Source organism: Amborella trichopoda, chromosome 10 (assembly GCF_054954075.1).
Source record: "Amborella trichopoda isolate Santa Cruz 75 chromosome 10, AtrichopodaSantaCruz75HAP2 v2.0, whole genome shotgun sequence".
NCBI classification, from domain to species: domain Eukaryota; kingdom Viridiplantae; phylum Streptophyta; class Magnoliopsida; order Amborellales; family Amborellaceae; genus Amborella; species Amborella trichopoda.
This window is the reverse complement of record NC_142345.1, coordinates 19039805-19107500: the sequence shown is the minus strand read 5'-3', so window position 1 is coordinate 19107500 and position 67696 is coordinate 19039805. Positions and strand designations below refer to the sequence as shown.

At 40.1% G+C, this 67696-nt stretch overlaps 1 protein-coding gene and 4 long non-coding RNA genes across 6 annotated transcripts; 1 reads left to right on the top strand and 4 right to left on the bottom strand.

Moving 5' to 3' along the window:
- Positions 1–6964: 6964 nt before the first annotated feature.
- Positions 6965–41515, top strand: LOC18425485 (serine/threonine protein phosphatase 2A 59 kDa regulatory subunit B' gamma isoform). Of its 2 annotated transcripts, XM_020662040.2 has the most exons (3): positions 6965–7103; positions 7274–8931; positions 40980–41515. In XM_020662040.2, exons 2-3 carry the CDS (start codon positions 7669–7671, stop codon positions 41367–41369), a joined length of 1653 nt encoding a protein of 550 aa, XP_020517699.1. In that variant the 5' UTR covers positions 6965–7103; positions 7274–7668; the 3' UTR covers positions 41370–41515. The 2 variants fall into 2 exon arrangements, with proteins under 2 accessions (XP_020517699.1, XP_006830091.1); XM_006830028.4 differs by having other exon boundaries at positions 6965–8931.
- LOC110006478 (uncharacterized) lies at positions 22739–23731 on the bottom strand. The gene is made up of 3 exons (XR_016042809.1): positions 23599–23731; positions 23394–23512; positions 22739–23289 (listed from the first exon to the last, which is right to left on the bottom strand). It is a non-coding gene; the product is annotated as an uncharacterized LOC110006478 (long non-coding RNA).
- Positions 26434–33226, bottom strand: LOC148780076 (uncharacterized). Its single transcript, XR_016042811.1, has 2 exons — positions 32237–33226; positions 26434–26721 (listed from the first exon to the last, which is right to left on the bottom strand). It is a non-coding gene; the product is annotated as an uncharacterized LOC148780076 (long non-coding RNA).
- Positions 41099–43388, bottom strand: LOC148780075 (uncharacterized). Its single transcript, XR_016042810.1, has 2 exons — positions 42712–43388; positions 41099–41899 (listed from the first exon to the last, which is right to left on the bottom strand). It is a non-coding gene; the product is annotated as an uncharacterized LOC148780075 (long non-coding RNA).
- Positions 43389–43938: 550 nt separating this feature from the next.
- On the bottom strand, positions 43939–48576 carry LOC110006479 (uncharacterized). Its single transcript, XR_002279489.2, has 2 exons — positions 46806–48576; positions 43939–46572 (listed from the first exon to the last, which is right to left on the bottom strand). It is a non-coding gene; the product is annotated as an uncharacterized LOC110006479 (long non-coding RNA).
- Between the last annotated feature and the right edge of the window lie 19120 nt (positions 48577–67696).

Sequence of the window (67696 nt, the reverse complement as noted above, 5' to 3'; positions counted from 1 at the left end):
TTAAAGGAATGAGGGAACTACGAACCGTCTTACGACTGCTTGGAAAAGAACGTATCCCAATAGAATAAAAAGGAAAATACATATATGTTCAGCAGCCCGTGACCGCTCTCGATTCCAAACCAACAACTCCATATCAACCCATTGACCGTGAGAAGAGTAGGTAGCCCCCAACAATCGCGCACCCATGATGGAATGATCATTGGTGGCAGTAGAAGGTTGATATGCAATCCCAGCCATGCTCAACCCAGAAACCCTGGCGTTGACGTTGTCTCGCCCGTACGAAGGAAGAAGGTGTTTGTTTGATAAGTGAACCTCTCAGCAACAACCTCGAGGAGTGGGAAGCTCACATGGCAAGAGGCCATGTTCAAGATGCCTATAATTGAAACTTAAGCCAAAAAGGCCATGAGCTTGGGCCATTGCCGAGAAAAAAGAAACCAATCCCTGAACCAAGGCCCGATGACAAGAAAGCCATTGACATGTCGAGGAACTTCACCCAATCAAAGCCCCTTCGAGATATGGGAGGGTAGACCTTCAGGAAAGTGCCTAACTCTAGGAAAAAGAGGGGAAGCCTCCTCTTCTCCTCTATTATTAGCCTGCTCAGAAACCTTCCCCTTGCCCTTTGAAATAGTAGCATCCTTCCTAGGAACCATGAAAGCTTAAAGGTGAGAACAAGAAAAACCAGTAAGATTAGAGGGAAGATGATGAAGAAGGAAGGATGAAGATGGGAAGAAGAAAATTGAGTTTGAAGGATGAAGGGAGAATGGGAAGGAAGATGATTTTTATAGAAAATAGGAAATCCGACCCAAAACTCGTCCTACAGCTATCCACTTTGCCCAACAGAAGGTTTAGATAACTCTAAAACCTTCAAAAACGATAAAAACAAAATTTGGGGGTCGGTGGTCTGGGCGACACGCCTGGTGTCGCCCAACTCTATACTCAGGGTGGGCAACACTACCAGTGTTGCCCACAAAATTTTGAAAAAACGACACTCTCTCATCCCATTTTCCAAAAAAAAAAAAATTATGCCCAGCCTGTGAGGGCTACACTACCTATGTCGGCCAAATATTTTTGCAAAAGCTCTTTTTTTTATTTTCCCCAACTTTAACATTAAAAAAAAAGAAGTACATGGGCAACACGCCTAGTGTCGCATAGCCTGTGTGGGCGACATGCCTAGTGTCGCACAGCCTGTGTGGGCAACAGCTTAGTGTCACAAAGCCTATGTGGGCGACACTACGCGTGTCGCTCAGGTGACACCACTGGTGTCGCTCAAATTTTCCATGATTTTTTTTAAATTTCCAGAAAAATACATAAATTTTTTTTTTCAGTGGGCGACACCAACCATGTTGCCAGACATGGGCGACACCACTAGTGCCGCTCGGGCGACACCACTAGTGTCGCCCATAAACGTATTTGACAAAATTGCCCCCATTCAATTTTGGGGTCTCCTAGTGATCAACTTTGGCTTTTATCATGTATTTTATGATTGTTTTCAAATTTTTCAATTAATTTTCAAAATTTTTCAAAACACTCCTCGATGGCACAAGCCTAAACTGCCAACCAATTTTTCAGAAAATAAAAAATTCAAAAAATTCAAAAAGAAAACGCTCCTCGGTGACACGAGCCTAAACTGCCAACCAATTTTCCAAAAACTTATAAAAAAAATAAAAATAAAATTCAAAAAGAAAATGTTCCTCAGTGGCACGAGCCTAAATTGCAAATCAAATTCCAATACAGAAAACATCAAACTTGTGCGCCGTAAAAGAGCCGATACAGCAAAAACGTCAAACTCGTGGGACGTAAAAGAGCCGAGATAGGTAACGTCTAGCCTCGTATGACGTGAAAGGTCGGGTGTATTCTGTCTAGCCCCGTATGACGTATAAGGGTCGGGTGTATTTCGTCTATCCCCGTATGATGTAAAAGGGTCGGGTGTATTCCGTCTATCCCCATATGACGTAAAAGGGTCGGGGGTATGGCCCATCGCTACATGACACTAAACTGCTTAGAGGGCTCTATGGTTGCAGGAGTTAAAACTGCTAACCAACCTTGTTTTTCGAAATATCTTTCTCTTTTCTAATTTTTCACTATATGTCTTGTGTTTTCAAAAAAACTTTGTTTGTTAAAATCATAACATGTCCTTGCTCCGGGTTCTATTTCAAATCTCCCACTATCTTCAGAATTTCTAAAACGTCTTTTAAAACAAAGGAGCTTGGACACCCTTGTATGATTACCGCGTTGCCGCGATTGCCGCGTTGCTGCCTCGTCTCTCTCTTCAGAATCGGCTTGACAAGTCACTTCCCATAGAAAGCCTTTTCCTATAGACAACCTTAGGAAACCTTAAGAAAATCAAAGAAGATGCTAGGGTTAAAGATTTCAAACTGAGAAACTCCTGAAGTTAAGTGGCATGGCAAGAAAATTCAACTCGAATTTCAAGCTTGTGTAACTCACCGTATCTCACACCGAAAACCTTAGGACGAAAAATGCCCTAGGTGGGTGAGCTCGATGAGCGCAATGACTTGGAGGGATTACTTGGTGCGCCCTCTAACCATGTGACCTCAGGAAGAAATTTAAAATGGCTGCATTATCTTTGATGCTCATATGCCCCTCGAAGGATAAGGAATGCCAGAGTGTCTACTTCTTTGCCACTCATCTGTCCCTTGAAGGACAAAGAGCACCAAAGAGGGGTAACTGTAGACACCCCATTTTTAATCTTGTAAATTAGGTGGTTTCTTGAACCCTTAGGACCACACTTTCCTAGTAAACCAAAATCCATAGTCCACATAGCCTACCTTGTGACCCAGAACCAATCTGCTTGCCTAGAACCTTGCAGATATCCTGTTTTGACCTAGAATCCTGCAAACGCCCAAAATACTCATTACAAATATTAAAAAAGTCCTTTTTGACCCAAATTTTCTCTGAGAGCTCCACAAGAGGCTAGGGAACACACCCAAATTGGAAATTTTGAATTTGGACAAAGTTTGAATTGGGCAACACTAGCAGTGGCGACACCACTAGTGTCGCCCATCCCCATTTGTCCTAAATTGAATTTTTTCCCTAAGTTTTCGATTCCTTACCTTTTTGTGATTTGCTTAAGCGACACTAGGCGTGTTACCTGGGCGGCACCACTGGTGTCTCCCTGATCTGTACCCCTAAAATTGGGATGGCTTCAGAGAGAGATAAAAACCCTAGAGAAGAGAATTGAAACCTTAGAACAGACTTCTAGCTAAGAAAAACCTAATCCTAACCCTAAGCCTGAAAACCTTAGACCTAGGGCACAACAACCCTAGTTCTAAAACAACCTTTAGGGCACAACAACCCTTCTATACTAGAGATCTGCTGGTCAACATCCGAATTAAAGAGACAAAGAAGACGTTGGTACTAATACGGGCGAGCCTTCGAAGGCTCGATAGTCCCGGGCCATCCGGCCCGGTATGGTATCGTTCTTTAACCCTTTCTTGTTTTTCCTTCTTATTGTTTGATTTAATTTTATTTTATTTTGATCTATTCATGTGCTTTGAAATCATGTTTTGATGCTCTGGATCATGCTAGCTATGCCACAGATCTGCTCGTTTCCGGACAGATCTGGCCTCAGATCTGAATTCAATTTGTCTCACTTTCTCTACCATTACATTTTCATCAGTTTAAGGTGTCAGGATCCGAGAGATCTGTCAGATTTGCATCGTGAACAATATTCTATCTATTACTAATAAATTCTATTTAGGCTATCAAACATAATTCCTATTGAACATTATTAAATATCGTTAAATTTTTACAAGTCCTTAAAAAAAAAGTAAATTCAGAAATTACAAATGATGAAAGAAATTTTCTTGGTGCACAATCAAAGATGAACTGAAAATGCAAAAAAAAAAAAAAAAGCAAAAAAAAAAAAGAGAAAAGAAAAAATAGGAATATAGTTTGTCCAATTTTTTTACGGGGTGTGATTTGTGTAGAGTCGAGGCTGTAAACAATCAATGCAAAGCTCACCTTCAAATAGTGTCGAAAAATGTGGTTTCAATACTAGAAATCTTTGTGATAGCCTTAAAATATATTTCATCTTTAGTTTTAAAATTTAACGCTTAAAAAATAGTATCGATCGAGCATATCAATGAAAACTTGAAAATCTTGAAAATTTCAAAAATATGTTACAAGATGCATAAAACTTGAAATCCATTTTTTTCTCATGTCCATCCATCTTGATGTTAAGATGATCAATTTGGCGATATTTGAGCATCCAAACAACCTTTTCTAGTGAAAATTTCAAGGTGGGCTCTAATTTAATTGTTTAGAGCCTCGGCTCTATATAAATTTTTTCCTTTTTTTAATTACCTTTTTCCATTATTGGTTTGGATTTTGGAAGATGTGAAAAGGAAAAACTGAAAATGCAAAAAAAGGAAAAATAATTTTTAAATATATTATTATTTTATTAATAGTCTTTTTATAAAGAAAAGAATCTGTTTAGTATTATGTTATAATTTCAATTCTATTATTTACAAAATAAAGTAGGAAAGAAAGAAATTATTTTTGCATCGTATTACTTTACAGTTTTTACATATGCTAGATTGAGGTGATCGTGAGTTTCACATCCGAAAATAACTAATAAACGTCACATTGCATAAAATAATCTCCTTAAAATCAGGAACAAGTTTTTATAAAGTTGCAGTTTATATACTATTGAAGTAATATACACGTCAAAATTCTCTAGAAGAGTGTTTCTCGATGTTGGAAAACTATCCAATTGATCATTTCGACCTCCAGATGTATTGATATAAAGGAAAGAGAAGAGTTTCATCTTGTAACATCTTTTAACAAGTTATCTAAACCATCTATTTTTAAGATTATCAAGTGATTATAAATAGGGTCAATCTTCCCATTGTTTAACTTAGTTGGACAGTGGTGATTGAAAGATAGTTTTTAATCACCACCGTCCAACTGTGGGTAACTAAAGTTTATATGAGGGCATGCTCATATTTAAACATTAATCTTGTGAAATTTATAACTAGGGACGAAAGTAAACTTTAATCTTGTGAAATTTATAACTAATTTTCAAGCCATCACAAGGTTAAAGATACGAGAACTATATCTCTAAACAAATTTTAGAAGCGTGCCTTACTTTAATATTAGAAAGAATATGCCTTACACTTTTCTTTTTTTTATGGACAATATTATGAAGTTTTATTGCTCAAAATATATTACAAGACTATTAAACATGAAGTAGTTCATCAACGACAATTGTCTTTGCAAGCGACACCCCAAACTTAGCTGAACCATTCGTAATTTCATTTGCCTCCCAATAGGCATGATTAAAAGAGAGAGAAAGTCCTCGACTAAGATCAACCATCTTGGACCCAAATCAAATAAAACCGCCACGGAAGCTTTGAAATTTTGTTGCACCAATTTATAACATTGTGGGAATCGCCTTTTACCATAACTATAGCTCCCTCAAAATTCTTTTTAATACATCTTAGGCCCTGCAAAATGCCACGAAACTCTGCCCCAAAACAGGCGGGATCCAGATTACCAAAAGAGCTTTATAATAAAAGGTCTCATCTTGATAGTACTGATGACAATGAAATATCCATCGGCCTTTTCCAAACTACAAATATACCCTTTAAAATAAACATGACGGCAAAATATTCATTGGCTATTTCAAAACTACAAATATACTTTTTCAAAACTATAAAACTTTGCAAAATCTTATCATGAATCTAGCAAGGATATAGATTAATATCAAGGGTGCAGTTAGCATACAGACGCCTCCGTAGGTGTAGAAGTAAGGTGCCTTTCAAATTTTATCATGGTATATATTTTTGATGTAAAATGTTATTAGGATTATCTCAAAATCTATTTTTATATCTAATTATAAAATTTTAAATTTAAAAAATGGTTAAAATCAAGTAGATCTATAAACATATGAAAATCATGAAAATAGACGGTGTAGATAATATGTTGTAAAATGCACTATTTTTGAGACTTAAAATATTTTTCTTTTTCATAGTTATACATCTCGATGTCAAGATGATCAATCAAAGGTTTTTTCAACATTAAAACTACCTTTTCCGATGAATTTTTGAAGGCATCCATAGTTCTACATTATAAGGTTGCATCCTTATATAAACTTGTCACCTAGGCATTTTTCAGAGGTTTTCCAAGAGCCTGTATTTAAACTAAATCGCAGCATTTTAATGGGGTGAAAATTTGGGGTTTCAGGCAAACCTAGCCTAAAAGCCCTAGTTCAAAAGATTGAATTTGGGAGCATAAAAATCTTGACTTTTCTTTCTGAGTGACTTTCTTTAGAATTTGCTCTTTGCACACAGTTTTCTGCTAATACCACCCAAAAACTCAGTGCACATACCATTGGTGGAACATCAACAATCCCCTGTATAATATTATCCTCTTTATATATACATATATTGGTCAAAATTAAAGGGTATTTGTTGTTTAGTGCACGGACCCTTGCTGCTCCCTTACCCCGCTTTTTGCACGCAACAAATTCACACACACTCTCTCCCTCCCAACGCCTTTGGAGGGAGTCTCTCACTACAATACTACATGCATTCTAGAGAGAGATAAACATACATTCTAGAGAGAGATAAACATACATTCTAGAGAGAGAATGAGAGAAAAGAAGAAAGGAAAAGAAACATTCTAGAGAGGGAATGAGATAAAAGAAGAAAGGAAAATAAACATTCTAGAGAGAGAAAAGAAGAAAGGAAAAGAAACATCCTAGAGAGAGAAAAGAAGAAAGGAAAAGTAACATTCTAGAGAGAGAAAATAAGAAAGGAAAAGAAACATTCTAGAGAGAAAGAAGAAAGGAAAATAAACATTCTAGAGAGAGAAAGGGGGAAAAGAAGAAAGGCAAAGAAACATTCTAGAGAGAGAAAGAGAGATAAAAAGAAGGAAAAAAAAAACATTATAGAGAGAAAAAAAAGAACTAAAAAAAAAAGACACTGGGGGAAACAGAAAGCCCATACTCAGAAAAAAGGAAAGAAAAAAACATGATACGTTTCTGAGAGCTGGGTTTTATGGAATCCTGCAAATGCTGGCAGGAGTGAAGCCCTGAGTACATTTCTAGGGCAGCATCGCTGATCTTCATCATCCCACGCCGTGTGAGTACAGTACCATTCTTCTAGCTCATTTTCGCTGAAAAGCTGTACTATTTTATACCTTTCTTTCCTACTTTTATGATTAATGGTTTGGAGTTGTCTTGAAATGGGATGTGTATGAATGGGTTTCGTGAGGTTGATTGGTTTCAGATCCGTATTCTATTCTGTCACAGTTCTATGCAAGAAATTGACTGGTACATCCAGTTGTTGGAAAAGGGACGCTAGATTAAAAGCAATGATCCTGTGTGTGATGTTCCATTAATTTGTTACCCGGTACTAGACTGTCAAGAATGACGCACGAAGTCGAAACATTTTACCCAATTTGAAGGCCTCCAGATTGAAATCCTTGCTGTAAACAAAGGATCACACCAAAGTTTTCTGTGGCACTGATTTCTTTCTCCACTGGTTCATTTAAGGAACCGCCGTTGTGGAGATCAATACAAAGGGGCTCAGTTTTTGGGGAAGAATTCCTTCCTTCCCCTCAGGTTTAGTTGAGGTTCAGAAACAACTATTTTTGAAGATCAATTCAAAGGAGTTGGGTTTTGTGGGCAGGTGAATTTCCGTAAGTATGATAAAACAGATATTGGGTAGGCTTCCTCGAAAGCCTTCCAAGTCATCTGAGAACAATGAAGCAGGAGGGAACCCTGCCACTAATGCTTCCCCAGCGGCCATGGCTTCGCCCTCTAACCCCTCTAACAACTTACGAGGCAATGGTGGTAATTTCAGGGCATCAAATGTCACGACTGCTTCTCGCGGTAGTAATGCAGGCCCCACATTGTCAAACTCATTAGCAGGGTCCAGGTCTAACCATGGGAAAAAGCCAAACTCAATTGTTCCAAATGCCAACAATAACACCACCTTCGGTTCCTCTGCGTACGAAGCATTGCCTGGTTTTAGAGATGTTCCAAGCTCTGAAAAACAAAACTTATTCATAAGGAAGCTGAACATGTGTTATGTTGTGTTCGACTTTTCGGACCCTGCAAAGAATGCGAAGGAGAAAGATGTGAAGAGGCAGACATTGCTCGAGCTCGTTGACTATGTGACTTCTGCAAGTGGGAGGTTTACTGAGGTCTTGATGCAAGAGATCACAAAAATGGTGGCTATCAATTTATTCAGGACCTTTCCTTCTTCAAACCATGAAGGTAAAGTACCAGATGCCTATGATGGTGAAGAGGAAGAGCCAACTATGGACCCTGCATGGCCACACTTGCAAATTGTGTATGAATTCTTGTTAAGGTTTATTGCCTCGACTGAGACTGATGCCAAGTTGGCAAAGAGGTACATCGATCACTCATTTGTTTTGAGATTGCTTGATCTTTTTGACTCTGAAGACCCTAGAGAGAGAGAGTACTTGAAAACCGTACTACATCGAATCTATGGGAAGTTCATGGTGCACCGCCCCTTCATTCGTAAGGCTATCAACAACATATTTTACCGATTTATTTTCGAGACGGAAAAGCATAATGGGATTGCCGAATTGCTAGAGATTTTGGGCAGTATCATCAATGGGTTTGCTTTGCCATTAAAAGAAGAGCACAAACTTTTCCTTGTTCGAGCTCTGATTCCTCTTCATAAACCAAAATGTGTTTCCATGTATCACCAACAACTCTCTTATTGCATCACTCAATTTGTTGAAAAGGATACCAAGCTCGCAGACACTGTGATTAGGGGTTTGTTGAAGTATTGGCCAATTACAAATAGCTCCAAGGAGGTCATGTTCCTGGGAGAGCTGGAGGAAGTTTTGGAAGCGACTCAGAGTGCAGAGTTTCAGCGATGCATGGTGCCTTTGTTTCGTCAAATTGGGCGCTGCCTTAACAGTTCACACTTTCAGGTAATGTTATTATGATCATGACATTTTGTGGTGCATCATCATTGTCACCTGAGATTTATTCCAGTTATCTGGGATTGGCTACACGAGCCTTATCCAAACTATTTGTGGTGCATGCATGTAAAAACGACTATATATATTAGGCATATGCTTCCTTCTTTTCAAAGTTTTGGATGCTCTGGGTTGCCATTTTTATAACATCACACTGCATATATCAATTGATTTAGGTTGCTCGGTTGCATTTTCTTCACAGTGCTATTCATTTTGGCTTCTATGTAACTAATAACAAGAGAAATTGGACACTGCTACTTTTCTACATCGTACTTTTCATGCATTCCCTTTGTTCTGATTTGTAGTGGATAAGTTTCTTTTTCTTTTCTTTTCAAGAAACGCTCAAGAAGCTTAATCATTATTGGGTTACTGCTTCAAAGCATGTAAACATGTGTGCCATTCTTATCCGTTGGCTGGCATGTTGTGGGTTGAGGATTTGCTTACATCCTAAACAACATCATAGGTAATGTGATTTCTAGCTCTACAATAGCTCATATAACCTCATAACAATTTGCAGTAAATCATCATATTTCAAACAATTATAAATATTATATTTTTCATATTTCTTTAGAAGATTCTACAAAACATCTAGTTATGGTACCATGGCGGATCAAAAAAGAAAAGTAGTTGGGCATTTTGCGAACTTCAGGTAGAGGTTTGTTCCCTTCAGGTTTAAGAAGCAAAACCAAATACAGCTTGTAATAAACATGCATGTTTGTTGAGCCTTGCATGCATCCTGAGATTGTCTTCTTTAAGTTGTGCTTGCTAGCTTGACTAGTCAATAGAGGGAGGACATCTCCCTCTAGCTGCTAGCATGTGCCAAGCCTGAAGCACAAAATATGTGCACATATAAGAACAGAGAGAATGAATGGATATGTAGAGTTATTGTTTGTGAGTTGTATCTTTTGTTTTCTATCTAAGATTGAAATCTTGGTGTATTCACTGCATCTTTTCATATTTATTGGGCTTAAAGTATGAAGTTTGCTGCATTCTGAGATTCATTGACTTGATTTGTTATTTCCCAAAATATGTTGTTTAGTTTCTTTTTTAAGTAACTGAAATGTGCTAGGTTTTGTTTTAGCTTCACTGAAAACTTAGGAATGCTATGTACTACTCATTAGCTCAGGCAAGAATTATGTTAGGTCCTTTCCCTTTAGGACCCCATGTCTCATGGCTTAGTAATTTAATGCACCCATTTTATTTCTATTATTATTTTCCAATATATACGTCTGTCTGTTTGTACACCTAAGTCCAACTTACTCTGTGCTGTACTATATGAGTCATGAATGCTTATGCCATAAAAAAAGAGAACTTCTTTGGGTGGTTCGATTTCTTTTGGCCATATTGTTGAACAGTTACATTGAGTGCTGTAACTTCATTTTGGTCCTTTGGTTAATCTAGTGAAAGGTTAGTATACTTGTACATAAGTAAAAGAAATGTAGCAACCAAAAACAAAATAAATAAATGAAAATAGAGGAGCAAGGGCCAATAAGGAGAGAGGGAGAGAGAAGGCATAAAGAAAGGAAGGTTTTGAGAGAGAGAGAGAGAGAGGGAAGAGGAGGAGGAGGAAGAAGAAGAAGAAGGTTTTACTGAAAAATAGTGGAGGGAGAGAAAAGAAAAAGAGAATATCTAATGAGAAATTAAGGAGAAAGGAGGATTTAGTAGAAGAGAGAAGATGAGATCTATGCTATAGATATGGGTCCTAATGATGGAGGCGGGAGTGGGACCGGGACCAGATCCTGCCCTATAATGGAAGCTCGGCGTCTGTACAATGAACAAGATAAGGAGGGAGATTAGGTTTATGGGAGCGAGATCCAATGTCAATGGGTTTGATGTTTTGACTCGTAGGAATCTAAGCTCCACTTTACAAAAAAACGAGGTTGTAAGTGGAGCTAGTTTGAGTTCCCTTGGTTAAGGAATCGAGGTTTAAGAATGTCATATAACTAGGTTCCTCTTGTTCTAATATCAAGATTTTTAAAGTATAGGAATCAAGGTCCTTAGTTGATTGGGCTCGAGGTCCGCAAGTGTCATTTACCTGGGAGCCCTTATCAAGTGCCCCCTGCCCTTAACAATGATTTTATTCATTTTTGCGTTATTTAATGGATTAATTATGTAGCTCTATAAGTTGGTCTTTCTTATGACCACTAATCTTCAGGCCAAGAAACAAGTTTGGCATGTACCATTCCTTCTAAGTCCCTTGCAAACCAGAATCCTACCATTCAAGAGTCATCTTCTTTGAATGTAGTCTCCTCTGCTTCCATTGTTTCTCAAAGGCTAGCTCTTCGAAGGGACAAGAGGACAAGATGAACTACTCTCTCTCTCCCTCTCTCTGACTAATATAAAAGAAGCTTTTTAAAGCTTGAAATGAAATCATATATTTTCATCTCACAACTGTGATCAGATTTGAGACCCTAAAACAATAGGACATTCATAATATAGAATTTTAAATGAGATATATATTCTCACAATAAAGAGGGATGACTTACACAATAGAGCTTAATAAAACAATGTGTCACTCTGGACTATGCCTAGTTGAAATTAGAATCTAAAATAATGGAACTTCATGCTATGCGAAAAAGGGATTGGATTTTAACATCACGGAACTTATGATTCCTAAATAGTGGGAACTTCAGACAATGGCAATCTCTAACTTGATATCATCTGTTAATGAATGGAACCCAAGATTTGAACATACTAAAGCCTTGGACCATGGTTAATGGGAGCGGGGATCTATTTCGAAGTGGAACTGGATTCCATTGATGGATGGAACTTGGTCCCCTTTTTTTGGGAGCGAGATCCCAAAATCGAAAAAATGAGGTCCTTACAAGATCCCTTGCATGAACCGTGGGATCGAGGTTCCGGAGCGGGATCGTCACCCACCCACAAGGTTCTCTTAACTATGTTATGGGTGATAATGGAGCAACATGGCACAATCAAAATCTCTTAAGAGAATAAGGCAACAACTCTTATCATTTGTTGTCATAAGGCATTTCTTATTCCTGATGTGGCTTGTACTGGTGCTCTATCTAGTCAAATAGAATAAGCAAGGTCTTAAAATGCAAATAACAAATAAGTTAGGTTTTTTGACGTGATAGCCCATTATACACATGCATGCACACACACAGAGAGAGAGAGAGAGAGAGAGAGAGAGAGAGAGAGAGAGAGAGAGAGAGAGAGAGAGCGAGAGCGAGAGCGAGAGAGAGAGAGAGAGAGAGAGAGAGAGAGAGAGAGATGTCTTAATTACTTCGATCTCCTTATATGGGTTGTGATCCCTCTCTACTCTAGAGTTGAATCGTGGTCAGACCACAATCCAGTGTTGGAGGACTGGAATCCCAAGCCAATAGGAGTTGGTCAATAGGTTAACATACTCGTATTCTTTATATTTTTATGGGAATGGAAGTAATAAATGCATATTAATGGAAAACGAAAGCAACAAATGCATGTCCAATAAAAAAAGTAAGCAATAATTACATGTCAATAAAAAAGGTAAGCAACAATTATTCAAACTCATGTGCCATAAAATTTTCGAAGTGAAAGAGCTTTGCTGATCGGCATCAATCACAACTAGAAAGTTCTAAATCCAACTGCAAAATGACATTTGATGTAGGGAGTAGTGGGTCCAACATTTTTCACAAATGGTTGTGGGATTTTGTCTCATCTTTTTCATAAAATATGTATCAGAGGGAGAGTGATTTCTCTCCTGTCTCAGTATCTATTTTCTCTCTTTATTTCTACATTTGTCGATATTTCTTTTTTTTTTTTTTGGGAAATGAAAGGGGATATGTGAAGAAAAGAGTAGAACTTGTATATAATTTGATCGAAATATTATCCTTTATTATTATTTACAATCTAAGATCACATTAATATCTTTAGTATATTATGTGAAGGACTTTATATGAGATGCCTTAAATAAATAAATATTAGGTGTTAATCTCAAAATTCATTTGAGTAAATTTATTGTAAGTATCTACTTAATCAAAAAAAGTATATACTGTATAGTTAGAGATATTTCTAATGTACTAATTTTGCATCTAAATTATTTCAATTTTTTTTGCGATTGATCTTATATTTTTCAATTTTTTTTTATCGTCTTATGTATTTGTACGGATGCCTTATGACACTCCCAATCTAGGGATCTCCTAGCTAATGATGATCCCCTTCTCCCTCTCTTGCACTCTCCAACAACCATACGCACACAAAAACATAATGATACATAGTTTTCACATAGGATACTCATTGCATGGATGATTGAGTCGATGATTCAAAAAGAGCTGATGATTATCTTGGTTGGAGAAGACGTCATTCTCTAGTTACTTGGATTGGTATACTAATTCTAAATGACCGTAATGCTCTAGGTGATAAAACAAAATACTTTTTTTTCTTAGAAAAAATTTAATACAACCACAAAAAAGTGTAGGCTACCAATAGAACAATACAAAGTGCTACCATGGACAAGTACATGAACAAATACAGATATATAATAATCGCCATGTAAAAATGGCATCAATGAAATTAGTTATGATGTTTATGAACTAATTATGCATAGTTTTTTGCTAATGATTTATTATGAAATTAACGATTTTCTCTAATGAAATGTTGTGTGGAAGAATGGTAACAGTCGAAGTAAATTCTTCTCGTTGAAATGAAAATGCACCTTGGTTTTCATCCTGTCATGGTACACATGTTGAGAAGCCTCAGGATTGGTGCGATTGTTGTGATGGAGAGGGATAGGTGATGAAATCTAAATCTCCAGTATTGTCTGAAGTGCTTGAAGTTAAACTTTGTACTTCTAGTTGTGAATAGCACTGTACTTACACAAGCTACATTCAATCATCTTTTATAAGGATTCAGGACAACTAGGCATATCTAAAAGCCATATTCTTCAGCTTGAAATCTTGATGATGAACGGACAAGACTGCATCAAAGTTTTTGTTTGGCGTAACTAATGATGCGGGTCAACATTCATGTGTGAAGTATTGGGAAACTGACAAGTCGATGGAATTCTTAAACTGTTTGTGCTATGGTCCGACTAATAATGGTTAGATAAAATGTAGTTTACCAACTAAATTTGTATGGAGGTTGCCACCATTTTCAATACTCATCTAACTTTGAGCTCCAAAGCTTCATCAATTGGCTTATGGCCAATAAGATGGTGGTGAAAATGAAATAAGCTCTTCTATGTATTTCTAGTAATAACAATGCCTTTATGCAAATCCACTTTCAAGTCCTATGAATGTAAGGCATGGTGTAGCAGTCTGCTGTTTTCTACTAGAGGGTCAAAATCATATATGAATTGTTTACATATTCTAATGTTTACTCTGAAGCCATGTTGTTGGAAAATGCTTGATCCAAGCTCTGGATGCTTGTGTGTACCTATATACTGTTTGTACCACAAACAAAAGAGTAAGTAGGATGAAAACCAATGGATGATTACACAAAAATCTTCCCATGAAATCACCCTATCAAGGAAGGAATCCCTTAATAGCCATCTAACATGTAAGCAATCTCCAATAATTGCATTACAATAATGAAGAACTCTTAAGCCATGCAAAAATGATTGTACTTCATGCTTCTAGAAGAAGCTCTTAGGTCTTAGCTACTAGTCAAGCCTTCTATATCTGGGCGGATCCATTTTGATAAAAACTAACCATGATAATTTATAAATCTATTTACACCTAATAGATGTCTTACAACCTGAAGTGGCATTGGATCCTATATTTGGCATGTTTTACATGCTCATTTACACCTAATAGATGTCTAACAAAACTTTCCATGCTCATTATCCTCTTCCTTGGCCTCTGTCTGGCATGTTTACTTGCTTGGATAAAGAAGGTTCCTGAATAATAGAGAGGGAGGAAACAAAAACAGAATGGCAGCTACCGTGAATTCCATGCCATATCAAGCTTTTGAAACATAAGCACATTAGACATGCCAATGAGAAGATCAATAGTAAAGGGTAATACTCGATACTCGAAACTGCCCATTAGGATCTCTAACTGGGCTTGCTTTTGGAGTTGATGAGTCCAAATAATTGCAATCATTTCTATTGTTTGTCAATATCGTATGTCTAGCTATCTTTTGCTATACTTTTTATATTTTATTTTTTAAGATTTAAAATCACCTATCTTATCAATTCACACTATTGCCTCAAGAAAATTGTTAGAATGATAAAAAATATAGCAAGGAAAAAATGTACTCCTGAAAAGACGAGGGTATAAAAGTCATCCTTATCCTCATCATCAGAGTCTTTTCGCAACTAATTGGGGTTGGCTCCATGAATCATGGTCCGCCATTATACTCTATCTAGGGCCATACCCTTAGTAAGGCCATAAATCCCCATATCGTTTTTTTCACATGGTTACATAGGAATGAAACTTGAGATGTTGGGTTATGAAAACCTAGCCTCTACCTTCTTGTCCCAAGCACGGTTTCTTATAAGTCCCTATATCTTTTTTCACTACTTTCAACCATGCCCTTTTGGGCCTACCCTTTTTTAGCCTTCCACTTGAACTAACACGCACCTCCTAACAAATGTTGTATTGGGTCTGTGCTACACATAGCCAGCACACCTAAGTCTACTTTATCTCATCTTATCGTCAGTTGGTGCCTTACATAAATTTTCTTGAATGTATTCATTTTAAATTCTATCGCTTCTTGTCGTGCTACTCATCATCTCGACATCTTCATCTCACCTACACTCATTCTGTAGGTATGTTGTTATGGACCACCCCATAAAGCAAAGTTGGTCTTGTAGTTGGCTTATAGAACTTGCGGTTCTGCTTTATTGGTATACGACGGTCACATAAAACTTTGGTTACACATCTCTACTTCGCCCACCCACCTCTAATTCTATGTGCGACATCTTCTTCAATCTCGGTATTTTTTTAGATTATTGACCTAAGATATCGAAAGTGCATTCTTTTTGGTATTTCTTGGCCGTCAATCTTAACTATTTCTTTGTCTCTACTCCTATTATTACTAAACTTGCATTCCATTATAGTTTGTTTTAGGCTAACTAATTTTAAAACCTTTAGATTCTAGAGCATCCCTCCAGAGTTCTAACTTTGTATTGACGTAGTTTCGGGTTTCATCGATCAAAACTATGTTGTCTGTGAACAACATACGCCACGGTATGTCATCTTGTAGGTGCCTAGTTAGGTCGTCCTTAACTAAGAAAGAGGTAATCCCTGATGTAAACCTATTATCACTGGAAACTCACTCGTCTCTCCGCTAGTTGTTCGTAACTAGTTAGCACATCCTCGTACATATCTTTCACCAAGTCGATGTAGTTTCTAGGGACTCCTTTCTTTCCAACTCCCGCCAAATCTAATCTCGAGGTACTCTATAATAATCTTTCTCTAGATCAATAAAGACCATGTGGAGGTCTTTTTCCTTCCCCCTAAACTTCTCAATCAGTCGCCTAAGTAGGAAAATAGCCTCAGATGTTGATTTCTTTAGCATAAAGCCGAATTGATTTTCCAATACACTCGTTCCATGCCTCAGTCGTTGCTCAATCACTCTCTCCCATAGCTTTATAGTGTGGCTCATAAGTTTGATCTCTCAATAGTTTGCACAATTTTGTATGTTTCCTTTGTTTTTGAAAATAGCTACCAAAGTACTTTTTCTCCATTCATTTGGAATTTTCTTTGCTCTCAACACCTTTTTGAATAGCTTGGTCAGCTAGTCAATACCGTCAATCTCCCCCATGCACTTTCAAACCTCAATCGAGATGCCATCTGGACTAACATTTTTCCTATCTTTATCCTTTTCAAAGGTTCTTTTACTTGCGGTATCCTAATCCTACGAATGTATTTATGACCTCCGCCCTCATTTATGCCAATGGTTCTTTTTACAGCGGTGTTCCCATTATGTTCGCCATTTAATAATTTTTGAAAATAAACTCTCTTTATTTCGTTGACCTCTTCATCCTTAACCAAGACCATTTGATTGTCACTCTTAATGCATTTAATATAGTCTATCCCTATACTTTTTTTCTCTCTTTTTTGCTAATTTGAAGACATCCTTTTCAAGTTTTCTTGTTCCTAGATTACTGTATAAATTATCATATGCCTTAAGTTTAGCCTTACTGACTATTTGTTTAGCATTTTTTGTAGTATTTTTATATCCTTCTAAGTTTTGATCATTTCTATTGCCTTGCGAAGTTGTATAACATGATCATTTTTTGCTAATGGCTTTTTGAACCTCATCATTTCACCATGATATTTCCTTATCAAAATTTATTTTTCCTCTAGTTTCTCGTAAGACTTCTTTTGTCACTTTCTTAATACAGTCAGCCATTTAATTCCACATAACATTGACCTCTTGTTCAGAGTTGTATTTTCCTTCTTTAACTAATCTATCCCTAATAAATCTATTTTCTCATTTTTTAAATTCCACCACTAGTTTGTGGATACCTATTAATTTCACCCCTTCTCTTCCATGTCTTTGTGTAGACGTACATAACCATGAGCCTATATTGCGTAGGCAAACTCTCTCCTGGGATAACCTTACTGTCTTTACATGATGGTTGATCTACCTTCTTAAGATTTGCCCAAGTGGAAATGAAGGAGATCATTGAATCAAAGGTAGAAAACTCATGCCTGCCCCTAAAGGTCCTCGAGTTTCTTTCTAGCCATATGCCCCAAAGGAGGGCAACCACAAATAATTGCCACAGTTTTCTGCCATTTCGAGGGGAATACGGGGGAGAGGAGGGTGGAGATGATACAAGAGATTGGGGGGGGGTGTGTGTGTGTACATGATGCATCTATTGGGAAAGGCACGACCATGCCTTTGCAGTTGATCTAAGGTAATTCTTTTGTTGTAAGAGTACCCAGATAAATGCTTGAACCTTGTGAAGCAGGGGAGTAGAAAGAGGCAACAGTGAAGGCCTCTGAGTGGTTAAGGGATCACAAAAAGGAGTCTTGACTCTGAAGGGAGCTATAGAGGGCTGCAAGAGTCTGGAGGAGGGAATTAAGGGCTGAGATTTCATGGTCTGTGAGGGTCCTCCTGAATATCAAAGTCCACACAAGACTGGAGTTTCTAAATTCGTAGTAGTCCTTAATAAGGGCGTCCTTGTCTAGGGCCAGATGGAAAAGGGAAGGGACGGCTAGATTGAAGGGCACATCTATCCATTTGTCTAACCAAAATCTGATATGCCGGCCATTACCCAGCCTATATCTACTTCTGTTGCGGAAGGCTTGCTTTTTGGTGGATATAGACTTCCAAGCTCCCAAGGATCTATGTGGGAGAGTTTTGGGCAGCCAGCGACCTTCCTCAAGGCTGTATTTCTGTTGGATAAGGTTCTTCCATAGAAGGGGGTAGGGCGAAGTGAATTTCCACCACCATTTGCCTAGCAAGGCTGGGTTCATGGTTCCAAGTCTTTTGATGCCCAAGCCACCAATTTTCTTTGGGTGCTGACTTTTCCCAGGGAGCAAGGTGATATTTGTGTTCTTCAAAAGACCCCGCCCAAAGGAAATCTCTCATAAGCCTTTCGTGGTGTTGAAAGATGGAGATAGTGATTTGGAGGAGAGGGAGAAAAGTTGAATAGCTTGTTACTTGGCTAGCCTTAAAATTGTTAATGTCCGTCTTGGATTTATTTCTTTGGGAAAAAGAAGATGATTGTGAGTCAAGTTATCTAAAAAGTAATCATGCTATGGAGTCTATCCGATTTGATCAAATCATTGATACCAGATAAGCTACTAGGATACCTTAGAAAAATGAATTAACAGTAGGGCATAAGACTTCAAATAGTTTTATGCATTCTGAAATGTTTCCCGCACCCATGGGAGCATAGTGTCAATTTTCTCCCTCCGGTAAAAGTCAAGCTAGGAGTATTTATAGGAACCAAAATCTGGGGATGTGACCTCTTGAAAACAGCAACCAACCCTAAAAAAAAAAAAGAAGAAAAAAAAAAGAAATTCCAATTGCACACTTTATGTGCTTGAAGAAAATAATATCACAAGATTGAACAAGGACAGTCCAATTTGGGGGAAAGTTCTAAGTATTGAAGAACTCGAAATCTTTTTTCTTGTTTGAAAATAAACATGTAGTGAATTTCTGATAAAAAAATTCTCCGAAGTTGTTATTTTGCCTAAGGGAGTTGGTGTATGTATACGTGCTATTACAATTATCATGAACCAATAGAAAATTTTGATGAAAAAAATATAATCATTGAGGTAAAAAATTGTTATGTTTGAAATGTGTTACACATAAAATGAAAGTAAGCATGGAAAAATGTGGCATAACCTGTCTTCTTAATGGTCAAGGGAGAAACCTTACTAGTATACAGACTAGATTCATGAATCAAATGATGATAATATGATAGGAAACAAAACTTGAGCTTCTTTTCATATGGTTTGAAGTGCTTGAGTTTGTCAGCACAAAAGTTTTATGATGAGAAACTATGCTACCCCACAAGGGAGCTGTAGAAATATGCCTTAAGAGGGATTGCAGCAAATAGAGATTCAAAGGTACCTTTGTTGAAAGAGATGAAGTAACTCTTATGTGGATAGAATTCACAATTCCTAGCACACCTGGTTGATTGTATTGTCATGTTCTTAATTTCCATGATATGAGTATATACCTTCTGTCAGTGTTCAAAAAAGCGGGCTGCCCAGGCAGTCCAGAAGGCTTGGGCACATCGCCTAGGCCTAGGCAACCAAACTGGGGGACAGGACCTGGGCGGACGCCTAGGCGGTACGGAACCTGCCTAGGCGGGCGCCCAGCGCCCAGGGCCTGCGCTGGATTTTTTTTTTTCGTTGTATTGATTTATTTTGAAATATAAAAAGTTTGAAGGATGGGTTTTAAGTTCATTTCAAATTTAAACCCGCCAGAACCCATTTTAGAGAGAAAGAAACCTCAAAAAAACTAAATTTTGTGACTTTCATTGGATCGAAGTGTTTTCAAAGTTACGAAAAACAGATCCAAACATCACCTAGGTAAATTTGATTTAATTTTGGAGTTTTATAATCTCATTAGAGGGTGTTTTTTATTATTTTAGCATCAGAAAACATCTCAGAGGTAGGAGTTTGGAGTTTGAGCAATCAAAGTAAGTGCAAAAATTTATTTTTTAGATTGCTTGTTTTATTTTTGAGATGACTTCTTCAGGATCTAGACGAAGTGGAGATCCGGGTTGGAAATATGGATATAACCTGAATCCAAATAATAAAAATTGCATTAGTTGCAATTTTTGTGAAAAAGATACGAAAGGAGGCATAAACCGGTTTAAGAAACATCTTGGTGGTATTAAGGGGGATGTTGCCCTTTGTAAAAATGTTCCTGAATCTATCAGAGACGGGATTAAGCAATATATGAGTTTTGTAAAACAAAAACAGGAACAAAATCCTTGTCATTTGAATAAGTCTATTTCTGCTACTTCTAGAAGAAGTGATCTGGGTTGGAAGTATGGGTATAACCCAAAACCACACGATAAAAATTGTATAAGATTTAATTTTTGTGAAAAAAGAATCATATCTGGAGGACGTCCAACGACTTCGCAGATCTCTTGGCGAAAGAGGGAGCTAGAAGTCAAAGTCACGAAGTTCAAGCTGGATCCACCTCCTTTTTTGTGCAGGACCAGTGACACACATCTTAAACCTTTTTGTTCATAAGCGTTTTCTTCAGTTGTATTTTTGAAAGCTCAATGTAAATCAATGTAATAGGGCGACATTTATAAGCCCTTTTTTGTACATGATAGACTAAATTTTGTTTTGGCCGAGTCCCTGTGTGTGGGTGACTTTGGTTCACCATAACCTTGTAATATTTCCTCATTAATACCAGTTAACTTTCTCTCAAAAAAAATTGTATAAGAGTAAATTTTTTGTGAAAAAGATACCAATGAGGGTATTAACTGATTCAAGAAACATCTTGCCAATATTAAAGGGAATGTTGCTTTTCGTAAAAAAGTTCCTGAAGTTATTCGGGATGAGATTAGACAACTTTTGAATTTAAAAGAACCAGAAAATGATGAAAATGAGCCTTGTTCTGTGGAAATATCTTCTTCAAGTTCTTCTAAAAGTGGTGATCCGGGTTGGAAGTATGGTTATAACCCGAATTTCAATAATAAAAATTGTACTAAATGTAATTATTGTGGAAAAGATACTAATGGGGGCATTTACCGGTTTAAAAAACACCTTGCTGGTATTAAGGGGGATGTTGCACCGTGTTAAAATGTTTCTAAGGCTACCAGGGAGGAAATTATACAATATTTGAGTTCAGAGAAGCACAAAAAGATAGAAAAGTGTAGAGCAACCAAGACTTCTAGGGCCTCATATGCATATACTAGTAAGAGGGAGGTAGAAGAAGAGGAGAAGGAAGAGGCAGATGCAGAAGAAACAGAGGAAGACAAGCGTTATATTGAAGAAGGAGATGACTTTGATGATGATGGCCTTGATTTTAATGCATATCATGAAGCTTACCCTATTCCTTCTGATGATGATAATGATGATGATGATGATGATGATGATGATAATGATGATGGAAGAGTGAAGACTCTTGGTGTTGAGTGTTGACTGTTGTGTGACTTGAGTGTTGACAATTGTGTCCTAGACTGTGTATTTTTTGAATTTTTGTATATTTTCTTTTTCTTATTTTTAGTTTCTAGTTCTACTATTTAACATTTGTCTGTACAGTCTACAGTGTATCAGGCTATCAGTATATGCTCGTGTGGTTTTACTGTTTTAGCAATGTATGAAAATATAGATTATGATCTTATGGATTATCAAAATTCTCTTCTTGACTTCTAATTTGTTTTTTTTTTAATTGGGATTATGGTCATGCCCTCAGTCACACCATGAGTCCCTCTATCAAGGGCCAGAACCTGGGCTGCCCAGGTTCTTGGTGCCCTCCTAGGCGTTGGGTGGCTTGGACCCCCATGGTCGCCTGGGTGCTGCCTAACGCTTTTTGAAATACTGCCTTTTGTCTTTGTCTGTCAGAGCTATGTGTCTGTCTGTGATTTTGGTAATTTCAACTTGCATCCAAATATTTTGAGTAACAATGCTGCTAACTTGCTAGACCCTTTAGACATGACCAGCGTGAACGTGACACTTGCCTGGGTTCATAAACTTGAAGTAGATGCGCTAATTCTCTGTTTTAAATACCAACAAAATGTCCTTCAGTACTGAGAGGTATATTGCTTGGAAATTGCATCCAAAATGTTGAAACTATAGGGATGTATCATAAAGACAACATTCTCAAATTTCAGATTTGAGAATCATAAGAATAGAATATAAGTAGTTATTGGAGCTTGTAAGTTAGAAAATTGAAAAGGCAAGCTCCAACATTTCCAAAAATTATAGACATCCATTCCACTTTGCACATATAAATAATCTCTATCATTTGTTAAAATCTCGACATGCCTTAAACTTCGCTCTCTTGTTAAAGTTGATCAATTTGAGGTTATTAGGGTACTCTTGCTGATAGATGAAAAGAATATAAAAGCATTAATTTCTCATCGACAGTGTTTCAAAAAGCACTAGGCGGCCCCTAGGCAGCAGGGGGGGGGGGGGGGTGGGGGCATCCAGGTCGCCCAGTGCCTAGGCGGGTGCCTAGAACTTGGGTGACCTAGTAGAAAGAAAAATGTCTCTATAGTCTAACAGTATAAGTATAGTTGTATAAAACATAAGAATTAGGGATTTAGGGCACATCAAGTGTATAATACACAAGTCCACATAGCACGCACTCCTCTATACTCCATAACCATAAGTCCATATCCAATTACCCATATTCCATAATTTGATAGTCGACAGTCCACACATAATTAAAACTTAAAATTTACCAATCAAATTACCAAAGTTACCAAACTAGTGGAACCACAAATCTACAATACACAACAAAGAGGAGGAAAACAAAAATGAAAGAAATACTTGAAGACTCAAAAGAATCTTCAATCATGATTCATCATTCATTATTAGAAAAAGTAGGGTTAGCTGCATCTGCATCATATGCATCGGAGTCGATGCCATCATCACCGTCATCATCTCCCTCCTCGACATAATGGTCATCCTTCTTTATCTCTTCTGAATCTGCCTCTGCTTCCTCTACCCCCATCGTTTGTGAAGAAGATCTAATGGCCCTAGGAGGGTCGAATGATGTCCCTGAGGCATCCATGACTATGTCTCATGTCAATCCTTTATGCCCCTCGACCTAATCATCATCAACCAATCACTCCATAGCATTGTCCATATTTTTTGATCTGAGGGGGGTCTCTCTTATCTCTCTTAGCAAACCTGTCCTTCTAGAATCGATTATCTTGATATAGATTAGGTCATTGAGCCTCTTTGATTCAAGCTTGTTCCTTTTCTTTGTATGAATCTAACAAAATCAAATGAAATTAATTAATATAAATAATTAAATATATTATAGTAGTACTACAAAAATAATAACTATTAAAGTACTAAATTACTAATACAAATTACCATCTCAAAAGTATTGCAATTCCGCTCACAATCGGACGAGGTAGTGGTTTGGTTTAAGATTTGAATGACCAACTTTTGTAAATTTCGAGCACTACATCCATGTTCGCTCCACCAAGTGGCTGCAAAGATATAGAATAATTAAATAAGAGAATTATAGAAATGAAACTTGATTACTTGAACTTGATAAACTTAAGAATATTATTACCTGGATCAATTTTGGTCCTTTGCCTTGTCGCCATTGGACTCCCAAAAGACTTGCATGCGCACTTGTAGTTTATCACCTCATCAGCACATATAATATCTTAGATATCCGGATAAGGGATTAGCACATCTACACACTTATTAAATCCTGTCATAATTGTGTCATTTGTGTGTATATCCCTATCAACATAAAAAAAGATGGGTTTAAATAATAACCAGCTGCATGTAATGGCCAATGTTGTTGCTTATCCCACTTCTCATCAATAATCTCCCAAATAGACTTGTAGTAGCTCTCATCATCATCTAAATTTTGGGTTATCTCTCTCTTGCATCTCTCCATAGCCTCATATATGTAGCCTATAGAATCTTTATCACTACCAACCATGCGAAGGAGTTTGACGAGAGGAAAAAATACCTTAGGAGCGCCTTTCACCCATCGCAAAAAAGCCTTAGAAAGGATAATATCTCTCACCTTCGTCTCAACCTGATCCTTAGACTAGTTGCATGCTCTCCATTTATTCGAGGTAAACATTAGCCTCAACTGGACTCTCCTCGAATTAAGGTTTCAAAAAACGCTAGGCGGCCCCTAGGCGGCCTGCCTGGTGCCCAGTGCCTAGAATCTCTGGCGCCCTGTGGTGCAAATTCTTAACATTTTTTTATATATTTGCTATCCAAATGCACATATATGTATATATTTGTGTCAAATTTTGTAATTTATTCCATTTGAAAATATCACAAGTTCACAACATACGTTTTTATATACAAACATATCACATATCTCAAGTTGAGAATAAACTTATTCAAAATTTTAAACCATACAAAACATTTGAAAGTCTAATAGGCTATTGTAAGGTCTCCAACTCTCATATTCTCCATATTCCATATCCATAAAATAGACCATAAAAACATCCAAGTCTCCAAATCTCGTGACCCCAGGTATCACAATCTCTTTCTTCTTTGTACATCTATAAATCATACTGAGGGTGAGAATGTGGCTATAAATGAAATTCTTAACTGACTTTGCCTTCTTCACTGCACCTAAAATTTCTCTCAAACCACTAAGTGCCTCAAACATGAGGTCTATACAATGTGCTGTACATGTTGTCCAAAAGATTCTAATATAAGCTATGCGCAACCAATTAGTAGCAACAACATTAGGAACAACATCATCTGTGACAACCTGTATAACAAGCTGCTCCCCAACCTCCTTGATTCCCTTCTCCATAATTTGGAATATGTAATGGGAATCATGGCTATGATCAGAGGCATCAATAGACCTAAAAAAACAGTCCCTAAAGGACGATTCACCAGCAAATTCAGTTGGCTTCTTCTCTTCCTATCACTCCAAACATCAGTCATAATAGAAACTCCATTCTGAGCCCATGCATCCTTCTGAACTTCAACAACATCCTTCATGACATTACTTTTTTCAAAAGAGGCTTTGAAAGCTCATGAAGTTGGGAGTTTTATCCCAAGCCCAAATTGGCCAATTATCTCTACCAAGGCATAAAAGTTGCTTATGCGAGTGGTATTGAAAGGAATGCTCGCCTCATAAAACCATGCAGCAATATATTGTGCAGCTCCATCTCTCTCTTGATTCTATTTTCAATGGTGGTTTGCTTCTTTGTTTTCACTGGGGCAAAAAAAGTTAATAGGGTCTCTAACCTGAGCCTTCCTAGGCCCCGAACTCCCAGAAGCAATTACAACTTCCTTTCCCTTCCCCCTAATCATGGATTGTTGTTGTTCTACCTCTTGACATCCCTCCCTGTCTTCATCACTATCATCGTCATCTAACCCCAGACCTAGTCTCTGCTATGGATGCATGTCTCTCATCTTTTTTCGTTTTTACAAGACTCAAAAAAATTTTTATCTCCTCTTTAATAAAATCATGAGCTTTTTTACATGTGGCAACATCCCCCCTGATACCAGCAAGATGTTTCTTGAACCGGTTTATGCCTCTTTTTGTCTCCTTTTCACAAAACTTGCATCTTATATAATTTTTATCCAAAGGATTGGGTTGTAGCCATATTTCCAACCTGGATCACCACTTTGATTACTTTAATTAAATCTCGAAGAAAACATCTTAAAATAATACAAGCAATCAAAAAAATAATCACTAACTTTGATTGCTCGATCTTCAAACTTCCACCTCGAAGATGTTTCTAAGGACTCAATCTCTACTAAAATACCCTCTAATAGATTTATAAAACATCCAAAACTAAATCAAATATCAGTGGGTGATGCTTAGATCAATTTCTCGTAACTTTGAGAAACTCTTCGATTCTATGGAAATTACCAAAAACTAGTTTTTGAGGGTTTTTCTCTCTAAAATAGGCTCTAATGGGTTTTGGGTTTCAAATGAACCTAAAACCCACAATCTTGCCCTTTTAGCATTAAAAAAAGACAAAAACCTGCCCTTAATGAGGGGCATTTCTGCCCCTGAGTGGGGAGCAGGGGACCGTCTAGGCGGCTTCCTGGGTGCCTAGGGGGGCACCCAAAGATTTCCCGCCTAATTTTGCTGCTCAGGCCTAGGCATTCGCCCAGGCCTTTTGGATCGCTCAGGCATTGGGCGTCCGCCCAAAATGCAGAATTTACGGAATCAATGAGTTCTTTTAAAATTTTCGATGTCTTGCAACAAGAAGCAATGGATGTTGAAAAAGAGGGCAAAATTTTTTTTTTTGATTTGTTGCAAATTTTTTGTTATTGGTCCCAACAGATTTTCAGAAATTAGCAAACCTATGGGATCTTGGGCATTGGAAATTCAACAAAGATGGAAATCTCCCAAGGATATAAGCGATTGAATTCTAAAACTCAAGTCATGCATGTTGGAAAGAAAATAGTCCAAATTTCATGAATCTAGTCGCCATTCATTAAAGCAGTCTGAGAATCCTAACATTGGTTTAAAACTGGCCATATGATCCTAAACTTATGGAGAAGATTACTTCTAGAAGAGGATAATTGTTGTATTTCAAAGAAAAGATTAAAGTTGAAAAATTCATCAATTACAAGTCCTTTCATTGGATATTTTTGTTGTCGTGGTTATGTGATATACGCCAGTTGTAACTTTTTGAAGTAGTTCTACCTCTCTGAGGCCGGCATGCTTAACATTGCTGAAATTTGCATAAATCTGCACCACATTAATATCAATATATAAGGAAAAGAAAATTTCAAGGAAAAGGTTTATGAATCTGCACCACATTAATATCAATATATAAAGTAAAGGAAATTTCCAAATCCTAAAGTTGGTTCAATGCCACGTTAATTTTGATACAGTTTGAAAGATACTCTTGTGTTAGTTAGGCTTAATTGCAAGAGTTTGAAGTGATCAAAACATCCTAGAGATAAAAAAAGATGCATATACCTCCTATGCATGCAAGCATACACATTCAAATATATCCCCCTCTATTTTAAAACAATTTTTTGAGGGTTGGAGAGAGTTGTTAAATTTCTGCTAGGGTTTCGCATGGAGGATGGTTTTCAGCCATGGCTGTGAAATCTTGTGATCTCCGCATGGTGTCTATGGACAGCCCTGGCCATTAGGAGGCTCTTCCCATGGATGGGAAGCCACCAGATCCGAAGAACTATGTCGGTGTTTCTTCTTCTTTGGGATCTGGCGGAAACGACCTTGCAACTGGTATTGGCAGTGACAGGGAAAGGTCCGTCAATGGGCCTGGCTTTTTAGTTATCGCTAGTTCTGGATTTGAAGGAAATCACTCAGTTGGTGGTATTAGTCGCAAGTCCGGGTGCATTCAAAGAGATTTTAGACGGAGGCTTAGGATTTGTTCGTGCGGATCAACTCATCACCAGTTTTGGTTAGCAAGTTGTTTCTGGTGGAAGTATTCAGGCCTGCTCTCATGGTTTGAACATAAGTTCAGTTGGTGGTCTTAGCCATAATTCTGGGTGCGATAATTATAGATCAGATGGTGTTGGCCGAGATGTTCGTGTGGCTGGGTCTAAACCTTATTGGCAGGCTGAGGAGGATGCGCTCACTGTGGATTCTGCTCACAGTGTAGTGAATAGATCTGGTGCTTATGTGCTTTTTGACCATAATTCTGGGTGCGATAATGGTAACCTTATCAGCAGGCTGAGGAGGATGCGCTCAATGTGGATTTTGATCATGGTCTACGGCGTAAATCTGGTGGAGATGAAGATGAACGAGCCCGTCATAGTACAACCCCAGCATCCAACAGCTTGCCATCTAGGATTGTCGTTGACTACCACCACAAGTTCATCTTTGGATGCTTTTGCTGCCACAAGTTCATCTATGGATGTTGCTGCTTGCACAACGTCTAATACCTTGTTGTCCAATATGATTATGGGCTCGTATGCCCCTTATTTGTTGCTTGACGGCTCCATCATCAGCAGTGGTGTTACCGGAGAGCATGAGTCGCATATGGTTCTGAAGTCGGGTGATCGCGATGAGCTTATGTGTCTTCGCATAAGCTTTCTGTTCATGAGAATGTCAATGTTTTCCTGTGGGAAAGCTATTCTAATTTGATACATGTAGATGGGGGTCACTTGAATACAGAGGTCAATGGTGAATCTCTTAGCAAAAAGGTTTTACATAAGGAATTTGGTACAACATATGCCAAGGTAGCCGATGCACCTAGAAATTAAAACCATGAATTAATGGAGGCTGGAAATCATAATGAGGAGCATATAGAAGCTCTATCAATGGGTGCTCACGTTGCTTTACATGAGCTTTCTGAGGGTGTTACTGCAAATATAGCTTTCGGGCTTCAAGATTATGACGTTGATGCTAGATGTAGAGGCAAGGGACGTTGCTATTGGGCGAATCCTCCAAGTGTTATGTTGGCAGGGATGAGAGGGAGGGCCATGGATTTATCGGGTTTCCTCTATCACCAAGCGCATCCTGGAAGGATAAAGGTAAGGGCATCGACTCTCGGTCTCTTAATATCATGTATGATAATGTTCAGGGTCTTAACAATGCAGATAAGGAGGAGTTTCCCCCCTTGATTTCTGGATCAAAGATTAAGGAGGGGTCTCTTGCAACCCCTAATTGTTGTGATCTAGGCAAACCCTCGTATCTCCTATTCAGAGAAAAAGGGATTCAAAATGGGGTTTGTTACTTTGACAATATGGATATTATACCAACGAAAACAATCAACGGTAAATGTTATGTGAAGATTGAACAAGAGTTGATTAAATATTGCTTCGAAAAGTGGGAGAACTGTCTCCTGGGATATTCCTGAGATGTAGACCGGAATTGATGTATATGAAAGGGATGTTATAGAAGATGTGGAGGCTGAAAAATGACCTTGAAATTTCTCACTTGGAGATGGGTTCTTGATTTTTCGATTCAAAACAAAGGAGGAAATGGAAATAGCATTCACTGGTGGCCCTTGGTTTGTAAAAAAAAAGTGCTTGGTTCTTCAAGAATGAGACCCCTCAGTTCAACCGTTTAGAAGCATTCGACAGACTGTTCCAGTTTGGATTAAATTGCCGGATCTTCCTCTTATCTTCTGAGAGTCGGGGATTCTATTTCGTATTGCGTCAAGTGTAGGAAAGCCCGTCTTTATGGACAAACCTACAAAATTGCGATCTAGGGCGGAACTAAGGATTTGTGTTGCATTGGATGTGAATAGACTGTACTTATCGGAGGTGAAGTTTGATATTTTGGGCAAAGAGTATCGTCAAAAGATTGTTTACAGAGTTTATACCAACCACTTGTTCGAAATGTAATAGAGTATGCCATATGTCAGATCATTGTGGTACATCTCTTGCTACAAGAGATATATCAAAGGTCAAAGGGGCTAAAAGAAAGGTTAAAAATAATAGTGGCTCAGCTATTGTGTTACCCTTGGGGGAGGAGGGATGGAAAGTTGTCAAGGGTAGAACACATATGATTTACAAAACGAAGGAAGTTGTAACTGCTCCCAATACCTTTCAGGTCTTAGTCGAGGAAAAGACGAGGTTGGTATGGTGGCCCCTGATCGGGTTGCTGGGGACCACTCAAGCCAGTTACAAAGTGAAGTAGTGCTAAATGGGGAGGCTTTTGATACTTTATGTGTTGAAGAGTCTCTCACGGATGTTAATGAGTTTCCTACCGTTCAAATAGAGGGATTGAAAGCTGATGATTGTGATGGTAATGCCATTATAACTGATAAAAGTCTGCGAGAGATTTTGGAAGTCGCTGAATCAGATGGTAATGATGAGGGTGGGAAGTTTTCTGAGATGCCATCTTCTATTGATGGTGAGCGCAGTAGTATGCAGGAATGTGAGGACGCATGTGATATGGTTTCTTTACAGGCCAAGTGTATGCCCCAAATTCCATACTAAATTCCATACACGGGAGATAGCATGGATTCGGTTGGTGCAATCACGGTTGATGTAGTAGCCAACCAGCAGAATGATGAGGGTAAAGAGTACACGGTCTCAGCAGAATTTAAGCCTAGTATGCCTCTGGTGGATGGAGCTCATAAGGTGGATGGTCCTAGCAAAATGGGTTCAAGATCATACTCTTAGTGAGGGGTTGAATAAACCTCAAACTCGGTCTCAAGTTAAGGGACCTGCAGCAGTTATTGGTGGCAAGAAGGGGGGTTCTCATAAGGCACAACGCATCCTAATGTCCACAAAAGCTAAGGTTTCCTTTACTAAGCAATCAAAAAATTAATATGTTATTATGTCTGTAGCTTGGAATGTAAGGGGCCTTCGAGGCCCAGGTAGATTTTCTAATATTGTAACTCTAAAAAACGAGCAAAATATTGGTATTTTATTTCTTTTAGAGACCAAGTTGCCTTCAGAGTTGAATCGGGCGTAGAAAAAAAAATTGGGTTTTTATAATAACTTTATTGCAATTGAGAGTAATGATAGATCCAGAATTTTGATGCTTTGGAATCCATTGATATACTCCATCACTGTGCTCGATGTAAATGAATTGGCAATGGCCGAGTGTCAGTGGTTTTGGGGGTTTATGCCTTCAATTCAGTATCTCAGAGAGCTCCGTTGTGGAATCATATGAGGACTAGGGGGGCTGCTATTTCCGAACCTTGGGTAGTTCTAGGGGACTTTAATACTTTATTGAACAACTTAGAAAAAATGGGAGAAAGCAGTTCTTTACCATTAAACTTGGGTGATTTTGCCCAAGTCATGACGGATTGTGCTTTATTTGACCTTGGGGTAGTCCGGGGATGATTTTCTTGGTTGAATAGCTAGATTAGTCGGAGGTGCATAAGAAGAAGATTAGATATTGCAATGGCAACCGCTGATTGGGTTCTGGCGTTTCGGAATCTAAGATGGAGCTTCTTCCCAAAGGTAACTCTGATCACTGTCCACTTCTGATAACAGTTTCTGATGAGGGACTGATCGGACCAAAGCCATTTAAATATTTTTCTATGTGGGAAAAGCACCCAGATTTCATGAACAATTATGGCAAGTGAGAGTTGGAGGCACGGCTATGTACCGGTTTGCAACTAAACTAAAGAGGTTGTGTGCTGATCTACTTACATGGAATAAGGAAGTCTTTAGTCATGTTAATGAATCCATTGTAGCAGTAAAAAAAGTGTTAAAAAAATAAAAAAGATACAAAAAAGAATTTACTAAAATATGAAAAGCATATAAAGAATGATTAAAACAAAACACATTCAAATGAAGTTAAAAATTAATGAAAAACATGGATTTTAGCCCTTTTTATATTTTTCGAGGGCTATTTTTAAAATTTTCTAAAACGATGGGAAAATATAAAAGTGAGTATTAATGACCAAAATATTTTTTATTCTTTATTATAATGTAAAGAATATTTAAAAATGCATTACAAATCAAATTCCTTATTTTTTGAGAATTTATATACATTTTTTTGATTTTTTTTTTTTAAAATACCGGTTGATCACCCTAACCGCCCAAAACTGGAACCGGCGAGGGGCCGGTTCCGATCTAACCAAGCGGTTACAGATAGATCGGGCGATTTTGCAAACAATGTGAAAAACCTTGAAGATATTCTCAAACTTCATCGTTGGTCTACATAATGTAGATCCAACTACACCGAGAGTAATTGTCCACAATAGAAACAAAATACTGACTGCTAAAAATAGATGTAACAAGAGAGGGTTCCCAAACATTAGAACAAACAATAGCAAAAGGAAAATTGCTTTTACTATTACTGGGTAAAAAATATTTTCTACAATGTTTTGACAGTTCACAAATCTCGTATTGAAAGTTTGACGCACTAGTCAAAATAAACAACTTAGGAAACAGAACTTTAAATGACTGAAAAGATAAATGATCAAGTCAAAGACGTGATGCAGGAAAATAGAGAAAAGAAGCAAAAAGAATTCAATAAACCATCAAAACAGGCCAGATTTGAGTGGACCTAGATTTCCTTGAACAAAAGAGAGACTCCGTAACCCTAGATAGGGCTTGTTGTTACTTAGTTCTTATTATTCATGTTTCGAAAAGTGCTAAAGACCTTAACACCCCATACCCTTTTATTACATCATAATAAAAAAGACCAAAATTAACACCACTTAAACCATTATGAAAATACCCTATAAGTCCCTTACTCAAAATAAAATATGAAAGGCCACTAAACTGCCCCTAAATTTAATGAAAACATTGAAAATCACTAAGAGACTAAAAAAACAACAACAAACTAAAAATCAACTCCTTAAAAAAATCGGCCTTACTCTCATGGATCTCCTTTGGCCCTGAGATGCTGATCATCACAAAGGGGTTTGTTAAAGGTTGGATTGCTTGGGTCAAAGGGCCCATAAGAATTGTTTTAACTAGTCGAAGGACTGTCTGGTGCATTATTCTCCCTCGGTTGGGGGCTCTTCTTCCTTTGCTACTTTGGGGCTGCGGTGCTTGAAAAGTCAGCAATATTGAACACATTCGAAGTCTCAATCTCAACTAGAAGGTCAATCTTATAGGTTTTACTCCCTATCTTCTTTATCACCTGAAACGGTCCGATCTTCCTGTTATTCAACTTATTGTATTTGCCCATAGGATGCCTATCTTTGTGTAGATAGACCATCACTAAATCACCCACTTGAAACTCTTTGAATCGCCTATGTTTATCTGTAGCTTCCTTGTAGTTGGTAGTGGCAATCTCCAAATTAGCTCGAACTTGGTTATGGACATCCTTTATGTGCTCGATCATACTGTTAGCATCTACAATGTCCTTCCTCATTAGCTGATAGAGAAGTCAAGTCCAGCATATGGGTAGGGTTTTGCTCATTCATGACCTTAAATGGGCTCTTACCATTTGACCTAATGTGGGAACTGTTGTAAGCGAACTCAGCTTGTGGCAAAGCCAAGTTCCACTGTTTCGTCTTGTCACCCACTATGCTCTGAAGTGGGTTACCAGGTTCGGTTAACCCCTCAGTTTGACCATCATCTGTGGATGATAAGAGCTGCTGAATTGTACCTTGGTACCCTTCTTGTGCCATAAAGTTCCCCAAAAGTGGCTGAGAAATTTGAAATTCCTATTCGATCTAATCAATTTGGGAATCTCGTGAAGTCTCACCACCTCATGGAAATATAAGTTGGACACATGAGTTGCATCTATAGTCTTCTTACAAGCAATGATGTGGGCCATCTTTAAAAACCTATCAACCACAATAAATACAGAGTCCATACATACCTTGTTGAGTTTGCGGAAACCCAACACAAAGTCCATGCTAACATCTTCCATGGTGCACTGGGAATGGACAGTGAAGAATATGAACTTTTGTTTTGACGCTGCCTCTTTGCAACTTAACATACTTTGCACCTCTGCACATGCCTAGTACATCTCGCATAAGTTTAGGTTAATAATACTTGGACTCAACCAATGCAACGGTTTTGTCTTCCACCAAGTGTTCCTCATGGCCCCCCAATGTAGCTTTGAAATAAAGACCCCTCTAAGAGAACCAGTAGGAGTACATAATTGATTCCCTTTGAAGACTAATCCATCCTGTACTATATAATCTCCTGCAACTCCACCTTAGCACTATGGCCAAATCTCTCCAAATCATCATCATCAACATACAACTTACTAGACGCTCAAACCCTGTCATCATAGCTGCCATAATGGTCAAAAGTGATGCTTTCCAGCTCAAGGCATTTGCAACTTTATTATGACTGCCTCGTGACAATTCACGAAGGTAAACTCCCGCAAATATTGCCACCACCTAGCATGCCGACTATTTAGCTTATGCTGCCCATTAATATACTTCGGTGCCTCATGATCTGAAATAAAATAAACTCTCGTTAAATAAGATAATGACACCAATGTCTTAAACCCTGAACGATCGCATAAAATTCCATATCATATGTGGAGTACCGTCAGCGTATATTATTTAGCTTCTTGCTAAAATATGATATAGGTTTGCCCTCTTGGCTCAAAACCCCAGTACCAACATATAAGGCATCACATTCTAGTTGAAACATCTTATCAAAGTCTGGCAATGCTAAAATGAGTGCGTTAGTCCTAGCCTGCTTAATCCTCTCAAAGCTCTTTTCTACTTTTGTGGTCCATTTGAAAGAACCCTTCTGCAAATAGTCAGCAAGTGGTGAATCCTCCAATGAATCGTCAATAAAAAGTGGCCAGCCCATGGAAACTGTGCATGTCATGGACTGATGTAGGGGTGGGCCATTCTTTTATTGCTGCCACATGTTTCTCATCCACCTTGATTGCCTCAATGAAAACAACAATACTGAAGAAACAGTCATGAATTTATACTTCTTCAAATACACATACAGCTACTCCCCGTGTAACAGCTCCAACGTGATCCTTAGATGGCCCATATGCTACTTTCACTAGTGCTGTATATGAGGATATCATCAAAGTATACCATCACAAACTTCCTTAGATACTACTTGAAGACTTGGTTCATGAGCCTCATAGAGGTGCCAGGTGCATTTGATAACTCAAATGGCATTGCCTCTCTTCTTAAATGCTGTCTGCCAGTCATCATCGAGCCTGATTTTGATTTGATTGTAACTTCTCAAGTCTATTTTAGAGAAAATCGTAGCCCCACCAACATGTCCAACATATCATCTAGGAGCGGTATTAGAAAGCGGTATTTTATGTTGATTTTATTAATCGCCTTGCTGTCTACACACATGCGTTAGGAACCATCTTTTTCTTGGGTGTCCACAGTTCTGGCACTACTCCTAGGCTTGTACTCTCCTCTTTTGTAGCAACTCTGAAACTTGCGTCGGTAACTCCTCATGCACCTTAGGGCTCATTCTATGGGCCTCTTTATTTGGGAGATCAATGTTGGATGTCTTGCATAGGAGGTAATTCCTTGGGAAGATCATCTGGTAGACGGCATCATTGAACTCCCTCATCAATGACTCTGGCTTAGGAGGAATCGAACTAATGGGCTTTTCTTCAATTGGCACCACAACATACAACATAGGCAACTCACCCAAATCCCTTATGAACTCTGTCAAAGATAAGAGATTAGTACTGCCCTCCTCTGGTTTTGAAGCACCTTCTGTCTTAGAGGGTCCCAAAATTACTTTAACCCTATCCTTGACAAAGGAGTATGTGTTTTTGAAACCATCATGAGTGGTACGCTTGCCATACTCCTGTGGTCTCCCTAACAACATTGTCAAGCCTCCCCAGGTGCAGAATCTCCCCATATTTCGTCTTTGCATGTTTTTCCAATAGAAAAAGAAACAGGGCATCGTTTAGAATCAGCACCCTCCTTAAACCATGTAATTTTGTATGGCTTTATGGTTTTCTGTCTTGAGCTTAAGCTTGTGAACCATCTCCTAAGAAACTGTATTTTCGATACTTCATTCTTCAAGGATTAGATTACGCACTTTCCAATAAGCAGTACATGTATGAAATATGTTTATGTGAAACAAGTCATTTTCCTTCATGATCCGAGGTGTAATCATGCTGTGCTGAATCCCCAATACCTCCCCATGATCACTATAGGTCACTTCTAGGTCCTCTCCATCAACTGGCTCATCGTAAATGGGATCACCATGAAAAAGAGTGCTTGTTGTCCTCATCATAAAACTCCTCAGAAAGGTTAATGAACTTGCGATTTGGGCTTTGTGATGCGACATGCCCCTCACCCAAATGCTTGTAGCACTTGATGTTGCTACTGGCAGTCTTTTTGTGTCGCCCGACTCTCGAAACAACCCCTTTTTGACCTGAGGCACCTTGCTGGTTGATTGTTCAAGCAATGCGAGATGTTGAACCAGCACCTATTTCACTGCCTTTTCTTCCAAAATCGCCACTATGGACTGCTGCCCTATTTCCTCATCACTTGCACCCATGTCCCACTTGTTTAAGGGTTGTTTCTGCTGAGTTTTAAACCTCGTTGCAAGGTTATAGATGAGGTTCAATTCTGCTGAAAAACTACCACATATAGAATTTATTGGTGCAGTCCATTCACATATCGATCACATCACTACCGGCAGTCAAAAAGTGAAACTCATCTTTGTATTTATCCACCGACCAATCCCTTTGCAGCAAGACATGCTTCTTTTGATATAAGACTGCAAATAATTTTTAGAGATATATTTTTCCTTCATCTTTTTCCTCATCTTATCCTGCAACACAATTTTAGGTTTTCCCAATCTTTGTCGCCTTTCTCTTAGTTGTTCTCCCCATATCGAAGCACTTTTCCTTAGTTTAATGGAAAAAGTTTTAACCTTCTTATTCTCTGGCCAATCCTTATAATCGAAGACCCTCTGTACTGTGTTTAACTAGTCTATAAAGTCGTATTGCGAATTTCCTTCAAAATCAGGAATATCTACTTTTAGATATATGGATTTTGAGTCCCGCCGTTACCTCCGATCATTTTACTCTTCACTTGACTCATCGCGCGAAGAATAATCGTGAAAAAGATTGTACTAACATTGTCTTGGATGAACAAAGCTTTATCTCGCCCATGATCGATGCCTTCAAGCTTCCTTGTGAGTTCTTGATCCTCTCTCTCCTGATTGCGCTCATCACGCGGTGAATGCATATGAATACCCTTGCTTCCACCTCTTCTTGCTGCCATACGTTCACGGAAATCACAAACCATTGGTAGAGAACCAACAAAATTGAACTGAAACGAGCAAGTTTTTAGCTCATTTGGCAAAACTTAGTCTAAAATCAGCAAATCCTAGACTTGGTTGTAGATTTTCAGCTTTGGTATTGAAGAAAACCTGGGCTCTGATACAAATTGATGCAGGAAAATAGAGAAAAGAGGCAAAAATAGTTCAATAAACTATCAAAACAGGTTAGACTTCTCCATAACCCTAGATATAGGGCATGGTGTTACTGTTTAGTCTTGTTTTTGGTGTCCATGGCCCCAAAAGTGCTAAAACCCTAACACCCCCACCCTTTTCTTACACTCTAATAAAAAAAGACCAAAAACTACCCCACCTAATTTAAAACGTCACAAGAATACACCATAAGTCCCTTCACTCAAATTAAAACGTAGAAGTCCTTAAACTGGCCCTAACTTTAAAATGCTGGAAATGACTAAGAGATGTTAAAAACAACCTCAAACTAAAAATAAATGGAGAAGTACAAAAAGTTGGCCTTCCCCTCCTGAATTTCCTTGCAACCTTGGGATGTAGATCATTATCAAGGGGTCCGTCAAAGGGTGGATTGGCCTATGAGAACTGCCATGACTAGTCAAAGGATTGTTTAGCTCGCCAAGATGTCACTGCCAAATCCGATCTTTATTGATACTTGTGTTGGACTGAAGGTCTTGAAGAGTAGTTGTTGTCGAATCTAAATGTAGAGACCACCAGCTTCATGACCACTGCCTATCATCTTTCTCGTATCCAGGTTCTGCAAAACACATGGGAAGGAGGAAGGTTGCACTACAATTTAGACTTTGGGTAATGCTATTGATAGACATTAAGTTTGTGACAAATCTGGGAGCATGAAGAATTAAAGACAATTAGATTTCAAAAGAAATGTTTACTATACCTTTTAGAGCAATAGAGGAAAAGAATCCATCAAAATCCCTAACTTTGTCTTTACTATAACAAAGGGAGTAAGAAGAAAACAAGGAAGACATAGCAGTCACGTGATTGGAGGCTCTTGAATCAATAATTCAGACGTGTTCAGATGCTCTAGAGAGATGTGGTGAGCTTAAGCATGAATAATCCAGGATGGGCCATCTAACTGGGCGATAAACTGGCTAAGGTTCTCAATCTCGTCTTTAGGAATTGGTATCATTACCTTTGGAGCAAAAATTGGAAGTTGGAAAGTGGATAATGGCTGATCAGTACCGACAACATTTGAACCCCAAGTGGATGAAGCATTGTTATCATTAAACTTACCTGGATAGTTGAATTTATCTGGCCGATCAACTAGGTCATAACAAGTTTCTTTGGTACGACCATTTCTATCATAGTGGTTACATTTCAGCTTACTTTTATCTCCTTACTTGGACCCCCTTTCCAAATTTCTGAGGTCCACCCCCCTTATTGTTCTTAGGAGGTAATGATGCTGAGGCAAAGGCAGAACAATCAATTACTTGAGCAGGCGGCATGGCACTGTTTCTACTCTCCTTACTTTGGACAAAGGAATGCACCTGGTTGATCAATGAAAGAGTGTCCCCACTGAATAGTTCCAGGATATGTTCCCTTGGATTTAGTAATATTACCATCAATGTATTCTAATTTCTCCCCTTCCATTAATAATTTAGCAAACTGTGACCTCTTTAAATAATTTGTCCCTTCGAATTTGATAGTCATAATCTGCAGTCCAAGATTATCTCCATTGGTACCCATAAAGGAGGTTATCCCCTACTAGAGATGATGGAGGTGTGGCTTGAATCACCGATATTAGGCATGTTGATCATAACATAGCTTGAACACACCAAGCAAATGCACTGATCAACACAACTAGCCCCTCAAATTCAATTCCTACAGGGATCCAAGACCACCTCTAGAAGAAATCTCTATAATGAATGAGTTTCGCAACTCACAGATAAGGATGTGACTCATTTTAGTTGTCTGACAATAGAACTTGACACCATCTAACCATCCCAACAGATCTAGGGTTTCTAATCCTGCATTCAAAACTTGAAGAAGGATAGCAACTGCGAAATTATGGTTTTACATTTGATACCTATTTTTTCAAATTGAGAGTTTCTGATTTTATGGCTCATGAAGACCCTCTCACGGTCAGATCCATCATTAGAGTTTCAAAGGCCATCCCAAAGTATCCTGCTCTGATATCAAGATAAAATACACAAAAGCAATCAAAGGGAAAAAAAGAAAAGAAAAGAAAGAGAATAGGGAAGATGGAGACCTAGAGAGTGGAATGAAGAAGATGAGAGAGAGAGAGAGAGAGAGAGAGAGAGAGAGAATGAGAGAGTCGCATTGGGTCTAACTTAACTTCACCCCCTCTCTTTCATTAAATTAATATTTACCAATGTACAATAGTGCCCTAAAGTAAGAAAATGACAGATAGGTCATTAAGGACTTAAATACAATGGAAAGAATTATGAACATCTAACTTTCCTTTTAGTGTTTACTTGTTGGATAGACGTATGATTCTCCTTAATTTCTATTTTTCTTAAATTCCCTTTCTATTCTCTTTTAAATTTCTATTTTTCTTAAATTCCCTTTCGATTAATGTTATGTTTGCTTTTCCAAGGTTAAGATGGGGAAATTAAATTCTTTGTCGTTTCAAGAAAAGGAAATTAGGCTTTTTTTTTCAACTTGGCTATCTGTTGCTATTGTATTATAAACTTGTATAATGATGATGAACCTTTGCCCTCTTACAAGAGGTAATCAATGTACATATCTGCAAGGCAATTGTTGTACATGAGTGGAGACAATAATTTGCTCATTGAGAAACATATTAAAATTATTTGATACAACTACATCTTGTAAATATTCAAGGGTGTACAAGAATGGTCATATTGCAGTGTACTATATGACTTGATGATCAAGGTAGTTTGCATTGTAGTTGTGGGCCTCTTTGGTTACTTACTCATTGATAAAGCTGACAGTGGTATGCCATGTTGCAGGTAGTTTTTACTTGAAACTTGCTAAAAGTTTTTTTTGGATACCATAACTACATTGCATTAATTGGACAACTGAGGAAATAACTGGACCTATATAATGAGGCATGTTATAATTCTTATAGAGGTCGAGTGTTGGTTGAATCACTTGTGAAATGGTTATTGGTATTTTATGGGACAATATACTTTGTAGCACCAAATTTTTTGTTTCTTTTGTATGGATCGGTCTTTATGAATGAAACTGTCATGGATGGGTTGAACCTTAACAGAGCTAGGCATGACCTCACGGGTTGGGGGTTCTCTTCAATGGCGTATCATCAGTGACCATCAGGTCATTCCTTGTAGTGGGGGCCTGCCCTTTAAGGTATAAAGATCCCACTTCCCAAATTTAGTGCAATGTTTGCCCATTGCATCCCTTTTAATTTTTTTTTCCTTTTCTTCTCTTGCATTTCCTGCCATGTTTCGCCACCACATTAATGCTTCCTTGCAGCTGAGCTTCGGTCCAGTCTTTCTCATCTGCAGTGGTGAGCAGAGTATAGCAACCCCTGCACTTATCTTTGAGTTGGTTAGTGCTTGTCTTGCACCGATCGCTGTCTACTGTAGGGAGTGAGCAGTGTAGCTTACATGTTTCAATGGATGCGTGATAATAGACATTTTGTTTTCAGAGGTTATTAGTTATGAGCTATTAGTGTCATTGTATGATGGGGTTATGCTGTCTGAAGAAGCAAACCAGTCATGTATTCTTGTTGATGTGATGTACACTGGCATCGATGTATCTGAGTAATGGATGTCTTTGTACATAGATGATTTTTCCTAACATAATATCAGTGATGATAGAACTTGGAAGATAACATGAGAAAAGGGTGAAGTCTTTAAAAAATGAAATTCAAGCCATTATTTGAAGCCAATTAGGATCTTAGTAACCACATCCTACTATTATGACACGGCTTCTTTTTCTGAAATCTATGTTCATATGGAGTTACCATTTGTTGCTTCTGTTGGATGCAGATGCCTTCTTTCATGCTTCCATGTGCAAGGCACCAAAAAGAAACACCTGCCTGTGGAAATAATATTTGTGATTTGGCTTGGCTAATTGTTTGTTTTTTATTATTTCTGGGTGTATGAATTTAACATAAAAATCTCTCCAAAGAAATTTTAGTGGTAGACATTCTAGTGATGGTTTGGATAGCTGTACTGTACTATTAATATTGGGCTCAACTTTCTGGCCAGTCTTTTTTCGTCTTTTCATTCATTGTGATAGAAGCATGTGATTTATCTAGGGTTTTTGGTTCATCGTTTCCCATGGATCTGAATAAAGATGGATGGTCTAAAATTCACGTCTTCTGTTGAATACTAACGGATTGCTTTGCTACTTAGCGAAGTATTGGTAGTCTGCCCATTTGCCAGGTTTTACTATGTTCTTATGCAGAATATTTGTTGTCTCTAGGTGGCTGAGCGTGCTTTGTTTTTGTGGAACAATGATCACATCCTTAGCTTGATCACTCAGAATCGCAGGGTCATACTGCCCATCATTTTCCCATCCCTTGAGAGAAACACGAGAAATCATTGGAACCAAGCGGTTCAGAGCCTAACTTTGAATGTGCGGAAGATATTCACAGATGTGGATTATGAACTTTTTGAGGAGTGCCTTCTCAAGTTTCAAGAAGACGAAGTCAAGGAGAAAGAGATGCATGAGAAGCGAGAATCTGCATGGAAGCGTTTGGAGGATGTTGCTGCTTCAAAAGCCGTCAGTAATGAAGCTGTTCTTGTATCACGCTTTATGTCCTCCGTAAGCATGCCCACAGCTGCTAGTCCAAGAACAGCTGTTGGGGGTTGATGTTTTTTGAACCCCACAACTATGGTGGTGTTCTCCCTTTTCTTTGGGTCTCATATGATGCATAGCGGAAAGAAAAAATGTGGGTCGCATGTCATTTGGCCAACTATCCAATCCGTGATGTAAAGGATGATTTGGTGTTTGTCTTCTTTGGTTGATCTCTCTGTCTCTCTATCTATCTATCCCCCCCTTGAGAAAAAAAAGAAGAAAAAAACCCTTCTTTTTTTCTCTTTCCTCTTTTTCTTCTGTTTTTCTGTGGGAATGGAAGTGCAAAGTATCCGTCATAAGAGACTATTATAGAGGTAGTCATTTTGCGGATATCCTTCATGATAGTATTTTATATCATGAAAAATTGCTTCAGCCTTTAGCCTGGCTCTGGTTTCTCTTGAGCAATGTCATGTCTGAGTTTTTGCCGTATTTCTTTGGAGGAATGGTTTTGTACAGGAAATCATTCTCCTTGTTGGGTCCATCAAATCAATTGGTTGCTTCTGATCATCAGCAGAGCAAGTGGCACTCTTAAATCTGTGTTTGCTCTTCCAGTTGATGCCAAGATCATGAAACACACATGTAAGAAAGAAAAGTCATAGAAAAGGACCAGATGGAAACACACATGTAAGGAAGAAAAGTCATAGAAAAGGGACGGGATGGAAAAATGTGGGTCCCCATAAGTGAAGGAATTTTGGTTTTGTCTTGAATTTAGCTTTCTTGGGAAAATGTTGGTCCCCATATCAGGTTGTTTACATGTAAAGTAGTACATTCCTTGTACACATCATCAATGTTGGCCCACCCATCAATATATGAAAGCTCCCATTCGTTATACGTGTTATACTTACGTAGCACCTATGGCCTACTGCTTTCGAAAAGCAACGATGTGTGACCATTTTGCTTTACCCCCTTTCTCTCGATCATCTGATAAGAATCGAGATGATTGATTCTCGATCGATTTTTATCGAGATGATTGATTTTCGATTGATTTTTATTGGAAATCAGTCGTGTCTAAAGGCGAACGAAGGATTCGTAGTGATAATTCGACGAGTTGCTATAGTAACAAGAGATTTCAATCGGTTATCACTGTTTTTAATGTTCAGTTTTCACTTTTAAGACATTTTATTTCCTCATCATTAAAACGTACCGAGAGCGATTATTTCCTCTTCATTAAACCGTGTCATTATTATTACGATTACGATGTACCAAAAACCATTTTCAATGTTCTGTTTTTATTTTTAAGACATTTTATTTCCTCATCATTAAAACGTACCGAGAGCCATTATTTCCTCTTCATTAAACCGTGTATTATTATTACGATGTACCAATAACCAAGAGCCATGTCATCTTTAAAACGTACCAGAACTTGGGAGTCGCGTCATCACTTCCACACATAACAACCAAACTTGGGAGTCACGTTATCACTTCCCATATGACAACCAAGCAAGAAATGCATGGCACCTTAGAAGATGTTGGTAACGTCCCATGCCTCACACGTGTGTAACCTACTGCCCTTTACATTGGGTTCTTGACCTTTTATAGCTACAGTGACTTTTTTAAAGACGATGATGTGGGACTAAATTTACCCCTCTTGAACTCTTATTGATGTGAAAATCGTAGCCATTGTATAAACACTAGGGTGAAATTAACTAGGGTGAAATTAACGTGGAAGTATATTATACTTTGCAAAATACTATGATATATGATATGTGATTTTTTTTTTACTTTTTTTTTTTGTTTTTGCGAATTTTAACATTGTTAGTTTCTATTTCTACGTGAAAAATCTTTTCTTGAATATATTTGTAATGTTATAATATTGAAATTTATAAGGGAATTTATTTTTATTTTTATCTTATGATATGGAAGTGTTTCTTAATATTTTTTTTAATCATAGTTATAATATTATAAATAATAATTATACATTGGTAATCAAATCTTGTATTTTATTATGAAGTATATAATGTAATATTTTTATCATAGTGATAAATTCATTTATTTGTATTATTAATTTATTATAATCCATGTATGATTATATGCTTCATCCATGATAATTTTATGTTTATTCTTTTGTGTGACGTAAATTTAATGGTTAACAGTAGTTCATATAGGAAAAGAACATATCAATATTCACATATTGATACAAAAAAAATGAAAGTTATTAATGTAGTACCGTCATTTCTTATTAGATTTATGAAAAACATGTATAATATTTTAATATATTTTTTACATTTTTTTTATGGGCGAATTCGATCGATTCCCGATCCAAAAATGTCGAATCACCGATCCGGATGGATTTTTGGGGTGCCCGACCCGGGGCACCGATCCGTTTTTTAAACCACTGCTTCGGGCAATAAAACCAGTAGGGTGAAAATACTAATTCATTAAGATGAAAGTACATTAACCCTTTGCAAAATAAACTTTACAATACCATATGATATGTGATTATATATATATATATATATATATATATATATATATATATATATATATATATATACACACACCGATCCGTTTTTTAAACCACTGCTCCAAGCATTAAACCAGTAGGGTGAAATACTAGTTCATTAAGATGGAAGTACAATAACCCTTTGCAAAATAAACTTTACAATACCATATGATATGTGATTCTATTACATTCATTAATATGAAGTTTTGATTCTATTACATTGTTTTATAAACTTTACATTCTTTTGATCGTTTCTATAAAACTGGATAAAACAATGCAATAGAAACGATCAAAACAGAGAAGAATATAAAAATGCTAAGAAAAACGCTAAACAAATAATAAGTGAAGCTAAATATAAGATATATGATAATCTATATAATAATTGGGATTAAGAGAAGGTGAAACGATGCCTTCAAATTAGCAAAAATAAGAGAGAGATAGTGTGGAGATCTAAGCCATATTAAATGCATTAAGAGTAAAGATCAAAGGGTCTTGGTGAAGGATGACGAGATTGACGAAAGATGAAGAGTTTATTTTAAAAAATTATTCAATGACGAATACAATGAGAACAGAGCGATAGAAATAGCTGTTAGTATAAATGAGGGTGGCGGTCATTGATACATTCGTAATATTAGGATATCATAAATGAAAGAAGCTTAAAAAATGATGAAGATATAAAAGGTTTTGGGACCATTTGGTATCTCGATAGAAGTTTGGAAGTGCATGGGGGAGATTGGCATTGATTGGCTGACGAAGTTGCTCCAGAAGGTGTTGAGAACAAAGAAAATAGCAGACGAATGGAGGAAAAGTATTGTGATATCTATTTACAAGAACAAAGGAGACATACATAATTGTGCGAACTATCTTGTGAGCCATACTGTGAAGCTTTGGGAGAGAGTAATTGGGCAACGACCAGAGCATGAAACAAATATATCTGAAAATCAATTTGGTTTTATACCAGGAAGGTCAACAACTGATGCTATTTTCCTACTTAGGCAATTGATTGAGAAGCTTAGGGCAAAATGAAAAAACCTTTAAATTCTACTTCTAGCAAGCCTTTAAATTCCTAATTTTATATATGTCGGTGGTGGCATGGAATGTCCGAGGCCTTAGGGGCCGTGGTAAGTAGCAGATGTTGGTGTTCTAAAAAACCAAAATAATGTGGAGATATTGTTTATCTTAGAGATTAAATTGCTAGCCGATTTGACTAGTGTTTAATCACAAAAATGGGGTTTTACAATAATTTTATACCTAATGATGTCAATGTTAGATCTATAATCAATCATACTACTTTGGAATCCTTCAATATATTCAATCAGTGTGATTTATATTAATGATCAGATGATTACTGTTGAGGCTTCTCGTTTATGTAATGGTAAATTGTTTGTGGTATCTGGGGTATATACTTTCAATTCTGTATCTCAGAGGGCTTTACGTTGGGATCATATGAGATGTATAAGGGATGCCACAACAATACCTTGGTTAGTACTAGGGGATTTCAATACTTTATTAGTTAGTTCAGAGAGGACGGGGGGCAGTGGTTCCTTACCCTCGGACTCAGGTGACTTTGCGCAAGTTACGTTTGATTGCGCACTAACTGACCTTAATGTTGTCAAATGATGATGTCCTTGATCTAATAGCCAACTTAAGAAGAGGTGTATAAGGAGATTGGACTGTGCCATGGCAACCACAGATTGGGTATTGGGCTTTACAGAATCCAAAGTTAAGCTTCTTCCTAATGGGAACTCTGATCATTGCCCTTTGCTAGTGTCAATGTTAGATTTGGGTTCGGTCGGGCCAAAACCCTTTAAGTAATTATTAACTTGAGAAAATGTTCATTGCTTTCTTGATATAATTTCAGCTTCTTAGCAAGGGTGAGTTGGGGGTACTCCTATGTTTCGTCTTGTTACAAAGTTAAAAAGATTGAAGGGGGGCCTACACGCATGGAACACAAATGTGTTTGGACATATGGGTGATTCTATTACAATAGTTCGACAACAATTGTCTTCTCTATATGATAGCTTTTTCCATGATCCCTCTAATAATGCTTTGATGATAAAAGAGAATGATCATACTCAGAAATTACAGATCCTCTTGGGACATGAAGAGAGCATAGGAGGCAAAAGTTGAGGCAGAAGTGGTTAAAGGAAGGGGATTTTAATACTAAGTTCTTTCATTTATCTACTGTGATGAGGAGAAAAGGCGATCATATTATCACTTAAGGATTAAAATGGTAATTATCTAGTTACAAAAGTAGATATAGATAATTATATGATTGGATTTTTTGAAGATCTCCTAGTCTAAGAAAGTGATATCGATCTTCATCTGGCTGAGCAGTTTGCTTAGTTTTATTAGAAGGAGAAATTGGTTGAAGAGGTCACTCTAGAAGAGATAAAGGATTGTGTTTCGGGTATGAAGTGCGACAATGCTCTAGGCCCTGATGGTTTCTCTATTGAATTCTATAAATTTGGGTGGGAGGTTATTGGTTAGATGCCTCGATCTCGCCCTTTGGGTCGAGTTGGCCTGGTGGCATGTGTCTCGGGTTTCAATGCAAACCCGGGGCTTGAGACCACTTTCTTGGGAACCTTGCTAAAGAGAAAGGGCAGATACCCCAATTGATGAGAGATAAATTTGATGTGAGGCGGGACACATCTCACTTAGGTCCGTGACTCACTTGGGCTGACTCGTGTGGGCGCCCTCTTAGATCATGACGGAAAGCCTCCCAGTCCTTTAACTGGTTCGAAATCACCTCCCTTGATCAGTACTCTCCTGTTTCTGCGATCACACACACATGGTTAATTTTATAAGACAAGTGGGCCAAGGGACCCCACCTTGTCTTTGGGCGAATGCACATAGGCATGCACATCTAGAAGAAGAAGGAAAGAATAAGAGGATAGAGATTGAGGTGATAAGAGGAGAAAAAAGAGATATAATAGAAAAAAGAAAAGAGAAGAATTTGACCAAGTGGCTAGACTAACATAGTGGCTAGACTAGTAAGTGATTGTTACCTGGCGTGGTAGCAAGATGGGCATGGTAATTCAGATCGACACAGCGGCAATACTACTCGATGACAAAACCAACATCGATCAACTTGGCATGATGGCCTCTCGTGGAAGCAAGACGGGCAAGTTAATTCAAATCGGAACGATTGCAATATTGCTTGACGACGAGACCACCATGGCAGTGCTAGACTTAGCCGATCTCTTGATCGAACGAGAGAGAAAGAGAGAAGGAGAAGAAAAGAAGAAAAAAAGGAGAAATAAGAGAGAAGAAAAAGAAAGAAGAGGAGAAAGATGAAGAGAAGAGAAGAGAGAAAAAGATGAGAGAATAAGAGAGAAGAATGAGATAAAGTAAAATAAAATGAAAGAGGTAAATGAAGTAAATAGAATAAAATAAAATAAAGTGGATAATGAGATAGGATGAAAAGATGGAGTAAAGCAATAATAAGATGGTTCAATAAAATACTAATAAGAAGAAAGATTAGCTTTAATAATGATAAAAAAAAACATTAATTGAGGGAGAGCAAGCTTTTTTGTGGGACTTTATGTGCATGAAAGGAGGTAAAGTAACATAGAAAAAAGAAAGTAGTACTTTCGTTTAGGGAGCGAATGGGATGGTTTATGAGTAGAACGTGAATGGAAGAGGATAACCGTGAGATAAAAGGAGGAGAGGAGGTTAGTTTAGAGGAAGAGGGCTTTTGGTTGCGTTGAACGAGGGAAAGTGAACCGAGCGAAATTTAACGAAAAGAAACGGCAGCAACGAAGAAATATTTTTCTTCCTTTTGCTTTGTGGGTTTTTAGAGAGAGTGAGCGGAGAATCGCAGAGAGCAACACGGGAGAATGGGGAAGCGAAGGTGAAGGGGAAAAACGCAGTGGGATGGAGATGACAGTTGAGTGCGTTGAGGGCTGCAAAGGATGAGTTGCAGTGAGGTGAGCGAGATAGTTGCTGATTTACAGCCAATAGTAGCTGACCGAGGGAGTGAAAAAAGGGGGCTGAGATGAGGGAAGTGGATGAGAGAAAGAAGGGGGCTGCGAGAGTAAGTGCAGGAGCAGGGTGGTGGTGCTAGTGACGAAGCAAGGGTAGCCTGGTTGCAGGCGAAATCAGCTGATGAGGGATGGCTCAGCAAGAGAAGAAGGATTGTGCGGCTAAAAGTTGCAGCTGGTTGCAATTAATTGCAGGGAATTAGAGGAAGAGAAGAGGCTGGCTGGTGTGGGTCATGGCTTATGTGGGGAGTTAGAGAGAGAAATTGTAGTGGTGGAGCAGAGATTGGGGGCAGCAGGGTAGAAAGAATGGGTGGCAGGGCCGAAGATTCGAGAGAGGTGGAGATGATCAAAGAGAGGCGGAGATTGGCTGCTGCGTAGTGGTCACAGTCGAAAGGGAGGCGAAGAGAAGGGTGGGTGGTGGGGACAGAGGTGGTGGTGCCTGAGGAAGTAAGTGAAGAGAAGGGTGATGGTGGACCACCTGGTTGTGAAAGGAGAAGGGAGTGGTTGGTAACAAAGAGAGGACGCCATGGGAAAGTGGCGGAGGTGTGGAGATGAGTGGCAGTAATGGCAGGGACGGTAGCTCGCATCTGGCCTCCAAGAGAGAGAGGGACGAGAGGATAGTAAAAGAAGATGGTGGCTGCTAGTGATGGACCTCGGTGGCAGCGATAAGGTGGTTGATAGGTGGTCGCCGCGTTAGGCAAGGCAGATAAAGTCTGCACAAGGCGTTCAACGCACGGCAATGGGGTTTGTTGCGCGCACGGCGCTGTGTAGAACAAGCGTGGGTAATAGTGGTGTCACGGGAACATGTATAGTGCGAAGGAAAAAAAGACCACGAGGGTGCACCAGAAAGGGGAAGGCGAGGGAAGACTAAATAAGCAGGACCACCAGGGAGAAAAAAGGTGGACCCGAGGGTGCACCAGAAAGAGGAAGGTGAGGGAATACGAGGTAAGAAGGACCACAAAAAAAAGAAGAGAAAAAGGTGGACCCGAGGGGTGCATAAGGATCGTATATTGAGAATAAAGGGTAAAGAAAAAGGAAAATTGGTGGTCATGCTGGACCACGAGGAAGGAAAGGGGAAGATTGTGGTCATGAGGAACCACAAGGAGGATAGAAGAAAAGAGATCATGGTCAAGCGAAACCACAAGAGAAAAAGAGATAGAAGAAAAGAAAATTTTATGCTTGGTCGTGAGACCGCCATCTAGACAGAGAGAGGAGAGAGAGAAAGAGAGGAGAGAGAAAAAGGAAACGAGAAAAAATTAAAATAAAAAATTACCTTTTAAGCTTAAGGGTACCGATCAAAAAGTTCTCTCTCCTTTCTTTCTCTTTCCAAAGAAGAAACATGACCAACTCTTGCTCTTGAAAATGATTTTTTTATTATTAAAAAGAGGGTTATTTACAGCATAGGGATCCAAATATGGGTGGACAATATATATATATATATATATAGCATGGGGATCCAAACATAGGTGGACAATATATAATAGCATGGGGATCCAAACATAGGTGGATAAATAATTTTTGACCTAATTGAAGATAATTATAATTTTTTGAATTAAATAAAATAAGAAAAATAGGTGCAAATTGATAGATTTGTCCCTTCTTAACAATTAGAGAAATTTCAAAACAGTCTATGTTGAGAACTTGGAACGTTCTTGATTCTTTTTAGACGATCCATTGACGATCTGAACTCCGAATGAACAAAAGATGATCACCTTCGCATAAGGTTCGATATAACGATCATTTTGATGTCAATTGTAAGTTATGAATCACACTTTAAAGGCATGATTACATAACTTGAAATTCACATAGATCTTGAAAACTTTCGATCGATAGTACGTTTTCTTGTCGATGTTTTTATATGATTTCTTCATTGAATTGTACCAAGCATATCACCATGACCGCGTTGCAACAAACAGAACGCGATTTTGTGCCCAAATGAAGTTTTGACAATCTTGGACTTTTGTTGGAATTTGGGATTCAGGCTACCGTAATCTGCAGTGACTTCAAATTGGTCTTGTGTGAAATCCAAGTGTTCATCATGCACGGGGTTCGGACCAGTGATGCTACTGACTTTATGCACGTGATGCAATTGGTCTCATGTCGATCGGGCTCGTAGGTGCTGTGGTTTGGCCGCTCGAGTTAATGGATGTCTTGCTGATTTTCTGCAACGTACGGCTTCTAATCACAAACTTCTCTCTAGCTTTTCTCCCGGCTTGGTCATCATCACGGGGTACCACATATCAAAATGCTCGTTTCGACTAGACGAACATGCTCCAACAAATTTGAGCACGATCCAATCTTAGATGAGAGAGATATGGATGTCGCAAGTTCTTTGTTCGTGACTGTGCTTTAATGAAGTTAAGTTGCAGGGTGGTCACATGGGAATAATGTGCAGCTCCTCCTGTTTCGATCTTTTGCCCATAACGTTTTTCTGGAGTGTTCGTTTAAGCTGAAATTTGATCCATGAGGATTTTCAACCATTTCGGATCTAATGACGCGGGTCCCATGACCATTTGATGCTCTGAAAGTAGGGTTCCAATTATAGGAGTCCATTTCAGGGTGCTTATGGCTGATTATGCCGAAACTGTTTATCAATCTGCACTGCCTTAGACATGTCGGAATATGATGATACTTGGCAGGAGACTTTTAGGAGTCCTTATAAAGATCTTAACCTATTTTGGGGCAATTTTGAGCTGTCAAAATTTCCACTATTTGTCAGGTTTTATTGATCCACTTCTCTCTTTTACTCTGCATCGGGGACCCATGGTGCTGAAAAATGTCTTCAAACAACATGCCCCGTCGAATGTTGTGTTTCGAGAGAAGCGAGAATGACCACATTAAAAAACATTTCTTCGGCTTTATTTCTTTTTTCTTCCTAGTCACAGGACCACGTGAATGCTGAGGAGATATCCACACAATGTTATAACCACTATGCTCAGACGTTTGGACACATCTGCCTCAGATCCACCCATGGAGACCTTAGGGGAGAAGAGACTTTGAAGGATCTTGTGATCATCGTCTTCACCTTATGGACTCTTTTTTATTTTGAAGGATCTTTCGGTCATCGTTCTCACCCTCAAGGACTCTTTTTGTTTTTGGAGGGAACTTTTGGTCATCGTCCTCACCCTTAAGGACACTTTTTGTTTTTGGAGAGATCTTTCGATCATCATTCTCACCCTCAAGGACTCTTTTTGTTTTTTAAGGGATCTTTCGGTCATCGTCCTCACCCTCAAGGACTTTTATTTTGTTTTTTGGAGGGATCTTTCGATCATCGTCCTCACCCTCAAGGACTCTTTTTGTTTTTTGGAGTTTGGGAGATCTTGTGAGGCTCTTGATTTGGAACCTGACCGTTGAGGATTTTTGTGTGGGCCTGGTTAGCCCGAATTACGCCTGTTTGGTAATTGGGTACCAGCTGAGGGTGTGACGTTGTGTCAACCTGCTTTATCGGTCCAAGCATCCTTTGCGGGTTTTCACCTGGACTGGGGAAGTGGAGCCGTAAAGACAGTTTTCACCAACCTCCTTTATTTTTGGGCTCTTTTACCCATGACCTTGCGGTCATGTCCACCCTTTTCATCCATTTTATTCACGAAGCCCTTTCGGGTTTTCACAGTGCCCAGGTTTTATTTTTTAACATTTTTACTCACGGTTTCGTGAGCGTACCCATCCTTTCTTTTAACTTTTTTTTGACATTTTTACCCATGACACCCTTGTGGGTTTTCGTCATGTCCGTCCTTTTTTTCGTCATGTTCGTCCTCTGGAACCTTCTAGAAATAGTTTAACGTCACAGAGCCTAGACGTGTTCTATAGTTTAGGGTCATATAACTGGACCATGGTGGTGATGGATGAAAGCCTTTGGAGGCTATTGAGCGAGCACGGTGGTGATTATACTCACTTTGGGGAAATGAGAGGTGGATAGTAGTGACCCATTAGCTGACGGGGAATATGGATGGTGGAATGGTTCACCGTTTCGTGAACATGGGTGAAACTCACTGAGCAATGGTGAATGGTGTAGAGGGGAATGGACTCCTTAGGGAGTTGATGAAGATGGGACGCGCAAAAGGGTATTGTGCGCGCTTGTGTGTGTGAAAGCATGTTTAAAGTGCAGCCTCTTGGACCTTGTGCGAAGTAGTTTAACGTCGTGTGGCCTAGACGTGACTATAGTTTTGGGTCATACAATTGGACCTTGACTATGCAGTTTAAAGTCATGTAGTTAAAACCATGCAATTTAAGGTTGTGCAACTAGACCTCCACTATAGTTTAAGGTCATATAGTTTGGACCATCACTGTGCAGTTAAAAGTCTTGCAATGACGACCATGTAGTTTAAGGTCATACAACTCGACCTCTGCTACAGTTTAAGGTCTTATAGTTTGGACCATGCAGTTTACGGTCGTGCACCTAGACCATTTAGGTGGGTCGCCATGTATGTAAAGCTCCGTGTGGGAATAGAGATAGTGGTTCTGTGAGAAGCGGACCCACTGGGGATTAATGGGGTAAATATGACTCCACGGGGATGAAGGGCAGTGGCATCCATGTAACTCTACTAGGGATGGTGATTGACACACTGGGCGGTATTAAGGCCTGACAAAAGGGCATGGATGGCAATAAGGAATGGAAGACATCGGTAAGGGTTGTACGCATGAAAAAATGTGATGCCATGGGCAGTTCAGGTTCATGATGTAGGTTTAAAGGGGCCACAGATGGTGCGTTTCAGCTGGGGGGAAGATGGGAGCTAGGCGGTGAAAGGCCCTATCAGGCGAAATGGTATGAAGCCACCCGATCAGGACTGCGGTACTCCTCTTTGGGTTACAACATTGTAGAGGCAGACCCATGCTTCAAAATCTCACAATTAAAACTGTGGTACACCTCTTGGTCAAGGAGGTGGGCGCATGCTTTTTACTTCGAAGCTGTATAGTCGGAACCATGGTACACCACATGGAGAGATGAGTGCATGCCTTGATGATTATATGCTTTCGCTTTGAAGCCTTACAGTCAAAACTATCATACGCCTTTGAGAGACAAGCGCATGCCTTGATGATTACATGCTTTTTCTTTGAAGCCTCGTAGTCGAAACTATGGTATGCCTCTTAGAGACGAGCACATGCCTTGATGATTACATGCTTTTGGTTCGAAGCCTCACAGTCGAAACTATGGTCTGCCTCTAAGAGACAAGAGCATTCCTTGATGATTACATGCATTTGCTTCGATGCCTCATAGTCGAACTATGGTACGCCTCTTTGAGATAAAGCGTGTTAGAGGCGGTCGCATGCTTTGGAATGCATGCTTTGCTTTGAAACCCCACAGTTGAAACCGTGGTATGCATCTTTGAGATATAACTTTGTAGAGGTGGGCACATGCTTTTGGGATCTCACAATTAAAGCAGCGGTACACCTCTTTGTTGATGAGGCGGTTGCACGCTTTGTCGATGAGGCGGTTGCACGCTTTGTTGATGAGGCGGTTGCACGCTTTGTCGATGAGGCGGTGCACGCTTTGTCGATGAGGCGGTTGCGTGCTTTGTCGATGAGCCGGTTGCACTCTTTGTCGATGAGGCGGTTGCATGCTTTGTCGATGAGGCGTTGTAGAGGCGGTCGCATGCTTTGGAATGCATGCTTTGCTTCGAAGCCTCACAATCGGAACTGCAATACGCCTCTTTGAGATATGGCTTTGGAGAGGCGGGCACATGCTTTGAAATGCAGGCTTTTCTTCGAAGCCTCATAGCTGAAACTATGGTATGCCTCTTTGGGATATGGTTTTGTAGAGGCGGGCGCATGCTTTGAAATGCATGCTTTGCTTTGAAGCAGCACAATCGGAACTGCGGTACGCCTCTTTGATATATGGCTTTGAAGAGGCGGGCGCATGCTTTGAAATGCACACTTTGCTTCGCAGGCTCATAGTCACGACCGAGGTACACCTTGATTTGGGAGGACACCTCGAAGGGGTGGTGTTTTTTCATCGAGGGCTTGTGAAGAAGGATGTAGTAGGGGATGTGTAGGAGGGTGTCATGCGATAACCCCATAGAGCCATGTAACATATCAATGGACTATATATCATGCAGTTTAACATCTTGCTACAAAGACGTGAGACATTTTTACTCGTATCGACCAATAAAGTAAGATCAACACACCCGTCATTTGAGAGTGAGTGCCCCAAAGGGTTTTCATCGCATCCCCTTTATTTCGACACTCTTGCCCGTAGTGCCCTTGCAGGTTCTCACTATGCCCGTCTTTTTCTTTCTTTTTTTTCTTTTTTTTTTTGAAACATATTTTTCCCATGGTGGCCTCTGTCGTGCACACCATGTCCGTCTTTTTTTTTTGAAGAGGCGTGTTTAAGGTCATGCTACTGTGACCGGCGGGCATGTTTAAGGTCTTTCCTCTGAGACTATGTGTTGTGCAATTTAATGTCGCGCCACTAGGACATGTGCGACAGTTTAGGGTCGTATGGCTTGGACCTTTACTTTGCAGTTTAGGGTCATGCAACATGGACCATGCAGTTTAAGGTCGTACAACTAGACTGTTTGTTTTTCAGCACCTTGGTCCTTGGTAGGAAACAGGCCAATAAAGACTACAAACAATGGAAACTCTTGACAGTCCCAGAATGGCACCAAAACTGGTCGGGATCTTCGTCAGCACTTCAAAGGACCACCTGCTGAGTTTCATCGTAATCAGATATGTATAAGGCCATGAGCACAAATAAACAATTTCAACAAAATCAGTCTCTAACACCTTGAAATGAACCCCGTAATTAGAGCTGTACTTTTGGTACGTCAAACTACTGTGGGACTACCATCATTAGATCCGACACGGTCAAAAACTCCTATAAGTCAAGTTTCGGCTTAATCGGGCACTCCAAGACAAAGTTATGGCTAAAAGACTAAAAAGGGATAGGCCGCACACTATTCTCGTGTGGCCCCACTACACCAAAATACCATTTAAGGTGGTTGTTTTTACAGTCACGGGCTGTCATTTTTAGGGCATATATCTCACTCGTTCTAAATCGGATCACTTCCAAATTTGGTGAGCGTGTTCGTCTCGTCAAGATGAACAGTTCGATATGTGGTACGTCCCTTGATGATGCCCGAGTAGAGAGAAAAACGAAATGAAAGTCGCTGATCCGAGAAGAGAGTTGCAAAAAATTCAGCAGCAAAGCACCTCATTCGAGTAGCCAGATCATGAAGCTTGCGTACCCGATCGACACCAAACCAATTGCATTATGTGTGTGAGGTCCGAGGCTATGTCTAGTCCGAACCTCACGTATGATGAACAGTTGGATTTTACATACGAAGGCGTCAAAACTACTGTAAATTCCAGCCGTTCGATTCAAGATTCCGACCAAAAACTAAAGACGACAAAATCTTCATCCGGACACGAAATCAAGCTACATTCATTGCAACATGATCGTGATTACATGCTCAGTGTGATTCAATGAAGAAATTAAAAAGAAACATCAAGGAACGAGCACACAATCGATTCAAAGTTTTCAAGATTCATCTAAGATTCAAGTCTCATGATCATGCATCAAAAACATGATTCATGGCTCGAAGTTGGTATCAAAATGATCGTCATGTCGAGCCCTACAAGAAAACAATAATCTTTTGATCAAATGGGCACCAGAATAACCTCGGGTCAGCCATAAAAGATCAATCAAGTTCTTGGGTAGCAGTAGAGACTGTTCTGGATAACCACACAAAGTTAAGCAGGGGAAAAACATTCCTTTTTGTACAGATTTTTAGAATTTCTTTTAATTCAATTAAATTATAATTACCTTTAATTTTAGCTAGTTTTTTGGCGTACACCCATGTTTTAGCTCAATTCTATATAAACATGCAAAGCTAAATTATAAAGGCCTTCGGTTCATTTATTGATTGATTCCATAAAATTTCCATTCCCGCTTGAGTTGGTGAGTACGTCTTGGGGAGGGAGAGAGGAGAGAGAAGGAAAAGGCTAGTACCCTTTGAGCAAGTAACTTTCTCTTTCCTCATATCTTTCTCTCTCCTCCCATCGTTCTCTCTCCTCTCTTCTCATCTCTATCTCCTTCTCATCTCTATCTCTTTCTCTCTCTTCCCCTCTTTCTCTCTTCTTTCTCTCTCCTCTCCTCTCTTCTCATCTCTATCTCCATCTATCCTCTTCTAATGTAAATGGCGAGGCCGAGCGCCGATTGGGTTTCTCCTTCTATCACAACTGACGAGGCTTAGCGTCGGTTGGTTTTCTCCTGTCACAACTAATGAGGCTTAGCACCAGTTGGTTTTCTCCTTCATCTCTTAGTCAGTGAAACCTAGCGTCGGTTGGTTTTCTTTCTCCTCTCTTGTCAGTCGGTGAAGCCTAGTGCCGACTAGTTCTCTCTCTTCCTCTATCAGTCGACGACACCTAGCACCGACTGGTTTTCTTTCTCTTCTTCTGTCAGTCAACAAAACCTGACACCAACTAGTCTTCTCTCACCTCCCTTGTCAGTTAGAGAGACCTAGCACCGACTGGTTTTCTCTCTCTTCCTCTATCTGTTGGTGAGACCTAGCACTAACTAGTTTTCTCTCTCTTCTTCTGTTAGTCGGCGAAACCTAGTGCCAACTGGTCTTCTCTCACGTCTCCTATCAGTCAATGAGACCTAGCGTCGATTGGTTTTCTCTCTCTTCCTTTATTAGTAGGCGAGGCCTAGTGCTGATGGGTTTGCTCTCTCGTCTTTTGCCAATTGGTGAGACCTAGCACCGACTGGTTTTCTCTCTCTTCTCTTGTCAGTCGACGAAGCCTAGTGCCGACTGGTTTTCTCTCTCTTCCTTTTAAACACAGTCAGCAATGCTTAATATCGACTGCGCATTCTTTCCCTCTCTCTCCTTTATTCTCTCATCTTTCGTACTCTTCTCTTCCATCCTTCTCCCTCCTTTCTTTCCCTTCTTCTCTTCTTATTCTCTTGTAGTAGCTTTAATTCTGCTACTCTTTCGTTCGACTAAGAGGGATTAAGATTAGCCTCTCATGGTAGTCCTGTCCTCTACTCGTAATGTTGTTGTGTCAGGGTTACTTGCCTCGTGTTATTGCCACCACAGACTGACCATCGTACCTAGTTAGTCAGTATTGGTAACGACATTTAGTATTGATCCTGTTAGCCTATCTTAGTTACCGAGGCTGCTTTACTACCACGTCAGGCCAATTATCCATCTGCCTAGTCACTGCTCTGATCCTCTTGCTTAGTCAAATTCTTCTCTCCCCCGTCTTTCTTCTCTTCTTCTTTTTGAATGCGCATGCTTGTGTACGTTCATCAAAGAGGAAAAGGGTGAGGTTCGACCCACCTGTTTTATAACCTTTGCCATATATGTGTGTGATTGCAGAAAACAAGAAGAATACAAGCCAAGGTAGGCGATTTCGAACCAGTTTTATTACTGGGGGGGGGCTTTCTTTGTGATCTAAGAGGGCTCCCACGTGAGTCAGCCTGAGTAAGTCCCAAACCCACCTTTAAATTCCTCTCTCACTGATTGGTAATACTTGTCCTCGTCTTCGAACGAGGTTCCCGAGAGAACGATCTCAAAAAAGTCTCGGGTCTTCCCTTGAAACTTGAGACGCGTGCCTCTCGATCCTAAAATGATCCAGAGGACAAGATCGAGGCACCTAACCCGCTTGGCGACTCCACTGGGGACTTACTAGCCCTTAGTCGGATCATTCTTGTTCTGCGAGTTTCTTCTTTTATTATCTGCTTTCATTGTCTTTACACACTTTTTTTATGGCTTGCGGCTTATGTAACCCATTTATCCGGATCGGGGATTTTTTTATCCCCGTATTCGAGAGTGTCCTTAGGGAACAAGTTCCTTCAACTTTGTTCCCAACCATCCTCTTGAGCAAAACCCCTTATCTAGCTCCCAAGTCTTAACCTGGACCGGCATGAGGTGGGACCTAAAAATCCCTCACATCCCATCTCCTCGCTCCGGTGGAAACTCCACCAAGGTGCCTTGTGTCAACAACACTTCTGTTGCCCCACATAACATGCACTTAGCCATTGGCAAGTCACTTGCTAGTCGTGTTTCCGAGGTACGTCGTAAGGCTGCCTAGTTCCTTTCTGCAAAGGGTAAAAAATCTACGATCGCTTCTGTGGGTTACCATAGGGCTACCCCCCACATTTCTGCACCATTACTCTTTATCCGTAGAGGCTCATCACGTCAAGGTGGAAACCCTACGATCTCCACCCCTCACACACACCACAAGGCTGGTGGGTTACCTACTCTAGCCACGCCTAAGGGCAACCCTCCTGGTACCTCGAGACCATGTCCAAGATCGAACCTTTTAAGGCCAGATTCTGCGCACGCTACTTATATGCCTCGCACTGCTCGGGGAAACACCATTGCCACGTCAACCCGAGTACACAGGAGACGGCCTTCTTGTCCTCCTACTTTTGCACACACCAGTGCACCCTGTAAGGGGCATGCATCCACCTGTTCCCTTGCAAACACTTGCTCGAGCCCGGGTTGACCCCCAGGTCTCCAATAACCCTTCTTTAAGGGGTGCACACCCATCGCCCTCACAGACGCCCTCTCGCTCTTGACTCAGGTCTCCTCACGAGTCAATCCTGCTCTGGCCCGCTCCTTCTTCATCGAGCAAGCCCCTTCAGCCTTGGTACTCAAAGGTTTTCCCTAAGAGTACCATCCTGAACCAGCCCCATCACTTTGGTCGTGTCTCTCGAGCCCACAAGAGACCTCGGGGCATCGACCTGATGGAAGATCAAGTCTTCATCCTCCTTTGCCCACGATGATTCCAATTCCTCATCTATTGCCGCATCTGATGGAGATAGCTCTCTCTTGTACAAGAAGTGCTTACCAGCCGCGACCTAGATCGCAGTTTTGACATGAGGTCCATCAGAACCTCAAGACTAAACACGATGCGGGTCTACAAATTTTGACTAGGGAGGTGACTATGGCAATCAAAACAAACAATTCTATCGACCCACTTTCCCTGAATCTCTTCTACCCCCTCCATTAGATGAAGCCTGAAGAAGAGTTCCATGAGCCTTGTGTTGTGGTTATTGTTGTAGAAAAAGAGCCAGCTGCTCAGCAGCCATGCTCCCAAGACCGTCGAGAATCGATCCAAACACAATCAGCATGCAAGAGTCGAGTTCAGTCAGGGCATGTTGGCCCTCTGCTGACTGACCTACCACGTACAACCCGTCAGGTTCGCAAGCCCTCTGTTGCCATTAACGTTGACATCCATAGTGAAACGGTCAACGTAATGGTCGTAAGCGAGCCCGGTGATACGCAGGAAGAGCGTAAGAACATGTTCGATAAAATGATGCGCGCGATGATGGAAAAGATCGATCGTATCAATGCTGCACGACAGTCAGTTAACCATGAGGTCAATTCCCATCACTTTGATGGTGCACCTACAAGACTGCCCCCTCCTTCTACCTCACAAGACAATTGTATACCCCATCCCATCTCTCAATTAGACATTGACGCTATGGTCACCCATAACGTAAATAATAGACCAATCCCGGGGATACAGGGCGCAATGCCTTATCAAAGGCCATACCCTTTGTATATTGATTAGGTCCCATTTCCCTCAGATTATAAGAAAGGGAAGTTTCCTTTATTCAATCAACCACATCACCGAACCAGTATATTGCCCACTTCGAGCCAGCAAGTCGAGAAATAGTGGCTGACGGGAGACTTCTTCTCCGACAGTTCGTTGAGACCCTCGATGGCCAAACATTTGAATGCTATGCCCGACTCCCTCCAAACTCAGTCCATACATGGGCGGATATGGAGAAGTTGTTCTATGAACGCTTTTATGAGGTCGAGAGAGAGGTTCAAACCATCGAACTTCTCACCCTGACTCAAGACCCTGATGAGCCCGTGGATCAGTCCATATCAAGATGGAGAAACTTGGCTTCCCGCCATTCTAACCCTATGCTTGAGAAGGAAGCAGTCCAAACTTGCATGCGAAACATGAGACTCGAAATTTCTCTACATGTCGAGGCCTCTAATCTGACCTCCATGTCAGAGTTGATCTCCAAATCAGTCCGCATAGAAAGTCTATCACGCCACCATGGTGCAACATGACAATCATCTATAAGTTCAGGAAACAACCAGGGCAATGGTAACTCTCGGACTAACACAAGGGCCAGTCAACAGCAAGGAGTAATCAGTGTAGCCGTCATGGTAACTGATTCAAAGAAGGCTCCCTCTTAAGCTTTGGACCTCTCTAAAGAAGTAAGCACAACAAAGGTAGCACCCCAGGCTGGCTAGCAACAACAATCCTACAATCGAGTACCCCCACCAGCCAACCTTGATCGGGGTGGTTATTTCACCAGGCATAAGGACAAGGTCTACCCCTTCTAAGCAACCTGACCTTGACACTCAGACGAATTATTGTGCCTACGTTCGGAGGATCAATCATCCTACAGATGATTGCTGAACGCTGAAGGATATTATCGAGTCCCTGATTCTGAAGGGTTAGATACAGCTTAAAGACTTAAAGAGAGCCTTCGGCGCAGCCGAGGTCTCTCATGTTGTAACCATCCAAGAGGAAGACGAAATGCTGATATGCTTTACGTCTTCTTCATTATAATGCTTCAGGAAGGCATAATCACATTGAAGAAAGCGAGGAAACCTTGTCGCCTTGCTAAGGGGATACAAGTTCGTTGGTGCCCATACCATCAGATAAAAGGCCATTATTTATCAGAGTGCACAAGCTTCCGTGATATATTCGTAAAAAAAATGCGTGAGTGTCAGGAGTTCTACAATCTCCCTGCAAGTAACCTCCACGTCACTTCTCCATCAAGGCAAGGAGATCTCCCAAAGCAATACCTTCTTATCAATGATTTAGACTCTGTGGAACCTTCAATTCCCCAGCCATGGATAGTCTACTATGGCCGAAGCAGACTCAAGTCTTTAAGGAGAGAAGCAGTTCGCCAAGCTAGGGTTGTTTGCTAGCCCAACGAGATGAATCAAACATCACCTCAGAAAACCATAAAAAGATGGGCACCAAGGGCTACTTGCTGAAGAAACAAGACCGCTCAACCCATAGTCGAGCAGGAATTTCTCAAGCCCCTTCCTCCACTATCAACTTTACTAGACTTCATCCTTGGTATGACACTTCTTCCTTCTTCATCTTGTCAAGAAGACGTCACTGTGCCATCTTCCACTCAGCATACTCTTGTACAAGCAACAGGATTCCTAACAGTTGTTGATGCCCTGACAGCTAAAGCCAAGGCAAAGAGACCTTCTTCAAAGAAACACAAGATGTCGAAGCCAAAGAAACCCCGGTGGCCACCTGAGCTTGACTTTGAGCAGAGGCTGAGAGAATCAAGGGGGCAATGTTTTTATTCTCAAGAGGCTTTCCATATGGTGCAAGTCTATAAAGTGCAAGTCATTGCGGAGCAAGCACTACACACATCTGCACAAGGGCCATGTGATTCATCCAAGGACACTTCATGCCCAACCTTTGCTGAACCCCAAAATAAGCTCCTACAACTTGATTGGCTTCCCATGTTTGAGGTCGACCCTTCTTCCCCCCGATTCGAGAAAAGCACAAAAATCATGACGTACACTAGAACCCTATTGGAAGCAGAGATGTCAGGGTCATGGGTCTTTGTGCTTGAGGTTGATGAAAAGACCTCTGAAAATAATGATGAAGAGTTTCAAGAGGCCCCAGAAGAATGGGAAGAAGGTGGTCAGGCCACAGCTGACGAACTTGAAGAAATAAAATGTTGGAGAGGAAGCAAATCCCAGACCCACATTCATTTCAGCGAATATGTCTCCAGAAGAGAAAGAGAATTTCACCACCTTCTTGCCAGCAAACCATGACATCTTTGCTTGGCATTATCATGAGATGCCCGGCTTAGACCCTCAAGTAGCTCTTCACCATCTCGGCATCGATTCGATTAGAAAACCCGTCAAACAGAAATCGAGAAGGTTCATGCCTGACCTCAAGATGCAGATACACACCGAGGTGACCAAACTTAAACAAGTAGTCTTTATTCGTGAAGTTGAAATGGCTAGCAAATGTTGTTCCGGTTAAGAAGAAGAATGGTCAAATAAGGGTGTGTATTGAGTTTCGCGATTTCAAAACCGCCTGTCCCAAGGATGACTTCTTATTGCCATTCACTGAGATGCTCATCGACTCTACCGCTCACGATCAAGCCTTTTCTTTCATGGATGGATACTTCGGCTATAGTCAGATAAGGATGGCGCCTGAAGATGAAGAGTCCACTGCATTCTTAACTCCAAAAGGGGTCTTCTGTTACACAATGATGCCTTTTGGATTAAAGAGTGCTTACGCGACATACCAGAGAGCAATGACAACTATTTTCAAAGACATGATACCCAAAGAAGTGGAGTTCTACGTAGACAGCTTGGTGGTAAAATCTGAAGAGGAGGATGCTCACATGAGAGACCTTGAGAAGGTATTCTAGCGTTTGCATCTCCATCAACTTAAAATGAACCTGCTGAAATGCGCTTTTAGCATGTTATCCAGAAAATTCTTGGGGTTCATCATTAGACATCGAGAGCTTGAAGTTGAGCCAGCCAAGATAAAAGCAATCCAAGAAATGCGGTCATCGACAACGCTTCAAGAACTGCGCTCCCCCCAAGGGCAACTGGCCTACATTTGCAAGTTCATCTCCAACCTCTCAGGTCGCTGTAAACCATTTACACATCTGCTAAAGAAAGATACCCCAGTCATCTGGGATGAAGCATGTCAGGCAGCCCTTGACTACATCAAGCAATATTACTCAATCCTTCAGTCCTCTTGACACCAACATTGGGAAGACCCCTCATTCTATATGTGACTGCTTTAGACAAATCCCTTGGAGCATTGTTGGTACAGAACAATGAAGAAGGAAAAGAAACCACGTTATATTACCTCAGTTGCAGGATGTAAGGGGCTGAGAAGAATTATCCCCCTATTGAGAAGATGTGTCTGGCCTTGATCTTTACAGTACAAAAACTCTGCCATTACTTGTTCAGTCATGAAGTGAAACTTATATCAAAAACTGATCCTGTAAAGTTTCTCATGATACGCCCATGCTTGTTGGGACGGCTGGCTAATTGGGCACTATTGCTGATGGAGCTCGACATCACGTATGTCCCATAAAAGGCCATCAAGGGCTAGGCGTTGGTTGACTTTTTCGCAACACACCACTCAGTACCGACAGAATCTCCTCTATCAAGTGACTTCCTTGATGAAGAAGTATTATGTGCTGACCTTGCTCTTGTGTGGGAATTGTACTTCGACAGAGCCTTTCAATCAAATCGAGGAGGCGTCAGAGTAGTATTCCTAAGTTCAAGAGGACGAACATTGCCACTTTCGTCTCATAATGAAGTAGAATATCAAGCCTTTATAATCGGACTGGAGATAGTCTTCAACCTCGACTTGGCGCAGCTCAAGATCTATGGCGACTCTGAGTTGGTTATCCGACAGTTCAAAGGGATTTATGATGTGAGAAAGGACACTCTCAAGCCTTCTCACGATACTGCACAATTGTATATGGCTCAGTTTGAGGACGTATCCCTGAGTCACATCCCCAGAAGGCTAAAGTCGCAGGCTGACGCACTTGCGAAACTCGGGGCTACAATTCAATTATCCTCATTTGGGCCCATGCTTGTCTGGGTGGCAGAATGGAGACACATCGAGCTAAGAACCGAGGTCAATGAGGATGACGAAAAAAATATTTTTCCTGAGTGCCCTCCTTATCCATTTAGAGCGCTTCTGTCAGCCAAAGAAGTAATCAAGACTGAATAAGAAATAATACATAATCAAGTTGCTAAGGGTCGAAACTAAGAACCAAAATTCTTTGACCCAATGTGTGCAGAAATTGAGCAGGTAGAAGATTGGAGAGGACCCATCACCAGTTTCCTAAAGCATGGCAGGCTCGCGACAGATCGTATCGAACACAATAGCATACGGCAAGTGTCTACCAAGTATACCCTCCTTGATGGAGATGCTCTCTTCATACAGTCGTTTGACGACATTCTTCTTAGATGCGTCGACATCCATGGATCAAATAAAGTGCTAGAAGAAGTACACTCAGGCATCTGTGGACTTCACCAATCCGGTCCTAAACTCTACGAATGAATAAGCAGGTTGGGATACTATTATCCTTCCATTATAGCTGATTCCTTAAGCTATGCTAAAAAGTGTCAAGTATGCTAAATACACTCCAGCTTGGTTCACCAGCCTCCAGAGCCCTTGCACCCAACAATTGCATCATGGACCTTCTCACAATGGGGTATGGACATCGTAGGGCCTATTGACCCCCCTTCCACAATGGGCCATGTTTTTATCCTAGCAGCAACAAATTACATCTCTAAGTGGGCTGAAGCGGTCCCCCTTAAGCAGGTTCCTAGGACAAAGGTAGCGTACTTCGTTCGACATCATATCATATATCGCTTCGGATTGCGACCGGATCATATCTGACAATGGCCCCCAATTTAGGAGTCATCACATTGATTGCTTAATTAACCATTTCGGTTTTGAATGGAGGTACTCAACTATGTACCAGCCTTGGGGGAATGGATTAGCTGAGGCTTTCAATAAGACTTTGTGCAATGTCTTTAGAAAGTCAGTATAAAAAAAAAAGAAAGAACTGGCATGAGAAGCTTCCCGAAGCACTGTGGGCCTATCTTACTACTACATGAAATGCTACCAATTCCACTCTTTATTCTCTTGTTTATGGGGGTGAAGCAGTATTACCTCTCGAAATACAAATCCCTTCATTGAGAGTCACTATTCACCAAGGAATAACCGAAGATGAGAGAGTCAAGCTTAGGTATCAAGAATTGGATGCACTTGATGGAAAGAGGCTAGAGGCTCAGCAGACGCTTGAACTCAACTAAGGGAGAATGAAGAGGGCTTTTAATAAGTCTGTCAAGATCCGCTCATTCACCTATGGTGATCTAGTTCTAGCTGTCAAGAGGCCTATTGTTATGCATGGCTGGTGTAAAGGGAAGTTTGAGCCTAAGTTGGAAAGTCCATGCTCGCCCAACGGAGCCTACATATTGGCACATCTTGTTGGAAAGGAGGCGAAGCCCCCTATTAACAGGCGATACCAAAAGAAGTACTATCCATGATGTGTACTCGAAAGAAAGGGACTCAACGCGAAAACAAGCAAGATAGTCCAAACAAAATGCTAACTTTTTCTTTTTCATGCAGTAAAAATGAGTTACAAGAACCCATTATTAGGGACGTTACAAGTCTCTTACGTCTGAGGATAAGGGGATGGCTACAAACCAAAACTTATAGTCTTGCTCTTGCATCTGAGAGTAAGAGGACGGTTATAGGCCAAAATAAATGCCTGTCCCATGAAAGGAAGGCCCTTCTCATGAAAAAGAAGCAAACCCACTAAAGAAAGACCCTCCTCACGAAGAAGAAGCGAAACCACTCGGAGAGTTAGCTTTAATTCATCTGACGAGTAAGAGGATCGTTACAAGCTAGAAGACAAAGCAAAGCCACTCCAAGAAGTTAGCCTCAGTCCTTCCGACGTGTATGTCAAACATACAAGCCAGATACCTCATATATCGTGCATGTCGAACATACGACGTATGATCCATTCGACATGAATATCAAACATCCAAGAGAGGCTGCCCTGGCAAAGAGCTGGCCTATGACAGAAAGCAAGCCCTTTTCGCAGTGGATGTCCTTCCGCAGAACAACATAGACCTCACTGTTGTACTCGAGGATTTGGCTTCCAACAGGTACTACAAGCCACTCCCCATCCGTCATCACTTTTTGCCGGCCCATGAGCGCCGCACATGACTTATCGCCATATGTGAATGTCTTTCTTGGCATCATGATAAGCCACATGTGCTATCGAGCGCCGATTGAAGCCAGCGCCGGTTGTGTCGACAGTCCAAACCATCAGCATCAGTTGCCTCAGCACCAGTTGCACTCCTGTTAGCACCAGCTCTGTCACGACTATTCACCTCCCGAGACTCAACGTCTTTCGATGGCACCTCACACATGAGCGATTGATAACCACACGATTTCCAAGGATGAAGGCCAAACCGTCACCAACTGTATGGCTTCCTGATGATGGTTCACCTCCTACAATCATACGGCCCACCTCCTGCGACCGTTTGTCTCGCGCCTGTGTTTTTGGTCTGAGTGTCACTAGAACCTCACTGGAAAACTCTTGCAAACTCCTCTAAGTTCTTAGAAACTTCTGCAACACCGCGAACAGTGCCGAAAACTTACACAATCGTTGGGAAACCCCTAAAAATCCCTACAAGAGAGGAAAACTGCACTCGAAATTTCCTCTCTTTCGCGAAAAACTTCTTAGAGGATTCTCCTCTCGCTGTTACTCTCTCTACATCTTGGCCAATTCTAGGCAAAGTCCACACGCTAAAGGTTTTCTCTACAAGACCCTTGCCGGAATCCTGCTATTTGCTGAAGAATCTTCCTTGCAAAACTCCTGCTGAACTCTTACTGCATGCCGAAACTTCAACCGGGCACACCCTCTCCTCACTATTAAAGAAAACTGTTGCTTAAGTTTCTACCCTTGGTGAAAAATAAGGGAAAATGGGAATTTTACCCCCTTATATAAGCTACGCTGTTCTCAAATGGCCCTCACAAACTCAAAATTCAAGTTGCATCCAAGGGAAGCGAAGCAACGACGAGCCGGGTCGGGCCTTGACCCGAGGCCTGAGGTAACTCTCATCCCCAGTGCCGATTGACTTAGTGCCGGGTGTAAATTTCAAAACAACCCTAGGGCCGGTTGACTTAGCGCCGGTTGAGTTTCAAAATACAACCATAGCGCCGGTTGACTTAGCGTCAGATGAGTTTCCAAATACAACCCTAGCGCTGGTTGACTTAACGCAGGGTGTGTTTTCAGAAATGACCCCAGCGCCGATTAACTCAACACCAGTTGACTTCAGATAACATCACAGTTTGTTCACAACGCCAGCTGAATCTTTAACAACCCAACACTGGTTATGTTGTTAGAACTTAGTGCCGATTGAATATTCATAATAGACCATTAGTGCTACACATAACGCACGCCGTACTTCAAGTAGTGTATGCCATAGACCTATCCCTAGTAAAGTTGCACCCAAGCCATGATGTGTCATCCTCAGTGGAGTTACACAAGGGTCATTGCACCCAAACCGTGACTTCCCAAATGAAGTAAGGAGCGGTCCCTCATCCCCTAGTAGGAGTCACACCCATACTGCAGCCCATTATCCCTCGTGGGGTTAGGGTAATTCTTATGTCTTCAATTCTCGGTGGGTCATTTTCACACCAAGCTATCTTATCCCCAGGGAGTCAGTTTATCTTCATAAGCTAATTCTCTAAAGAGTATGCTTACCTCCTTTAAGCCCTAGTGAACTCTACCTCTATTAACCAACCTACATCAGGTCACCATTTCCATCTAACCCTTCAGTTTGTGACTGACCTTAACCATTTTATCCTCAGGGAGTTAGATAGTCATTCACAGACTTATTCCCCATGGAGCTCCACCTACATGGCGACCTCGCCTTGGCCCGTGCTGCACGACCCTAAACTGCACAGCCTCTATCCGTGCTGCACGACCCTTAACAGCACAGCCTCGGTCCATGCTGCATGACCCTAAACTGCACAACCTCGTTCCTACTGCACGACCTTAAACTGCACAGCCTCGATCTGTGCTGCACGACTGTAAACTATTCAGCCTCTGTCCTTGCTGCACGACCCTAAATTGCACTGTACGAACCTAAACTGTATAGCCTCGGTCCTTGTTGAACGACCCTAAACAATACAGCCTCGGTCCATGCTCCATGACATTAAACTGCATAGCCTCGGTCCATGCTGCATGACTCTAAACTGCACAGCCTCGGTCCGTGCTGCACGACCCTAAACTACACAGCCTCTACCCATGCTGCACGACCCTAAACTACGTAGCCTCGTCCGTGCTGCATGACCCTAAATTGCACAGTCTTGGTCCATGCTGTACAGACCTGAACTGCACAGCCTCA

Coding starts and splice junctions, on each gene's coding strand:
- LOC18425485 (XM_020662040.2), top strand. CDS start 7,669: ATGATAAAACAGATATTGGGTAGGCTTCCTCGAAAGCCTTCCAAGTCA. Junction 8,932..40,979: donor TTAACAGTTCACACTTTCAG/GTAATGTTATTA, acceptor TGTTGTCTCTAG/GTGGCTGAGCGTGCTTTGTT.